This window comes from Metopolophium dirhodum, chromosome 1, assembly GCF_019925205.1.
Source record: "Metopolophium dirhodum isolate CAU chromosome 1, ASM1992520v1, whole genome shotgun sequence".
Taxonomy (NCBI): Eukaryota; Metazoa; Arthropoda; class Insecta; order Hemiptera; family Aphididae; genus Metopolophium; species Metopolophium dirhodum.
This window is the reverse complement of record NC_083560.1, coordinates 142,066,768-142,138,856: the sequence shown is the minus strand read 5'-3', so window position 1 is coordinate 142,138,856 and position 72,089 is coordinate 142,066,768.

The following is a 72,089-nucleotide window of genomic DNA, read 5'->3' as shown; positions in this document are numbered from 1 at the left end:
GTATTGGGTTTTCCGGGTGACTCCCGGGGTAGACCGACAATGCACAATGTGGTCACCGTCTCCTTGATATTTGTAGTAGGCTAACTAAATTTACGGGTATGGTAGACCGTATTACTTTCTACGATGTGTGTAAGTTTCAAAACGACAGGTCAAAGGGTTGATTTTATAAGATTTTTGGAATTTTTTAAAACACGATTGTACGTAATTTATAGTTATACAGCACGCGTATGCTGATCGCTGTACCGACAATGCACAATGAGATCACCGTCTCCGTGATATTTGTAGTAGGTTCACCAAAATCACAGGCATGGTAGATCAAGGTACTTTCTACGATGTGTGTAAGTTTCAAAACGACAAGTCAAAGGGTAGATTTTATACGATTTTCTAAAGGACGATTAGCTGTGGCCGGGTGAATTGAACCACCAATGCACAATGAGATCGATGTCTCCGAGATATTTGTAGTTGGCTAACCAAACTCACAGGCATGGTAGCTCGAGGTACTTTCTACGATGTGTGTACGTTTCAAAACGATCGGTCAGAGGGTTGATTTTATATATGTTTTTTAAGCAAGTATTGGGTTTGCCGGGTGAGTCCCGGGGTAGACCGATAATGCACAATGTGGTCACCGTCTCCTTGATATTTGTAGTAGGCTAACCAAATTCATGGGTATGGTAGACCGTATTACTTTCTACGATGTGTGTAAGTTTTAAAACGATCAGTCAAAGGGTTGATTTTATACGATTTTTGGAAATTTTTGAAAACACGATTGTACGTAATTTATAGTTATACAGCACGTGTATGCTGATCGCTGTACCGACAATGCACAATGAGATCACCATCTCCGTGATATTTGTAGTAGGTTCACCAAAATCACAGGCATTGTAGCTCGAGGTACTTTCTACGATGTGTGTAAGTTTCAAAACGACAGGTCAAAGGGGTGATTTTATAAGATTTTTGGAATTTTTTAAAACACGATTGTACGTTATTTAAAGTTATACAGCACGCGTATGCTGATCGCTGTACCGACAATGCATAATGAGATCACTGTCTCCGCGATATTTGTAGTAGGTTCACCAACATCACAGGCATGGTAGCTCGAGGTACTTTCTACGATGTATGTAAGTTTCAAAACGACAAGTCAAAGGGTTGATTTTATACGATTTTCTAAAGGGCGATTAGCTGTGGCCGGGTGAATTGAACCACCAATGCACAATGAGATCGCTGTCTCCGAGATATTTGTAGTTGGCTAACCAAACTCACAGCCTTGGTAGCTCGAGGTACTTTCTACGATGTGTGTACGTTTCAAAACGATCGGTCAAAGGGTTGATTTTATATATTTTTTTTAAGCAAGTATTAGGTTTGCCGGGTGAGTCCCGGGGTACACCGACAATGCACAATGTGGTCACCGTCTCCTTGATATTTGTAGTAGGCTAACTAAATTCACGGGTATGGTAGACCGTATTACTTTCTACGATGTGTGTAAGTTTTAAAACGATCAGTCAAAGGGTTGATTTTATACGATTTTTGGAAATTTTTGAAAACATGATTGTACCTAATTTATAGTTATACAGCACGCGTATGCTGATTGCTGTACCGACAATGCACAATGAGATCACCGTCCCCGTGATATTTGTAGTAGGTTCACCAATATCACAGGCATGTCAGCTCGAGGTGTTTTTTACGATGTGTGTAAGTTTCAAAACGACAGGTCAAAGGGGTGATTTTATAAGATTTTTGGGATTTTTTAAAACACGATTTTACGTCATTTAAAGTTATACAGCACGCGTATGCTGATCGCTGTACCGACAATGCACAATGAGATCACTGTCTCCGCGATATTTGTAGTAGGTTCACCAAAATCACAGGCATGGTAGCTCGAGGTACTTTCTACGATGTATGTAAGTTTCAAAACGACAGGTCAAAGGGTTGATTTTATATATTTTTTTTAAGCAAGTATTGGGTTTTCCGGGTGACTCCCGGGGTAGACCGACAATGCACAATGTGGTCACCGTCTCCTTGATATTTGTAGTAGGCTAACTAAATTTACGGGTATGGTAGACCGTATTACTTTCTACGATGTGTGTAAGTTTCAAAACGACAGGTCAAAGGGTTGATTTTATAAGATTTTTGGAATTTTTTAAAACACGATTGTACGTAATTTATAGTTATACAGCACGCGTATGCTGATCGCTGTACCGACAATGCACAATGAGATCACCGTCTCCGTGATATTTGTAGTAGGTTCACCAAAATCACAGGCATGGTAGATCAAGGTACTTTCTACGATGTGTGTAAGTTTCAAAACGACAAGTCAAAGGGTAGATTTTATACGATTTTCTAAAGGACGATTAGCTGTGGCCGGGTGAATTGAACCACCAATGCACAATGAGATCGATGTCTCCGAGATATTTGTAGTTGGCTAACCAAACTCACAGGCATGGTAGCTCGAGGTACTTTCTACGATGTGTGTACGTTTCAAAACGATCGGTCAGAGGGTTGATTTTATATATGTTTTTTAAGCAAGTATTGGGTTTGCCGGGTGAGTCCCGGGGTAGACCGATAATGCACAATGTGGTCACCGTCTCCTTGATATTTGTAGTAGGCTAACCAAATTCATGGGTATGGTAGACCGTATTACTTTCTACGATGTGTGTAAGTTTTAAAACGATCAGTCAAAGGGTTGATTTTATACGATTTTTGGAAATTTTTGAAAACACGATTGTACGTAATTTATAGTTATACAGCACGCGTATGCTGATCGCTGTACCGACAATGCACAATGAGATCACCGTCTCCGTGATATTTGTAGTAGGTTCACCAAAATCACAGGCATTGTAGCTCGAGGTACTTTCTACGATGTGTGTAAGTTTCAAAACGACAGGTCAAAGGGGTGATTTTATAAGATTTTTGGAATTTTTTAAAACACGATTGTACGTTATTTAAAGTTATACAGCACGCGTATGCTGATCGCTGTACCGACAATGCATAATGAGATCACTGTCTCCGCGATATTTGTAGTAGGTTCACCAACATCACAGGCATGGTAGCTCGAGGTACTTTCTACGATGTATGTAAGTTTCAAAACGACAAGTCAAAGGGTTGATTTTATACGATTTTCTAAAGGGCGATTAGCTGTGGCCGGGTGAATTGAACCACCAATGCACAATGAGATCGCTGTCTCCGAGATATTTGTAGTTGGCTAACCAAACTCACAGCCTTGGTAGCTCGAGGTACTTTCTACGATGTGTGTACGTTTCAAAACGATCGGTCAAAGGGTTGATTTTATATATTTTTTTTAAGCAAGTATTAGGTTTGCCGGGTGAGTCCCGGGGTACACCGACAATGCACAATGTGGTCACCGTCTCCTTGATATTTGTAGTAGGCTAACTAAATTCACGGGTATGGTAGACCGTATTACTTTCTACGATGTGTGTAAGTTTTAAAACGATCAGTCAAAGGGTTGATTTTATACGATTTTTGGAAATTTTTGAAAACATGATTGTACCTAATTTATAGTTATACAGCACGCGTATGCTGATTGCTGTACCGACAATGCACAATGAGATCACCGTCCCCGTGATATTTGTAGTAGGTTCACCAATATCACAGGCATGTCAGCTCGAGGTGTTTTTTACGATGTGTGTAAGTTTCAAAACGACAGGTCAAAGGGGTGATTTTATAAGATTTTTGGGATTTTTTAAAACACGATTTTACGTCATTTAAAGTTATACAGCACGCGTATGCTGATCGCTGTACCGACAATGCACAATGAGATCACTGTCTCCGCGATATTTGTAGTAGGTTCACCAAAATCACAGGCATGGTAGCTCGAGGTACTTTCTACGATGTATGTAAGTTTCAAAACGACAGGTCAAAGGGTTGATTTTATATATTTTTTTTAAGCAAGTATTGGGTTTTCCGGGTGACTCCCGGGGTAGACCGACAATGCACAATGTGGTCACCGTCTCCTTGATATTTGTAGTAGGCTAACTAAATTTACGGGTATGGTAGACCGTATTACTTTCTACGATGTGTGTAAGTTTCAAAACGACAGGTCAAAGGGTTGATTTTATAAGATTTTTGGAATTTTTTAAAACACGATTGTACGTAATTTATAGTTATACAGCACGCGTATGCTGATCGCTGTACCGACAATGCACAATGAGATCACCGTCTCCGTGATATTTGTAGTAGGTTCACCAAAATCACAGGCATGGTAGATCAAGGTACTTTCTACGATGTGTGTAAGTTTCAAAACGACAAGTCAAAGGGTAGATTTTATACGATTTTCTAAAGGACGATTAGCTGTGGCCGGGTGAATTGAACCACCAATGCACAATGAGATCGATGTCTCCGAGATATTTGTAGTTGGCTAACCAAACTCACAGGCATGGTAGCTCGAGGTACTTTCTACGATGTGTGTACGTTTCAAAACGATCGGTCAGAGGGTTGATTTTATATATGTTTTTTAAGCAAGTATTGGGTTTGCCGGGTGAGTCCCGGGGTAGACCGATAATGCACAATGTGGTCACCGTCTCCTTGATATTTGTAGTAGGCTAACCAAATTCATGGGTATGGTAGACCGTATTACTTTCTACGATGTGTGTAAGTTTTAAAACGATCAGTCAAAGGGTTGATTTTATACGATTTTTGGAAATTTTTGAAAACACGATTGTACGTAATTTATAGTTATACAGCACGCGTATGCTGATCGCTGTACCGACAATGCACAATGAGATCACCGTCTCCGTGATATTTGTAGTAGGTTCACCAAAATCACAGGCATGGTAGATCAAGGTACTTTCTACGATGTGTGTAAGTTTCAAAACGACAGGTCAAAGGGTTGATTTTATATATTTTTTTTAAGCAAGTATTGGGTTTGCTGGGTGAGTCCCGGGGTCGACCGAGAATGCACAATGTGGTCACCGTCTCCGTAATATATTTTGTAGTAGGTTCACCAAAATCACAGGCATGGTAGCTCGAGGTATTCTCTACAATGTGTGTAAGTTTCAAAACGACAAGTCAAAGGGTTGATTTTATACGATTTTCTAAAGGGCGATTAGCTGTGGCCGGGTGAATTGAACCACCAATGCACAATGAGATCGCTGTCTCCGAGATATTTGTAGTTGGCTAACCAAACTCACAGGCTTGGTAGCTCGAGGTACTTTCTACGATGTGTGTACGTTTCAAAACGATCGGTCAAAGGGTTGATTTTATATATTTTTTTTAAGCAAGTATTAGGTTTGCCGGGTGAGTCCCGGGGTACACCGACAATGCACAATGTGGTCACCGTCTCCTTGATATTTGTAGTAGGCTAACTAAATTCACGGGTATGGTAGACCGTATTACTTTCTACGATGTGTGTAAGTTTTAAAACGATCAGTCAAAGGGTTGATTTTATACGATTTTTGGAAATTTTTGAAAACATGATTGTACCTAATTTATAGTTATACAGCACGCGTATGCTGATTGCTGTACCGACAATGCACAATGAGATCACCGTCCCCGTGATATTTGTAGTAGGTTCACCAATATCGCAGGCATGTCAGCTCGAGGTGTTTTTTACGATGTGTGTAAGTTTCAAAACGACAGGTCAAAGGGGTGATTTTATAAGATTTTTGGGATTTTTTAAAACACGATTTTACGTCATTTAAAGTTATACAGCACGCGTATGCTGATCGCTGTACCGACAATGCACAATGAGATCACTGTCTCCGCGATATTTGTAGTAGGTTCACCAAAATCACAGGCATGGTAGCTCGAGGTACTTTCTACGATGTATGTAAGTTTCAAAACGACAGGTCAAAGGGTTGATTTTATATATTTTTTTTAAGCAAGTATTGGGTTTTCCGGGTGACTCCCGGGGTAGACCGACAATGCACAATGTGGTCACCGTCTCCTTGATATTTGTAGTAGGCTAACTAAATTTACGGGTATGGTAGACCGTATTACTTTCTACGATGTGTGTAAGTTTCAAAACGACAGGTCAAAGGGTTGATTTTATAAGATTTTTGGAATTTTTTAAAACACGATTGTACGTAATTTATAGTTATACAGCACGCGTATGCTGATCGCTGTACCGACAATGCACAATGAGATCACCGTCTCCGTGATATTTGTAGTAGGTTCACCAAAATCACAGGCATGGTAGATCAAGGTACTTTCTACGATGTGTGTAAGTTTCAAAACGACAAGTCAAAGGGTAGATTTTATACGATTTTCTAAAGGACGATTAGCTGTGGCCGGGTGAATTGAACCACCAATGCACAATGAGATCGATGTCTCCGAGATATTTGTAGTTGGCTAACCAAACTCACAGGCATGGTAGCTCGAGGTACTTTCTACGATGTGTGTACGTTTCAAAACGATCGGTCAGAGGGTTTATTTTATATATGTTTTTTAAGCAAGTATTGGGTTTGCCGGGTGAGTCCCGGGGTAGACCGATAATGCACAATGTGGTCACCGTCTCCTTGATATTTGTAGTAGGCTAACCAAATTCATGGGTATGGTAGACCGTATTACTTTCTACGATGTGTGTAAGTTTTAAAACGATCAGCCAAAGGGTTGATTTTATACGATTTTTGGAAATTTTTGAAAACACGATTGTACGTAATTTATAGTTATACAGCACGCGTATGCTGATCGCTGTACCGACAATGCACAATGAGATCACCGTCTCCGTGATATTTGTAGTAGGTTCACCAAAATCACAGGCATTGTAGCTCGAGGTACTTTCTACGATGTGTGTAAGTTTCAAAACGACAGGTCAAAGGGTTGATTTTATATATTTTTTTTAAGCAAGTATTGGGTTTGCTGGGTGAGTCCCGGGGTCGACCGAGAATGCACAATGTGGTCACCGTCTCCGTAATATATTTTGTAGTAGGTTCACCAAAATCACAGGCATGGTAGCTCGAGGTATTCTCTACAATGTGTGTAAGTTTCAAAACGACAAGTCAAAGGGTTGATTTTATACGATTTTCTAAAGGGCGATTAGCTGTGGCCGGGTGAATTGAACCACCAATGCACAATGAGATCGCTGTCTCCGAGATATTTGTAGTTGGCTAACCAAACTCACAGGCTTGGTAGCTCGAGGTACTTTCTACGATGTGTGTACGTTTCAAAACGATCGGTCAAAGGGTTGATTTTATATATTTTTTTTAAGCAAGTATTAGGTTTGCCGGGTGAGTCCCGGGGTACACCGACAATGCACAATGTGGTCACCGTCTCCTTGATATTTGTAGTAGGCTAACTAAATTCACGGGTATGGTAGACCGTATTACTTTCTACGATGTGTGTAAGTTTTAAAACGATCAGTCAAAGGGTTGATTTTATACGATTTTTGGAAATTTTTGAAAACATGATTGTACCTAATTTATAGTTATACAGCACGCGTATGCTGATTGCTGTACCGACAATGCACAATGAGATCACCGTCCCCGTGATATTTGTAGTAGGTTCACCAATATCGCAGGCATGTCAGCTCGAGGTGTTTTTTACGATGTGTGTAAGTTTCAAAACGACAGGTCAAAGGGGTGATTTTATAAGATTTTTGGGATTTTTTAAAACACGATTTTACGTCATTTAAAGTTATACAGCACGCGTATGCTGATCGCTGTACCGACAATGCACAATGAGATCACTGTCTCCGCGATATTTGTAGTAGGTTCACCAAAATCACAGGCATGGTAGCTCGAGGTACTTTCTACGATGTATGTAAGTTTCAAAACGACAGGTCAAAGGGTTGATTTTATATATTTTTTTTAAGCAAGTATTGGGTTTTCCGGGTGACTCCCGGGGTAGACCGACAATGCACAATGTGGTCACCGTCTCCTTGATATTTGTAGTAGGCTAACTAAATTTACGGGTATGGTAGACCGTATTACTTTCTACGATGTGTGTAAGTTTCAAAACGACAGGTCAAAGGGTTGATTTTATAAGATTTTTGGAATTTTTTAAAACACGATTGTACGTAATTTATAGTTATACAGCACGCGTATGCTGATCGCTGTACCGACAATGCACAATGAGATCACCGTCTCCGTGATATTTGTAGTAGGTTCACCAAAATCACAGGCATGGTAGATCAAGGTACTTTCTACGATGTGTGTAAGTTTCAAAACGACAAGTCAAAGGGTAGATTTTATACGATTTTCTAAAGGACGATTAGCTGTGGCCGGGTGAATTGAACCACCAATGCACAATGAGATCGATGTCTCCGAGATATTTGTAGTTGGCTAACCAAACTCACAGGCATGGTAGCTCGAGGTACTTTCTACGATGTGTGTACGTTTCAAAACGATCGGTCAGAGGGTTGATTTTATATATGTTTTTTAAGCAAGTATTGGGTTTGCCGGGTGAGTCCCGGGGTAGACCGATAATGCACAATGAGGTCACCGTCTCCTTGATATTTGTAGTAGGCTAACCAAATTCATGGGTATGGTAGACCGTATTACTTTCTACGATGTGTGTAAGTTTTAAAACGATCAGTCAAAGGGTTGATTTTATACGATTTTTGGAAATTTTTGAAAACACGATTGTACGTAATTTATAGTTATACAGCACGCGTATGCTGATCGCTGTACCGACAATGCACAATGAGATCACCGTCTCCGTGATATTTGTAGTAGGTTCACCAAAATCACAGGCATGGTAGATCAAGGTACTTTCTACGATGTGTGTAAGTTTCAAAACGACAGGTCAAAGGGTTGATTTTATATATTTTTTTTAAGCAAGTATTGGGTTTGCTGGGTGAGTCCCGGGGTCGACCGAGAATGCACAATGTGGTCACCGTCTCCGTAATATATTTTGTAGTAGGTTCACCAAAATCACAGGCATGGTAGCTCGAGGTATTCTCTACAATGTGTGTAAGTTTCAAAACGACAAGTCAAAGGGTTGATTTTATACGATTTTCTAAAGGGCGATTAGCTGTGGCCGGGTGAATTGAACCACCAATGCACAATGAGATCGCTGTCTCCGAGATATTTGTAGTTGGCTAACCAAACTCACAGGCTTGGTAGCTCGAGGTACTTTCTACGATGTGTGTACGTTTCAAAACGATCGGTCAAAGGGTTGATTTTATATATTTTTTTTAAGCAAGTATTGGGTTTGCCGGGTGAGTCCCGGGGTAGACCGACAATGCACAATGTGGTCACCGTCTCCTTGATATTTGTAGTAGGCTAACTAAATTCACGGGTATGGTAGACCGTATTACTTTCTACGATGTGTGTAAGTTTTAAAATGATCAGTCAAAGGGTTGATTTTATACGATTTTTGGAAATTTTTGAAAACACGATTGTACGTAATTTATAGTTATACAGCACGCGTATGCTGATCGCTGTACCGACAATGCACAATGAGATCACCGTCTCCGTGATATTTGTAGTAGGTTCACCAAAATCACAGGCATGTCAGCTCGAGGTGTTTTTTACGATGTGTGTAAGTTTCAAAACGACAGGTCAAAGGGTTGATTTTATAAGATTTTTGGAATTTTTTAAAACACGATTGTACGTAATTTATAGTTATACAGCACGCGTATGCTGATCGCTGTACCGACAATGCACAATGAGATCACCGTCTCCGTGATATTTGTAGTAGGTTCACCAAAATCACAGGCATGGTAGATCAAGGTACTTTCTACGATGTGTGTAAGTTTCAAAACGACAAGTCAAAGGGTAGATTTTATACGATTTTCTAAAGGACGATTAGCTGTGGCCGGGTGAATTGAACCACCAATGCACAATGAGATCGATGTCTCCGAGATATTTGTAGTTGGCTAACCAAACTCACAGGCATGGTAGCTCGAGGTACTTTCTACGATGTGTGTACGTTTCAAAACGATCGGTCAGAGGGTTGATTTTATATATGTTTTTTAAGCAAGTATTGGGTTTGCCGGGTGAGTCCCGGGGTAGACCGACAATGCACAATGTGGTCACCGTCTCCTTGATATTTGTAGTAGGCTAACCAAATTCATGGGTATGGTAGACCGTATTACTTTCTACGATGTGTGTAAGTTTTAAAACGATCAGTCAAAGGGTTGATTTTATACGATTTTTGGAAATTTTTGAAAACACGATTGTACGTAATTTATAGTTATACAGCACGCGTATGCTGATCGCTGTACCGACAATGCACAATGAGATCACCGTCTCCGTGATATTTGTAGTAGGTTCACCAAAATCACAGGCATTGTAGCTCGAGGTACTTTCTACGATGTGTGTAAGTTTCAAAACGACAGGTCAAAGGGGTGATTTTATAAGATTTTTGGAATTTTTTAAAACACGATTGTACGTAATTTATAGTTATACAGCACGCGTATGCTGATCGCTGTACCGACAATGCACAATGAGATCACCGTCTCCGTGATATTTGTAGTAGGTTCACCAAAATCACAGGCATGGTAGATCAAGGTACTTTCTACGATGTGTGTAAGTTTCAAAACGACAAGTCAAAGGGTAGATTTTATACGATTTTCTAAAGGACGATTAGCTGTGGCCGGGTGAATTGAACCACCAATGCACAATGAGATCGATGTCTCCGAGATATTTGTAGTTGGCTAACCAAACTCACAGGCATGGTAGCTCGAGGTACTTTCTACGATGTGTGTACGTTTCAAAACGATCGGTCAGAGGGTTGATTTTATATATGTTTTTTAAGCAAGTATTGGGTTTGCCGGGTGAGTCCCGGGGTAGACCGATAATGCACAATGTGGTCACCGTCTCCTTGATATTTGTAGTAGGCTAACCAAATTCATGGGTATGGTAGACCGTATTACTTTCTACGATGTGTGTAAGTTTTAAAACGATCAGTCAAAGGGTTGATTTTATACGATTTTTGGAAATTTTTGAAAACACGATTGTACGTAATTTATAGTTATACAGCACGCGTATGCTGATCGCTGTACCGACAATGCACAATGAGATCACCGTCTCCGTGATATTTGTAGTAGGTTCACCAAAATCACAGGCATGGTAGATCAAGGTACTTTCTACGATGTGTGTAAGTTTCAAAACGACAGGTCAAAGGGTTGATTTTATATATTTTTTTTAAGCAAGTATTGGGTTTGCTGGGTGAGTCCCGGGGTCGACCGAGAATGCACAATGTGGTCACCGTCTCCGTAATATATTTTGTAGTAGGTTCACCAAAATCACAGGCATGGTAGCTCGAGGTATTCTCTACAATGTGTGTAAGTTTCAAAACGACAAGTCAAAGGGTTGATTTTATACGATTTTCTAAAGGGCGATTAGCTGTGGCCGGGTGAATTGAACCACCAATGCACAATGAGATCGCTGTCTCCGAGATATTTGTAGTTGGCTAACCAAACTCACAGGCTTGGTAGCTCGAGGTACTTTCTACGATGTGTGTACGTTTCAAAACGATTGGTCAAAGGGTTGATTTTATATATTTTTTTTAAGCAAGTATTGGGTTTGCCGGGTGAGTCCCGGGGTAGACCGACAATGCACAATGTGGTCACCGTCTCCTTGATATTTGTAGTAGGCTAACTAAATTCACGGGTATGGTAGACCGTATTACTTTCTACGATGTGTGTAAGTTTTAAAATGATCAGTCAAAGGGTTGATTTTATACGATTTTTGGAAATTTTTGAAAACACGATTGTACGTAATTTATAGTTATACAGCACGCGTATGCTGATCGCTGTACCGACAATGCACAATGAGATCACCGTCTCCGTGATATTTGTAGTAGGTTCACCAAAATCACAGGCATGTCAGCTCGAGGTGTTTTTTACGATGTGTGTAAGTTTCAAAACGACAGGTCAAAGGGTTGATTTTATAAGATTTTTGGAATTTTTTAAAACACGATTGTACGTAATTTATAGTTATACAGCACGCGTATGCTGATCGCTGTACCGACAATGCACAATGAGATCACCGTCTCCGTGATATTTGTAGTAGGTTCACCAAAATCACAGGCATGGTAGATCAAGGTACTTTCTACGATGTGTGTAAGTTTCAAAACGACAAGTCAAAGGGTAGATTTTATACGATTTTCTAAAGGACGATTAGCTGTGGCCGGGTGAATTGAACCACCAATGCACAATGAGATCGATGTCTCCGAGATATTTGTAGTTGGCTAACCAAACTCACAGGCATGGTAGCTCGAGGTACTTTCTACGATGTGTGTACGTTTCAAAACGATCGGTCAGAGGGTTGATTTTATATATGTTTTTTAAGCAAGTATTGGGTTTGCCGGGTGAGTCCCGGGGTAGACCGATAATGCACAATGTGGTCACCGTCTCCTTGATATTTGTAGTAGGCTAACCAAATTCATGGGTATGGTAGACCGTATTACTTTCTACGATGTGTGTAAGTTTTAAAACGATCAGTCAAAGGGTTGATTTTATACGATTTTTGGAAATTTTTGAAAACACGATTGTACGTAATTTATAGTTATACAGCACGCGTATGCTGATCGCTGTACCGACAATGCACAATGAGATCACCGTCTCCGTGATATTTGTAGTAGGTTCACCAAAATCACAGGCATTGTAGCTCGAGGTACTTTCTACGATGTGTGTAAGTTTCAAAACGACAGGTCAAAGGGGTGATTTTATAAGATTTTTGGAATTTTTGAAAACACGATTGTACGTAATTTATAGTTATACAGCACGCGTATGCTGATCGCTGTACCGACAATGCACAATGAGATCACCGTCTCCGTGATATTTGTAGTAGGTTCACCAAAATCACAGGCATGGTAGATCAAGGTACTTTCTACGATGTGTGTAAGTTTCAAAACGACAAGTCAAAGGGTAGATTTTATACGATTTTCTAAAGGACGATTAGCTGTGGCCGGGTGAATTGAACCACCAATGCACAATGAGATCGATGTCTCCGAGATATTTGTAGTTGGCTAACCAAACTCACAGGCATGGTAGCTCGAGGTACTTTCTACGATGTGTGTACGTTTCAAAACGATCGGTCAGAGGGTTGATTTTATATATGTTTTTTAAGCAAGTATTGGGTTTGCCGGGTGAGTCCCGGGGTAGACCGATAATGCACAATGTGGTCACCGTCTCCTTGATATTTGTAGTAGGCTAACCAAATTCATGGGTATGGTAGACCGTATTACTTTCTACGATGTGTGTAAGTTTTAAAACGATCAGTCAAAGGGTTGATTTTATACGATTTTTGGAAATTTTTGAAAACACGATTGTACGTAATTTATAGTTATACAGCACGCGTATGCTGATCGCTGTACCGACAATGCACAATGAGATCACCGTCTCCGTGATATTTGTAGTAGGTTCACCAAAATCACAGGCATTGTAGCTCGAGGTACTTTCTACGATGTGTGTAAGTTTCAAAACGACAGGTCAAAGGGGTGATTTTATAAGATTTTTGGAATTTTTGAAAACACGATTGTACGTAATTTATAGTTATACAGCACGCGTATGCTGATCGCTGTACCGACAATGCACAATGAGATCACCGTCTCCGTGATATTTGTAGTAGGTTCACCAAAATCACAGGCATTGTAGCTCGAGGTACTTTCTACGATGTGTGTAAGTTTCAAAACGACAGGTCAAAGGGGTGATTTTATAAGATTTTTGGAATTTTTTAAAACACGATTGTACGTAATTTATAGTTATACAGCACGCGTATGCTGATCGCTGTACCGACAATGCACAATGAGATCACCGTCTCCGTGATATTTGTAGTAGGTTCACCAAAATCACAGGCATGGTAGATCAAGGTACTTTCTACGATGTGTGTAAGTTTCAAAACGACAAGTCAAAGGGTAGATTTTATACGATTTTCTAAAGGACGATTAGCTGTGGCCGGGTGAATTGAACCACCAATGCACAATGAGATCGATGTCTCCGAGATATTTGTAGTTGGCTAACCAAACTCACAGGCATGGTAGCTCGAGGTACTTTCTACGATGTGTGTACGTTTCAAAACGATCGGTCAGAGAGTTGATTTTATATATGTTTTTTAAGCAAGTATTGGGTTTGCCGGGTGAGTCCCGGGGTAGACCGATAATGCACAATGTGGTCACCGTCTCCTTGATATTTGTAGTAGGCTAACCAAATTCATGGGTATGGTAGACCGTATTACTTTCTACGATGTGTGTAAGTTTGAAAACGATCAGTCAAAGGGTTGATTTTATACGATTTTTGGAAATTTTTGAAAACACGATTGTACGTAATTTATAGTTATACAGCACGCGTATGCTGATCGCTGTACCGACAATGCACAATGAGATCACCGTCTCCGTGATATTTGTAGTAGGTTCACCAAAATCACAGGCATGGTAGATCAAGGTACTTTCTACGATGTGTGTAAGTTTCAAAACGACAGGTCAAAGGGTTGATTTTATATATTTTTTTTAAGCAAGTATTGGGTTTGCTGGGTGAGTCCCGGGGTCGACCGAGAATGCACAATGTGGTCACCGTATCCGTAATATATTTTGTAGTAGGTTCACCAAAATCACAGGCATGGTAGCTCGAGGTATTCTCTACAATGTGTGTAAGTTTCAAAACGACAAGTCAAAGGGTTGATTTTATACGATTTTCTAAAGGGCGATTAGCTGTGGCCGGGTGAATTGAACCACCAATGCACAATGAGATCGCTGTCTCCGAGATATTTGTAGTTGGCTAACCAAACTCACAGGCTTGGTAGCTCGAGGTACTTTCTACGATGTGTGTACGTTTCAAAACGATCGGTCAAAGGGTTGATTTTATATATTTTTTTTAAGCAAGTATTGGGTTTGCCGGGTGAGTCCCGGGGTAGACCGACAATGCACAATGTGGTCACCGTCTCCTTGATATTTGTAGTAGGCTAACTAAATTCACGGGTATGGTAGACCGTATTACTTTCTACGATGTGTGTAAGTTTTAAAATGATCAGTCAAAGGGTTGATTTTATACGATTTTTGGAAATTTTTGAAAACACGATTGTACGTAATTTATAGTTATACAGCACGCGTATGCTGATCGCTGTACCGACAATGCACAATGAGATCACCGTCTCCGTGATATTTGTAGTAGGTTCACCAAAATCACAGGCATGTCAGCTCGAGGTGTTTTTTACGATGTGTGTAAGTTTCAAAACGACAGGTCAAAGGGTTGATTTTATAAGATTTTTGGAATTTTTTAAAACACGATTGTACGTAATTTATAGTTATACAGCACGCGTATGCTGATCGCTGTACCGACAATGCACAATGAGATCACCGTCTCCGTGATATTTGTAGTAGGTTCACCAAAATCACAGGCATGGTAGATCAAGGTACTTTCTACGATGTGTGTAAGTTTCAAAACGACAAGTCAAAGGGTAGATTTTATACGATTTTCTAAAGGACGATTAGCTGTGGCCGGGTGAATTGAACCACCAATGCACAATGAGATCGATGTCTCCGAGATATTTGTAGTTGGCTAACCAAACTCACAGGCATGGTAGCTCGAGGTACTTTCTACGATGTGTGTACGTTTCAAAACGATCGGTCAGAGGGTTGATTTTATATATGTTTTTTAAGCAAGTATTGGGTTTGCCGGGTGAGTCCCGGGGTAGACCGATAATGCACAATGTGGTCACCGTCTCCTTGATATTTGTAGTAGGCTAACCAAATTCATGGGTATGGTAGACCGTATTACTTTCTACGATGTGTGTAAGTTTTAAAACGATCAGTCAAAGGGTTGATTTTATACGATTTTTGGAAATTTTTGAAAACACGATTGTACGTCATTTATAGTTATACAGCACGCGTATGCTGATCGCTGTACCGACAATGCACAATGAGATCACCGTCTCCGTGATATTTGTAGTAGGTTCACCAAAATCACAGGCATTGTAGCTCGAGGTACTTTCTACGATGTGTGTAAGTTTCAAAACGACAGGTCAAAGGGGTGATTTTATAAGATTTTTGGAATTTTTTAAAACACGATTGTACGTAATTTATAGTTATACAGCACGCGTATGCTGATCGCTGTACCGACAATGCACAATGAGATCACCGTCTCCGTGATATTTGTAGTAGGTTCACCAAAATCACAGGCATGGTAGATCAAGGTACTTTCTACGATGTGTGTAAGTTTCAAAACGACAGGTCAAAGGGTTGATTTTATATATTTTTTTTAAGCAAGTATTGGGTTTGCTGGGTGAGTCCCGGGGTCGACTGAGAATGCACAATGAGATCACCGTCTCCGTGATATTTGTAGTAGGTTCACCAAAATCACAGGCATGGTAGATCAAGGTACTTTCTACGATGTGTGTAAGTTTCAAAACGACAAGTCAAAGGGTAGATTTTATACGATTTTCTAAAGGACGATTAGCTGTGGCCGGGTGAATTGAACCACCAATGCACAATGAGATCGCTGTCTCCGAGATATTTGTAGTTGGCTAACCAAACTCACAGGCTTGGTAGCTCGAGGTACTTTCTACGATGTGTGTACGTTTCAAAACGATCGGTCAAAGGGTTGATTTTATATATTTTTTTTAAGCAAGTATTAGGTTTGCCGGGTGAGTCCCGGGGTACACCGACAATGCACAATGTGGTCACCGTCTCCTTGATATTTGTAGTAGGCTAACTAAATTCACGGGTATGGTAGACCGTATTACCTTCTACGATGTGTGTAAGTTTTAAAACGATCAGTCAAAGGGTTGATTTTATACGATTTTTGGAAATTTTTGAAAACACGATTGTACGTAATTTATAGTTATACAGCACGCGTATGCTGATCGCTGTACCGAAAATGCACAATGAGATCACCGTCTCCGTGATATTTGTAGTAGGTTCACCAAAATCACAGGCATGTCAGCTCGAGGTGTTTTTTACGATGTGTGTAAGTTTCAAAACGACAGGTCAAAGGGTTTATTTTATAAGATTTTTGGAATTTTTTAAAACACGATTGTACGTAATTTATAGTTATACAGCACGCGTATGCTGATCGCTGTACCGACAATGCACAATGAGATCACTGTCTCCGCGATATTTGTAGTAGGTTCACCAAAATCACAGGCATGGTAGCTCGAGGTACTTTCTACGATGTATGTAAGTTTCAAAACGACAGGTCAAAGGGTTGATTTTATATATTTTTTTTAAGCAAGTATTGGGTTTGCCGGGTGAGTCCCGGGGTAGACCGACAATGCACAATGTGGTCACCGTCTCCTTGATATTTGTAGTAGGCTAACTAAATTTACGGGTATGGTAGACCGTATTACTTTCTACGATGTGTGTAAGTTTCAAAACGACAGGTCAAAGGGTTGATTTTATAAGATTTTTGGAATTTTTTAAAACACGATTGTACGTAATTTATAGTTATACAGCACGCGTATGCTGATCGCTGTACCGACAATGCACAATGAGATCACCGTCTCCGTGATATTTGTAGTAGGTTCACCAAAATCACAGGCATGGTAGATCAAGGTACTTTCTACGATGTGTGTAAGTTTCAAAACGACAAGTCAAAGGGTAGATTTTATACGATTTTCTAAAGGACGATTAGCTGTGGCCGGGTGAATTGAACCACCAATGCACAATGAGATCGATGTCTCCGAGATATTTGTAGTTGGCTAACCAAACTCACAGGCATGGTAGCTCGAGGTACTTTCTACGATGTGTGTACGTTTCAAAACGATCGGTCAGAGGGTTTATTTTATATATGTTTTTTAAGCAAGTATTGGGTTTGCCGGGTGAGTCCCGGGGTAGACCGATAATGCACAATGTGGTCACCGTCTCCTTGATATTTGTAGTAGGCTAACCAAATTCATGGGTATGGTAGACCGTATTACTTTCTACGATGTGTGTAAGTTTTAAAACGATCAGCCAAAGGGTTGATTTTATACGATTTTTGGAAATTTTTGAAAACACGATTGTACGTAATTTATAGTTATACAGCACGCGTATGCTGATCGCTGTACCGACAATGCACAATGAGATCACCGTCTCCGTGATATTTGTAGTAGGTTCACCAAAATCACAGGCATTGTAGCTCGAGGTACTTTCTACGATGTGTGTAAGTTTCAAAACGACAGGTCAAAGGGGTGATTTTATAAGATTTTTGGAATTTTTTAAAACACGATTGTACGTTATTTAAAGTTATACAGCACGCGTATGCTGATCGCTGTACCGACAATGCACAATGAGATCACTGTCTCCGCGATATTTGTAGTAGGTTCACAAAAATCACAGGCATGGTAGCTCGAGGTACTTTCTACGATGTATGTAAGTTTTAAAACGACAGGTCAAAGGGTTGATTTTATATATTTTTTTTAAGCAAGTGTTGGGTTTGCCGGGTGAGTCCCGGGGTAGACCGACAATGCACAATGTGGTCACCGTCTCCTTGATATTTGTAGTAGGCTAACCAAATTCATGGGTATGGTAGACCGTATTACTTTCTACGATGTGTGTAAGTTTTAAAACGATCAGTCAAAGGGTTGATTTTATACGATTTTTGGAAATTTTTGAAAACACGATTGTACGTAATTTATAGTTATACAGCACGCGTTTGCTGATCGCTGTACCGACAATGCACAATGAGATCACCGTCTCCGTGATATATGTAGTAGGTTCACCAAAATCACAGGCATGGTAGATCAAGGTACTTTCTACGATGTGTGTAAGTTTCAAAACGACAGGTCAAAGGGTTGATTTTATATATTTTTTTTTAGCAAGTATTGGGTTTGCTGGGTGAGTCCCGGGGTAGACCGAGAATGCACAATGTGGTCACCGTCTCCGTAATATATTTTGTAGCAGGTTCACCAAAATCACAGGCATGGTAGCTCGAGGTATTCTCTACAATGTGTGTAAGTTTCAAAACGACAAGTCAAAGGGTTGATTTTATACGATTTTTGGAAATTTTTGAAAACACGATTGTACGTAATTTATAGTTATACAGCACGCGTATGCTGATCGCTGTACCGACAATGCACAATGAGATCACCGTCTCCGTGATATTTGTAGTAGGTTCACCAAAATCACAGGCATGTCAGCTCGAGGTGTTTTTTACGATGTGTGTAAGTTTCAAAACGACAGGTCAAAGGGTTGATTTTATAAGATTTTTGGAATTTTTTAAAACACGATTGTACGTTATTTAAAGTTACACAGCACGCGTATGCTGATCGCTGTACCGACAATGCACAATGAGATCACTGTCTCCGCGATATTTGTAGTAGGTTCACAAAAATCACAGGCATGGTAGCTCGAGGTACTTTCTACGATGTATGTAAGTTTTAAAACGACAGGTCAAAGGGTTGATTTTATATATTTTTTTTAAGCAAGTATTGGGTTTGCCGGGTGAGTCCCGGGGTAGACCGACAATGCACAATGTGGTCACCGTCTCCTTGATATTTGTAGTAGGCTAACCAAATTCATGGGTATGGTAGACCGTATTCCTTTCTACGATGTGTGTAAGTTTTAAAACGATCAGTCAAAGGGTTGATTTTATACGATTTTTGGAAATTTTTGAAAACACGATTGTACGTAATTTATAGTTATACAGCACGCGTATGCTGATCGCTGTACCGACAATGCACAATGAGATCACCGTCTCCGTGATATTTGTAGTAGGTTCACCAAAATCACAGGCATGGTAGATCAAGGTACTTTCTACGATGTGTGTAAGTTTCAAAACGACAGGTCAAAGGGTTGATTTTATATATTTTTTTTTAGCAAGTATTGGGTTTGCTGGGTGAGTCCCGGGGTAGACCGAGAATGCACAATGTGGTCACCGTCTCCGTAATATATTTTGTAGCAGGTTCACCAAAATCACAGGCATGGTAGCTCGAGGTATTCTCTACAATGTGTGTAAGTTTCAACACGACAAGTCAAAGGGTTGATTTTATACGATTTTTGGAAATTTTTGAAAACACGATTGTACGTAATTTATAGTTATACAGCACGCGTATGCTGATCGCTGTACCGACAATGCACAATGAGATCACCGTCTCCGTGATATTTGTAGTAGGTTCACCAAAATCACAGGCATGTCAGCTCGAGGTGTTTTTTACGATGTGTGTAAGTTTCAAAACGACAGGTCAAAGGGTTGATTTTATAAGATTTTTGGAATTTTTTAAAACACGATTGTACGTAATTTATAGTTATACAGCACGCGTATGCTGATCGCTGTACCGACAATGCACAATGAGATCACCGTCTCCGTGATATTTGTAGTAGGTTCACCAAAATCACAGGCACGGTAGATCAAGGTACTTTCTACGATGTGTGTAAGTTTCAAAACGACAAGTCAAAGGGTTGATTTTATACGATTTTCTAAAGGACGATTAGCTGTGGCCGGGTGAATTGAACCACCAATGCACAATGAGATCGATGTCTCCGAGATATTTGTAGTTGGCTAACCAAACTCACAGGCATGGTAGCTCGAGGTACTTTCTACGATGTGTGTACGTTTCAAAACGATCGGTCAGAGGGTTGATTTTATATATGTTTTATAAGCAAGTATTGGGTTTGCCGGGTGAGTCCCGGGGTAGACCGACAATGCACAATGTGGTCACCGTCTCCTTGATATTTGTAGTAGGCTAACTAAATTTACGGGTATGGTAGACCGTATTACTTTCTACGATGTGTGTATGTTTCAAAACGACAGGTCAAAGGGTTGATTTTATAAGATTTTTGGAATTTTTTAAAACACGATTGTACGTAATTTATAGTTATACAGCACGCGTATGCTGATCGCTGTACCGACAATGCACAATGAGATCACCGTCTCCGTGATATTTGTAGTAGGTTCACCAAAATCACAGGCATGGTAGATCAAGGTACTTTCTACGATGTGTGTAAGTTTCAAAACGACAAGTCAAAGGGTAGATTTTATACGATTTTCTAAAGGACGATTAGCTGTGGCCGGGTGAATTGAACCACCAATGCACAATGAGATCGATGTCTCCGAGATATTTGTAGTTGGCTAACCAAACTCACAGGCATGGTAGCTCGAGGTACTTTCTACGATGTGTGTACGTTTCAAAACGATCGGTCAGAGGGTTGATTTTATATATGTTTTTTAAGCAAGTATTGGGTTTGCCGGGTGAGTCCCGGGGGTAGACCGATAATGCACAATGTGGTCACCGTCTCCTTGATATTTGTAGTAGGCTAACCAAATTCATGGGTATGGTAGACCGTATTACTTTCTACGATGTGTGTAAGTTTTAAAACGATCAGTCAAAGGGTTGATTTTATACGATTTTTGGAAATTTTTGAAAACACGATTGTACGTAATTTATAGTTATACAGCACGCGTATGCTGATCGCTGTACCGACAATGCACAATGAGATCACCGTCTCCGTGATATTTGTAGTAGGTTCACCAACATCACAGGCATGGTAGATCAAGGTACTTTCTACGATGTGTGTAAGTTTCAAAACGACAGGTCAAAGGGGTGATTTTATAAGATTTTTGGAATTTTTTAAAACACGATTGTACGTTATTTAAAGTTATACAGCACGCGTATGCTGATCGCTGTACCGACAATGCACAATGAGATCGATGTCTCTGAGATATTTGTAGTTGGCTAACCAAACTCACAGGCATGGTAGCTCGAGGTACTTTCTACGATGTGTGTACGTTTCAAAACGATCGGTCAGAGGGTTGATTTTATATATGTTTTTTAAGCAAGTATTGGGTTTGCCGGGTGAGTCCCGGGGTAGACCGATAATGCACAATGTGGTCACCGTCTCCTTGATATTTGTAGTAGGCTAACCAAATTCATGGGTATGGTAGACCGTATTACTTTCTACGATGTGTGTAAGTTTTAAAACGATCAGTCAAAGGGTTGATTTTATACGATTTTTGGAAATTTTTGAAAACACGATTGTACGTAATTTATAGTTATACAGCACGCGTATGCTGATCGCTGTACCGACAATGCACAATGAGATCACCGTCTCCGTGATATTTGTAGTAGGTTCACCAAAATCACAGGCATGTCAGCTCGAGGTGTTTTTTACGATGTGTGTAAGTTTCAAAACGACAGGTCAAAGGGGTGATTTTATAAGATTTTTGGAATTTTTTAAAACACGATTGTACGTTATTTAAAGTTATACAGCACGCGTATGCTGATCGCTGTACCGACAATGCACAATGAGATCGATGTCTCTGAGATATTTGTAGTTGGCTAACCAAACTCACAGGCATGGTAGCTCGAGGTACTTTCTACGATGTGTGTACGTTTCAAAACGATCGGTCAGAGGGTTGATTTTATATATGTTTTTTAAGCAAGTATTGGGTTTGCCGGGTGAGTCCCGGGGTAGACCGATAATGCACAATGTGGTCACCGTCTCCTTGATATTTGTAGTAGGCTAACCAAATTCATGGGTATGGTAGACCGTATTACTTTCTACGATGTGTGTAAGTTTTAAAACGACAAGTCAAAGGGTTGATTTTATACGATTTTTGGAAATTTTTGAAAACACGATTGTACGTAATTTATAGTTATACAGCACGCGTATGCTGATCGCTGTACCGACAATGCACAATGAGATCACCGTCTCCGTGATATTTGTAGTAGGTTCACCAAAATCACAGGCATGTCAGCTCGAGGTGTTTTTTACGATGTGTGTAAGTTTCAAAACGACAGGTCAAAGGGTTGATGTTATAAGATTTTTGGAATTTTTTAAAACACGATTGTACGTAATTTATAGTTATACAGCACGCGTATGCTGATCGCTGTACCGACAATGCACAATGAGATCACCGTCTCCGTGATATTTGTAGTAGGTTCACCAAAATCACAGGCATGGTAGATCAAGGTACTTTCTACGATGTGTGTAAGTTTCAAAACGACAAGTCAAAGGGTTGATTTTATACGATTTTCTAAAGGACGATTAGCTGTGGCCGGGTGAATTGAACCACCAATGCACAATGAGATCGATGTCTCCGAGATATTTGTAGTTGGCTAACCAAACTCACAGGCATGGTAGCTCGAGGTACTTTCTACGATGTGTGTACGTTTCAAAACGATCGGTCAGAGGGTTGATTTTATATATGTTTTATAAGCAAGTATTGGGTTTGCCGGGTGAGTCCCGGGGTAGACCGACAATGCACAATGTGGTCACCGTCTCCTTGATATTTGTAGTAGGCTAACTAAATTTACGGGTATGGTAGACCGTATTACTTTCTACGATGTGTGTATGTTTCAAAACGACAGGTCAAAGGGTTGATTTTATAAGATTTTTGGAATTTTTTAAAACACGATTGTACGTAATTTATAGTTATACAGCACGCGTATGCTGATCGCTGTACCGACAATGCACAATGAGATCACCGTCTCCGTGATATTTGTAGTAGGTTCACCAAAATCACAGGCATGGTAGATCAAGGTACTTTCTACGATGTGTGTAAGTTTCAAAACGACAAGTCAAAGGGTAGATTTTATACGATTTTCTAAAGGACGATTAGCTGTGGCCGGGTGAATTGAACCACCAATGCACAATGAGATCGATGTCTCCGAGATATTTGTAGTTGGCTAACCAAACTCACAGGCATGGTAGCTCGAGGTACTTTCTACGATGTGTGTACGTTTCAAAACGATCGGTCAGAGGGTTGATTTTATATATGTTTTTTAAGCAAGTATTGGGTTTGCCGGGTGAGTCCCGGGGTAGACCGATAATGCACAATGTGGTCACCGTCTCCTTGATATTTGTAGTAGGCTAACCAAATTCATGGGTATGGTAGACCGTATTACTTTCTACGATGTGTGTAAGTTTTAAAACGATCAGTCAAAGGGTTGATTTTATACGATTTTTGGAAATTTTTGAAAACACGATTGTACGTAATTTATAGTTATACAGCACGCGTATGCTGATCGCTGTACCGACAATGCACAATGAGATCACCGTCTCCGTGATATTTGTAGTAGGTTCACCAAAATCACAGGCATGGTAGATCAAGGTACTTTCTACGATGTGTGTAAGTTTCAAAACGACAAGTCAAAGGGTAGATTTTATACGATTTTCTAAAGGACGATTAGCTGTGGCCGGGTGAATTCAACCACCAATGCACAATGAGATCGATGTCTCCGAGATATTTGTAGTTGGCTAACCAAACTCACAGGCATGGTAGCTCGAGGTACTTTCTACGATGTGTGTACGTTTCAAAACGATCGGTCAGAGGGTTGATTTTATATATGTTTTTTAAGCAAGTATTGGGTTTGCCGGGTGAGTCCCGGGGTAGACCGATAATGCACAATGTGGTCACCGTCTCCTTGATATTTGTAGTAGGCTAACCAAATTCATGGGTATGGTAGACCGTATTACTTTCTACGATGTGTGTAAGTTTTAAAACGATCAGTCAAAGGGTTGATTTTATACGATTTTTGGAAATTTTTGAAAACACGATTGTACGTAATTTATAGTTATACAGCACGCGTATGCTGATCGCTGTACCGACAATGCACAATGAGATCACCGTCTCCGTGATATTTGTAGTAGGTTCACCAAAATCACAGGCATGGTAGATCAAGGTACTTTCTACGATGTGTGTAAGTTTCAAAACGACAGGTCAAAGGGGTGATTTTATAAGATTTTTGGAATTTTTTATAACACGATTGTACGTTATTTAAAGTTATACAGCACGCGTATGCTGATCGCTGTACCGACAATGCACAATGAGATCGATGTCTCTGAGATATTTGTAGTTGGCTAACCAAACTCACAGGCATGGTAGCTCGAGGTACTTTCTACGATGTGTGTACGTTTCAAAACGATCGGTCAGAGGGTTGATTTTATATATGTTTTTTAAGCAAGTATTGGGTTTGCCGGGTGAGTCCCGGGGTAGACCGATAATGCACAATGTGGTCACCGTCTCCTTGATATTTGTAGTAGGCTAACCAAATTCATGGGTATGGTAGACCGTATTACTTTCTACGATGTGTGTAAGTGTTAAAATGATCAGTCAAAGGGTTGATTTTATACGATTTTTGGAAATTTTTGAAAACACGATTGTACGTAATTTATAGTTATACAGCACGCGTATGCTGATCGCTGTACCGACAATGCACAATGTGGTCACCGTCTCCTTGATATTTGTAGTAGGCTAACTAAATTTACGGGTATGGTAGACCGTATTACTTTCTACGATGTGTGTATGTTTCAAAACGACAGGTCAAAGGGTTGATTTTATAAGATTTTTGGAATTTTTTAAAACACGATTGTACGTAATTTATAGTTATACAGCACGCGTATGCTGATCGCTGTACCGACAATGCACAATGAGATCACCGTCTCCGTGATATTTGTAGTAGGTTCACCAAAATCACAGGCATGGTAGATCAAGGTACTTTCTACGATGTGTGTAAGTTTCAAAACGACAAGTCAAAGGGTAGATTTTATACGATTTTCTAAAGGACGATTAGCTGTGGCCGGGTGAATTGAACCACCAATGCACAATGAGATCGATGTCTCCGAGATATTTGTAGTTGGCTAACCAAACTCACAGGCATGGTAGCTCGAGGTACTTTCTACGATGTGTGTACGTTTCAAAACGATCGGTCAGAGGGTTGATTTTATATATGTTTTTTAAGCAAGTATTGGGTTTGCCGGGTGAGTCCCGGGGTAGACCGATAATGCACAATGTGGTCACCGTCTCCTTGATATTTGTAGTAGGCTAACCAAATTCATGGGTATGGTAGACCGTATTACTTTCTACGATGTGTGTAAGTTTTAAAATGATCAGTCAAAGGGTTGATTTTATACGATTTTTGGAAATTTTTGAAAACACGATTGTACGTAATTTATAGTTATACAGCACGCGTATGCTGATCGCTGTACCGACAATGCACAATGAGATCACCGTCTCCGTGATATTTGTAGTAGGTTCACCAAAATCACAGGCATGTCAGCTCGAGGTGTTTTTTACGATGTGTGTAAGTTTCAAAACGACAGGTCAAAGGGTTGATTTTATAAGATTTTTGGAATTTTTTAAAACACGATTGTACGTAATTTATAGTTATACAGCACGCGTATGCTGATCGCTGTACCGACAATGCACAATGAGATCACCGTCTCCGTGATATTTGTAGTAGGTTCACCAAAATCACAGGCATGGTAGATCAAGGTACTTTCTACGATGTGTGTAAGTTTCAAAACGACAAGTCAAAGGGTTGATTTTATACGATTTTCTAAAGGACGATTAGCTGTGGCCGGGTGAATTGAACCACCAATGCACAATGAGATCGATGTCTCCGAGATATTTGTAGTTGGCTAACCAAACTCACAGGCATGGTAGCTCGAGGTACTTTCTACGATGTGTGTACGTTTCAAAACGATCGGTCAGAGGGTTGATTTTATATATGTTTTATAAGCAAGTATTGGGTTTGCCGGGTGAGTCCCGGGGTAGACCGACAATGCACAATGTGGTCACCGTCTCCTTGATATTTGTAGTAGGCTAACTAAATTTACGGGTATGGTAGACCGTTTTACTTTCTACGATGTGTGTAAGTTTCAAAACGACAGGTCAAAGGGTTGATTTTATAAGATTTTTGGAATTTTTTAAAACACGATTGTACGTAATTTATAGTTATACAGCACGCGTATGCTGATCGCTGTACCGACAATGCACAATGAGATCACCGTCTCCGTGATATTTGTAGTAGGTTCACCAAAATCACAGGCATGGTAGATCAAAGTACTTTCTACGATGTGTGTAAGTTTCAAAACGACAGGTCAAAGGGTTGATTTTATATATTTTTTTTAAGCAAGTATTGGGTTTGCTGGGTGAGTCCCGGGGTAGACCGAGAATGCACAATGTGGTCACCGTCTCCGTAATATATTTTGTAGCAGGTTCACCAAAATCACAGGCATGGTAGCTCGAGGTATTCTCTACAATGTGTGTAAGTTTCAAAACGACAAGTCAAAGGGTTGATTTTATACGATTTTTGGAAATTTTTGAAAACACGATTGTACGTAATTTATAGTTATACAGCACGCGTATGCTGATCGCTGTACCGACAATGCACAATGAGATCACCGTCTCCGTGATATTTGTAGTAGGTTCACCAAAATCACAGGCATGTCAGCTCGAGGTGTTTTTTACGATGTGTGTAAGTTTCAAAACGACAGGTCAAAGGGTTGATGTTATAAGATTTTTGGAATTTTTTAAAACACGATTGTACGTAATTTATAGTTATACAGCACGCGTATGCTGATCGCTGTACCGACAATGCACAATGAGATCACCGTCTCCGTGATATTTGTAGTAGGTTCACCAAAATCACAGGCATGGTAGATCAAGGTACTTTCTACGATGTGTGTAAGTTTCAAAACGACAAGTCAAAGGGTTGATTTTATACGATTTTCTAAAGGACGATTAGCTGTGGCCGGGTGAATTGAACCACCAATGCACAATGAGATCGATGTCTCCGAGATATTTGTAGTTGGCTAACCAAACTCACAGGCATGGTAGCTCGAGGTACTTTCTACGATGTGTGTACGTTTCAAAACGATCGGTCAGAGGGTTGATTTTATATATGTTTTATAAGCAAGTATTGGGTTTGCCGGGTGAGTCCCGGGGTAGACCGACAATGCACAATGTGGTCACCGTCTCCTTGATATTTGTAGTAGGCTAACCAAATTCATGGGTATGGTAGACCGTATTACTTTCTACGATGTGTGTAAGTTTCAAAACGACAGGTCAAAGGGTTGATTTTATAAGATTTTTGGAATTTTTTAAAACATGATTGTACGTAATTTATAGTTATACAGCACGCGTATGCTGATCGCTGTACCGACAATGCACAATGAGATCACCGTCTCCGTGATATTTGTAGTAGGTTCACCAAAATCACAGGCATGGTAGATCAAGGTACTTTCTACGATGTGTGTAAGTTTCAAAACGACAAGTCAAAGGGTAGATTTTATACGATTTTCTAAAGGACGATTAGCTGTGGCCGGGTGAATTGAACCACCAATGCACAATGAGATCGATGTCTCCGAGATATTTGTAGTTGGCTAACCAAACTCACAGGCATGGTAGCTCGAGGTACTTTCTACGATGTGTGTACGTTTCAAAACGATCGGTCAGAGGGTTGATTTTATATATGTTTTTTAAGCAAGTATTGGGTTTGCCGGGTGAGTCCCGGGGTAGACCGATAATGCACAATGTGGTCACCGTCTCCTTGATATTTGTAGTAGGCTAACCAAATTCATGGGTATGGTAGACCGTATTACTTTCTACGATGTGTGTAAGTTTTAAAATGATCAGTCAAAGGGTTGATTTTATACGATTTTTGGAAATTTTTGAAAACACGATTGTACGTAATTTATAGTTATACAGCACGCGTATGCTGATCGCTGTACCGACAATGCACAATGAGATCACCGTCTCCGTGATATTTGTAGTAGGTTCACCAAAATCACAGGCATGTCAGCTCGAGGTGTTTTTTACGATGTGTGTAAGTTTCAAAACGACAGGTCAAAGGGTTGATTTTATAAGATTTTTGGAATTTTTTAAAACACGATTGTACGTAATTTATAGTTATACAGCACGCGTATGCTGATCGCTGTACCGACAATGCACAATGAGATCACCGTCTCCGTGATATTTGTAGTAGGTTCACCAAAATCACAGGCATGGTAGATCAAGGTACTTTCTACGATGTGTGTAAGTTTCAAAACGACAAGTCAAAGGGTTGATTTTATACGATTTTCTAAAGGACGATTAGCTGTGGCCGGGTGAATTGAACCACCAATGCACAATGAGATCGATGTCTCCGAGATATTTGTAGTTGGCTAACCAAACTCACAGGCATGGTAGCTCGAGGTACTTTCTACGATGTGTGTACGTTTCAAAACGATCGGTCAGAGGGTTGATTTTATATATGTTTTATAAGCAAGTATTGGGTTTGCCGGGTGAGTCCCGGGGTAGACCGACAATGCACAATGTGGTCACCGTCTCCTTGATATTTGTAGTAGGCTAACTAAATTTACGGGTATGGTAGACCGTATTACTTTCTACGATGTGTGTATGTTTCAAAACGACAGGTCAAAGGGTTGATTATATAAGATTTTTGGAATTTTTTAAAACACGATTGTACGTAATTTATAGTTATACAGCACGCGTATGCTGATCGCTGTACCGACAATGCACAATGAGATCACCGTCTCCGTGATATTTGTAGTAGGTTCACCAAAATCACAGGCATGGTAGATCAAGGTACTTTCTACGATGTGTGTAAGTTTCAAAACGACAAGTCAAAGGGTAGATTTTATACGATTTTCTAAAGGACGATTAGCTGTGGCCGGGTGAATTGAACCACCAATGCACAATGAGATCGATGTCTCCGAGATATTTGTAGTTGGCTAACCAAACTCACAGGCATGGTAGCTCGAGGTACTTTCTACGATGTGTGTACGTTTCAAAACGATCGGTCAGAGGGTTGATTTTATATATGTTTTTTAAGCAAGTATTGGGTTTGCCGGGTGAGTCCCGGGGTAGACCGATAATGCACAATGTGGTCACCGTCTCCTTGATATTTGTAGTAGGCTAACCAAATTCATGGGTATGGTAGACCGTATTACTTTCTACGATGTGTGTAAGTTTTAAAACGATCAGTCAAAGGGTTGATTTTATACGATTTTTGGAAATTTTTGAAAACACGATTGTACGTAATTTATAGTTATACAGCACGCGTATGCTGATCGCTGTACCGACAATGCACAATGAGATCACCGTCTCCGTGATATTTGTAGTAGGTTCACCAAAATCACAGGCATTGTAGCTCGAGGTACTTTCTACGATGTGTGTAAGTTTCAAAACGACAGGTCAAAGGGTTGATTTTATATATTTTTTTTAAGCAAGTATTGGGTTTGCCGGGTGAGTCCCGGGGTAGACCGACAATGCACAATGTGGTCACCGTCTCCTTGATATTTGTAGTAGGCTAACTAAATTTACGGGTATGGTAGACCGTTTTACTTTCTACGATGTGTGTAAGTTTCAAAACGACAGGTCAAAGGGTTGATTTTATAAGATTTTTGGAATTTTTTAAAACACGATTGTACGTAATTTATAGTTATACAGCACGCGTATGCTGATCGCTGTACCGACAATGCACAATGAGATCACCGTCTCCGTGATATTTGTAGTAGGTTCACCAAAATCACAGGCATGGTAGATCAAAGTACTTTCTACGATGTGTGTAAGTTTCAAAACGACAGGTCAAAGGGTTGATTTTATATATTTTTTTTAAGCAAGTATTGGGTTTGCTGGGTGAGTCCCGGGGTAGACCGAGAATGCACAATGTGGTCACCGTCTCCGTAATATATTTTGTAGCAGGTTCACCAAAATCACAGGCATGGTAGCTCGAGGTATTCTCTACAATGTGTGTAAGTTTCAAAACGACAAGTCAAAGGGTTGATTTTAAACGATTTTTGGAAATTTTTGAAAACACGATTGAACGTAATTTATAGTTATACAGCACGCGTATGCTGATCGCTGTACCGACAATGCACAATGAGATCACCGTCTCCGTGATATTTGTAGTAGGTTCACCAAAATCACAGGCATGTCAGCTCGAGGTGTTTTTTACGATGTGTGTAAGTTTCAAAACGACAGGTCAAAGGGTTGATGTTATAAGATTTTTGGAATTTTTTAAAACACGATTGTACGTAATTTATAGTTATACAGCACGCGTATGCTGATCGCTGTACCGACAATGCACAATGAGATCACCGTCTCCGTGATATTTGTAGTAGGTTCACCAAAATCACAGGCATGGTAGATCAAGGTACTTTCTACGATGTGTGTAAGTTTCAAAACGACAAGTCAAAGGGTTGATTTTATACGATTTTCTAAAGGACGATTAGCTGTGGCCGGGTGAATTGAACCACCAATGCACAATGAGATCGATGTCTCCGAGATATTTGTAGTTGGCTAACCAAACTCACAGGCATGGTAGCTCGAGGTACTTTCTACGATGTGTGTACGTTTCAAAACGATCGGTCAGAGGGTTGATTTTATATATGTTTTATAAGCAAGTATTGGGTTTGCCGGGTGAGTCCCGGGGTAGACCGACAATGCACAATGTGGTCACCGTCTCCTTGATATTTGTAGTAGGCTAACCAAATTCATGGGTATGGTAGACCGTATTACTTTCTACGATGTGTGTAAGTTTCAAAACGACAGGTCAAAGGGTTGATTTTATAAGATTTTTGGAATTTTTTAAAACACGATTGTACGTAATTTATAGTTATACAGCACGCGTATGCTGATCGCTGTACCGACAATGCACAATGAGATCACCGTCTCCGTGATATTTGTAGTAGGTTCACCAAAATCACAGGCATGGTAGCTCGAGGTACTTTCTACGATGTATGTAAGTTTTAAAACGACAGGTCAAAGGGTTGATTTTATATATTTTTTTTAAGCAAGTATTGGGTTTGCCGGGTGAGTCCCGGGGTAGACCGACAATGCACAATGTGGTCACCGTCTCCTTGATATTTGTAGTAGGCTAACTAAATTTACGGGTATGGTAGACCGTTTTACTTTCTACGATGTGTGTAAGTTTCAAAACGACAGGTCAAAGGGTTGATTTTATAAGATTTTTGGAATTTTTTAAAACACGATTGTACGTAATTTATAGTTATACAGCACGCGTATGCTGATCGCTGTACCGACAATGCACAATGAGATCACCGTCTCCGTGATATTTGTAGTAGGTTCACCAAAATCACAGGCATGGTAGATCAAAGCACTTTCTACGATGTGTGTAAGTTTCAAAACGACAGGTCAAAGGGTTGATTTTATATATTTTTTTTAAGCAAGTATTGGGTTTGCTGGGTGAGTCCCGGGGTAGACCGAGAATGCACAATGTGGTCACCGTCTCCGTAATATATTTTGTAGCAGGTTCACCAAAATCACAGGCATGGTAGCTCGAGGTATTCTCTACAATGTGTGTAAGTTTCAAAACGACAAGTCAAAGGGTTGATTTTATACGATTTTTGGAAATTTTTGAAAACACGATTGAACGTAATTTATAGTTATACAGCACGCGTATGCTGATCGCTGTACCGACAATGCACAATGAGATCACCGTCTCCGTGATATTTGTAGTAGGTTCACCAAAATCACAGGCATGTCAGCTCGAGGTGTTTTTTACGATGTGTGTAAGTTTCAAAACGACAGGTCAAAGGGTTGATGTTATAAGATTTTTGGAATTTTTTAAAACACGATTGTACGTAATTTATAGTTATACAGCACGCGTATGCTGATCGCTGTACCGACAATGCACAATGAGATCACCGTCTCCGTGATATTTGTAGTAGGTTCACCAAAATCACAGGCATGGTAGATCAAGGTACTTTCTACGATGTGTGTAAGTTTCAAAACGACAAGTCAAAGGGTTGATTTTATACGATTTTCTAAAGGACGATTAGCTGTGGCCGGGTGAATTGAACCACCAATGCACAATGAGATCGATGTCTCCGAGATATTTGTAGTTGGCTAACCAAACTCACAGGCATGGTAGCTCGAGGTACTTTCTACGATGTGTGTACGTTTCAAAACGATCGGTCAGAGGGTTGATTTTATATATGTTTTATAAGCAAGTATTGGGTTTGCCGGGTGAGTCCCGGGGTAGACCGACAATGCACAATGTGGTCACCGTCTCCTTGATATTTGTAGTAGGCTAACCAAATTCATGGGTATGGTAGACCGTATTACTTTCTACGATGTGTGTAAGTTTCAAAACGACAGGTCAAAGGGTTGATTTTATAAGATTTTTGGAATTTTTTAAAACACGATTGTACGTAATTTATAGTTATACAGCACGCGTATGCTGATCGCTGTACCGACAATGCACAATGAGATCACCGTCTCCGTGATATTTGTAGTAGGTTCACCAAAATCACAGGCATGGTAGATCAAGGTACTTTCTACGATGTGTGTAAGTTTCAAAACGACAAGTCAAAGGGTAGATTTTATACGATTTTCTAAAGGACGATTAGCTGTGGCCGGGTGAATTGAACCACCAATGCACAATGAGATCGATGTCTCCGAGATATTTGTAGTTGGCTAACCAAACTCACAGGCATGGTAGCTCGAGGTACTTTCTACGATGTGTGTACGTTTCAAAACGATCGGTCAGAGGGTTGATTTTATATATGTTTTTTAAGCAAGTATTGGGTTTGCCGGGTGAGTCCCGGGGTAGACCGATAATGCACAATGTGGTCACCGTCTCCTTGATATTTGTAGTAGGCTAACCAAATTCATGGGTATGGTAGACCGTATTACTTTCTACGATGTGTGTAAGTTTTAAAACGATCAGTCAAAGGGTTGATTTTATACGATTTTTGGAAATTTTTGAAAACACGATTGTACGTAATTTATAGTTATACAGCACGCGTATGCTGATCGCTGTACCGACAATGCACAATGAGATCACCGTCTCCGTGATATTTGTAGTAGGTTCACCAAAATCACAGGCATTGTAGCTCGAGGTACTTTCTACGATGTGTGTAAGTTTCAAAACGACAGGTCAAAGGGGTGATTTTATAAGATTTTTGGAATTTTTTAAAACACGATTGTACGTTATTTAAAGTTATACAGCACGCGTATGCTGATCGCTGTACCGACAATGCACAATGAGATCACTGTCTCCGCGATATTTGTAGTAGGTTCACCAAAATCACAGGCATGGTAGCTCGAGGTACTTTCTACGATGTATGTAAGTTTTAAAACGACAGGTCAAAGGGTTGATTTTATATATTTTTTTTAAGCAAGTATTGGGTTTGCCGGGTGAGTCCTGGGGTAGACCGACAATGCACAATGTGGTCACCGTCTCCTTGATATTTGTAGTAGGCTAACTAAATTTACGGGTATGGTAGACCGTTTTACTTTCTACGATGTGTGTAAGTTTCAAAACGACAGGTCAAAGGGTTGATTTTATAAGATTTTTGGAATTTTTTAAAACACGATTGTACGTAATTTATAGTTATACAGCACGCGTATGCTGATCGCTGTACCGACAATGCACAATGAGATCACCGTCTCCGTGATATTTGTAGTAGGTTCACCAAAATCACAGGCATGGTAGATCAAGGTACTTTCTACGATGTGTGTAAGTTTCAAAACGACAGGTCAAAGGGTTGATTTTATATATTTTTTTTAAGCAAGTATTGGGTTTGCTGGGTGAGTCCCGGGGTAGACCGAGAATGCACAATGTGGTCACCGTCTCCGTAATATATTTTGTAGCAGGTTCACCAAAATCACAGGCATGGTAGCTCGAGGTATTCTCTACAATGTGTGTAAGTTTCAAAACGACAAGTCAAAGGGTTGATTTTATACGATTTTTGGAAATTTTTAAAACACGATTGTACGTAATTTATAGTTATACAGCACGCGTATGCTGATCGCTGTACCGACAATGCACAATGAGATCACTGTCTCCGCGATATTTGTAGTAGGTTCACCAAAATCACAGGCATGGTAGCTCGAGGTACTTTCTACGATGTATGTAAGTTTCAAAACGACAGGTCAAAGGGTTGATTTTATACGATTTTCTAAAGGACGATTAGCTGTGGCCGGGTGAATTGAACCACCAATGCACAATGAGATCGATGTCTCCGAGATATTTGTAGTTGGCTAACCAAACTCACAGGCATGGTAGCTCGAGGTACTTTCTACGATGTGTGTACGTTTCAAAACGATCGGTCAGAGGGTTGATTTTATATATGTTTTATAAGCAAGTATTGGGTTTGCCGGGTGAGTCCCGGGGTAGACCGACAATGCACAATGTGGTCACCGTCTCCTTGATATTTGTAGTAGGCTAACTAAATTTACGGGTATGGTAGACCGTATTACTTTCTACGATGTGTGTAAGTTTCAAAACGACAGGTCAAAGGGTTGATTTTATAAGATTTTTGGAATTTTTTAAAACACGATTGTACGTAATTTATAGTTATACAGCACGCGTATGCTGATCGCTGTACCGACAATGCACAATGAGATCACCGTCTCCGTGATATTTGTAGTAGGTTCACCAAAATCACAGGCATTGTAGATCGAGGTACTTTCTACGATGTGTGTAAGTTTCAAAACGACAGGTCAAAGGGGTGATTTTATAAGATTTTTGGAATTTTTTAAAACACGATTGTACGTTATTTAAAGTTATACAGCACGCGTATGCTGATCGCTGTACCGACAATGCACAATGAGATCACCGTCTCCGTGATATTTGTAGTAGGTTCACCAAAATCACAGGCATTGTAGCTCGAGGTACTTTCTACGATGTGTGTAAGTTTCAAAACGACAGGTCAAAGGGGTGATTTTATAAGATTTTTGGAATTTTTTAAAACACGATTGTACGTTATTTAAAGTTATACAGCACGCGTATGCTGATCGCTGTACCGACAATGCACAATGAGATCACTGTCTCCGCGATATTTGTAGTAGGTTCACCAAAATCACAGGCATGGTAGCTCGAGGTACTTTCTACGATGTATGTAAGTTTTAAAACGACAGGTCAAAGGGTTGATTTTATATATTTTTTTTAAGCAAGTATTGGGTTTGCCGGGTGAGTCCTGGGGTAGACCGACAATGCACAATGTGGTCACCGTCTCCTTGATATTTGTAGTAGGCTAACTAAATTTACGGGTATGGTAGACCGTTTTACTTTCTACGATGTGTGTAAGTTTCAAAACGACAGGTCAAAGGGTTGATTTTATAAGATTTTTGGAATTTTTTAAAACACGATTGTACGTAATTTATAGTTATACAGCACGCGTATGCTGATCGCTGTACCGACAATGCACAATGAGATCACCGTCTCCGTGATATTTGTAGTAGGTTCACCAAAATCACAGGCATGGTAGATCAAGGTACTTTCTACGATGTGTGTAAGTTTCAAAACGACAGGTCAAAGGGTTGATTTTATATATTTTTTTTAAGCAAGTATTGGGTTTGCTGGGTGAGTCCCGGGGTAGACCGAGAATGCACAATGTGGTCACCGTCTCCGTAATATATTTTGTAGCAGGTTCACCAAAATCACAGGCATGGTAGCTCGAGGTATTCTCTACAATGTGTGTAAGTTTCAAAACGACAAGTCAAAGGGTTGATTTTATACGATTTTTGGAAATTTTTAAAACACGATTGTACGTAATTTATAGTTATACAGCACGCGTATGCTGATCGCTGTACCGACAATGCACAATGAGATCACTGTCTCCGCGATATTTGTAGTAGGTTCACCAAAATCACAGGCATGGTAGCTCGAGGTACTTTCTACGATGTGTGTACGTTTCAAAACGATCGGTCAGAGGGTTGATTTTATATATGTTTTATAAGCAAGTATTGGGTTTGCCGGGTGAGTCCCGGGGTAGACCGACAATGCACAATGTGGTCACCGTCTCCTTGATATTTGTAGTAGGCTAACTAAATTTACGGGTATGGTAGACCGTATTACTTTCTACGATGTGTGTAAGTTTCAAAACGACAGGTCAAAGGGTTGATTTTATAAGATTTTTGGAATTTTTTAAAACACGATTGTACGTAATTTATAGTTATACAGCACGCGTATGCTGATCGCTGTACCGACAATGCACAATGAGATCACCGTCTCCGTGATATTTGTAGTAGGTTCACCAAAATCACAGGCATTGTAGCTCGAGGTACTTTCTACGATGTGTGTAAGTTTCAAAACGACAGGTCAAAGGGGTGATTTTATAAGATTTTTGGAATTTTTTAAAACACGATTGTACGTTATTTAAAGTTATACAGCACGCGTATGCTGATCGCTGTACCGACAATGCACAATGAGATCACTGTCTCCGCGATATTTGTAGTAGGTTCACCAAAATCACAGGCATGGTAGCTCGAGGTACTTTCTACGATGTATGTAAGTTTTAAAACGACAGGTCAAAGGGTTGATTTTATATATTTTTTTTAAGCAAGTATTGGGTTTGCCGGGTGAGTCCTGGGGTAGACCGACAATGCACAATGTGGTCACCGTCTCCTTGATATTTGTAGTAGGCTAACTAAATTTACGGGTATGGTAGACCGTTTTACTTTCTACGATGTGTGTAAGTTTCAAAACGACAGGTCAAAGGGTTGATTTTATAAGATTTTTGGAATTTTTTAAAACACGATTGTACGTAATTTATAGTTATACAGCACGCGTATGCTGATCGCTGTACCGACAATGCACAATGAGATCACCGTCTCCGTGATATTTGTAGTAGGTTCACCAAAATCACAGGCATGGTAGATCAAGGTACTTTCTACGATGTGTGTAAGTTTCAAAACGACAGGTCAAAGGGTTGATTTTATATATTTTTTTTAAGCAAGTATTGGGTTTGCTGGGTGAGTCCCGGGGTAGACCGAGAATGCACAATGTGGTCACCGTCTCCGTAATATATTTTGTAGCAGGTTCACCAAAATCACAGGCATGGTAGCTCGAGGTATTCTCTACAATGTGTGTAAGTTTCAAAACGACAAGTCAAAGGGTTGATTTTATACGATTTTTGGAAATTTTTAAAACACGATTGTACGTAATTTATAGTTATACAGCACGCGTATGCTGATCGCTGTACCGACAATGCACAATGAGATCACTGTCTCCGCGATATTTGTAGTAGGTTCACCAAAATCACAGGCATGGTAGCTCGAGGTACTTTCTACGATGTGTGTACGTTTCAAAACGATCGGTCAGAGGGTTGATTTTATATATGTTTTATAAGCAAGTATTGGGTTTGCCGGGTGAGTCCCGGGGTAGACCGACAATGCACAATGTGGTCACCGTCTCCTTGATATTTGTAGTAGGCTAACTAAATTTACGGGTATGGTAGACCGTATTACTTTCTACGATGTGTGTAAGTTTCAAAACGACAGGTCAAAGGGTTGATTTTATAAGATTTTTGGAATTTTTTAAAACACGATTGTACGTAATTTATAGTTATACAGCACGCGTATGCTGATCGCTGTACCGACAATGCACAATGAGATCACCGTCTCCGTGATATTTGTAGTAGGTTCACCAAAATCACAGGCATTGTAGCTCGAGGTACTTTCTACGATGTGTGTAAGTTTCAAAACGACAGGTCAAAGGGTTGATTTTATATATTTTTTTTAAGCAAGTATTGGGTTTGCTGGGTGAGTCCCGGGGTAGACCGAGAATGCACAATGAGATCACCGTCTCCGTGATATTTGTAGTAGGTTCACCAAAATCACAGGCATTGTAGCTCGAGGTACTTTCTACGATGTGTGTAAGTTTCAAAACGACAGGTCAAAGGGGTGATTTTATAAGATTTTTGGAATTTTTTAAAACACGATTGTACGTTATTTAAAGTTATACAGCACGCGTATGCTGATCGCTGTACCGACAATGCACAATGAGATCACTGTCTCCGCGATATTTGTAGTAGGTTCACCAAAATCACAGGCATGGTAGCTCGAGGTACTTTCTACGATGTATGTAAGTTTTAAAACGACAGGTCACAGGGTTGATTTTATATATTTTTTTTAAGCAAGTATTGGGTTTGCCGGGTGAGTCCTGGGGTAGACCGACAATGCACAATGTGGTCACCGTCTCCTTGATATTTGTAGTAGGCTAACTAAATTTACGGGTATGGTAGACCGTTTTACTTTCTACGATGTGTGTAAGTTTCAAAACGACAGGTCAAAGGGTTGATTTTATAAGATTTTTGGAATTTTTTAAAACACGATTGTACGTAATTTATAGTTATACAGCACGCGTATGCTGATCGCTGTACCGACAATGCACAATGAGATCACCGTCTCCGTGATATTTGTAGTAGGTTCACCAAAATCACAGGCATGGTAGATCAAGGTACTTTCTACGATGTGTGTAAGTTTCAAAACGACAGGTCAAAGGGTTGATTTTATATATTTTTTTTAAGCAAGTATTGGGTTTGCTGGGTGAGTCCCGGGGTAGACCGAGAATGCACAATGTGGTCACCGTCTCCGTAATATATTTTGTAGCAGGTTCACCAAAATCACAGGCATGGTAGCTCGAGGTATTCTCTACAATGTGTGTAAGTTTCAAAACGACAAGTCAAAGGGTTGATTTTATACGATTTTTGGAAATTTTTAAAACACGATTGTACGTAATTTATAGTTATACAGCACGCGTATGCTGATCGCTGTACCGACAATGCACAATGAGATCACTGTCTCCGCGATATTTGTAGTAGGTTCACCAAAATCACAGGCATGGTAGCTCGAGGTACTTTCTACGATGTATGTAAGTTTCAAAACGACAGGTCAAAGGGTTGATTTTATACGATTTTCTAAAGGACGATTAGCTGTGGCCGGGTGAATTGAACCACCAATGCACAATGAGATCGATGTCTCCGAGATATTTGTAGTTGGCTAACCAAACTCACAGGCATGGTAGCTCGAGGTACTTTCTACGATGTGTGTACGTTTCAAAACGATCGGTCAGAGGGTTGATTTTATATATGTTTTATAAGCAAGTATTGGGTTTGCCGGGTGAGTCCCGGGGTAGACCGACAATGCACAATGTGGTCACCGTCTCCTTGATATTTGTAGTAGGCTAACTAAATTTACGGGTATGGTAGACCGTATTACTTTCTACGATGTGTGTAAGTTTCAAAACGACAGGTCAAAGGGTTGATTTTATAAGATTTTTGGAATTTTTTAAAACACGATTGTACGTAATTTATAGTTATACAGCACGCGTATGCTGATCGCTGTACCGACAATGCACAATGAGATCACCGTCTCCGTGATATTTGTAGTAGGTTCACCAAAATCACAGGCATTGTAGATCGAGGTACTTTCTACGATGTGTGTAAGTTTCAAAACGACAGGTCAAAGGGGTGATTTTATAAGATTTTTGGAATTTTTTAAAACACGATTGTACGTTATTTAAAGTTATACAGCACGCGTATGCTGATCGCTGTACCGACAATGCACAATGAGATCACCGTCTCCGTGATATTTGTAGTAGGTTCACCAAAATCACAGGCATTGTAGCTCGAGGTACTTTCTACGATGTGTGTAAGTTTCAAAACGACAGGTCAAAGGGGTGATTTTATAAGATTTTTGGAATTTTTTAAAACACGATTGTACGTTATTTAAAGTTATACAGCACGCGTATGCTGATCGCTGTACCGACAATGCACAATGAGATCACTGTCTCCGCGATATTTGTAGTAGGTTCACCAAAATCACAGGCATGGTAGCTCGAGGTACTTTCTACGATGTATGTAAGTTTTAAAACGACAGGTCAAAGGGTTGATTTTATATATTTTTTTTAAGCAAGTATTGGGTTTGCCGGGTGAGTCCTGGGGTAGACCGACAATGCACAATGTGGTCACCGTCTCCTTGATATTTGTAGTAGGCTAACTAAATTTACGGGTATGGTAGACCGTTTTACTTTCTACGATGTGTGTAAGTTTCAAAACGACAGGTCAAAGGGTTGATTTTATAAGATTTTTGGAATTTTTTAAAACACGATTGTACGTAATTTATAGTTATACAGCACGCGTATGCTGATCGCTGTACCGACAATGCACAATGAGATCACCGTCTCCGTGATATTTGTAGTAGGTTCACCAAAATCACAGGCATGGTAGATCAAGGTACTTTCTACGATGTGTGTAAGTTTCAAAACGACAGGTCAAAGGGTTGATTTTATATATTTTTTTTAAGCAAGTATTGGGTTTGCTGGGTGAGTCCCGGGGTAGACCGAGAATGCACAATGTGGTCACCGTCTCCGTAATATATTTTGTAGCAGGTTCACCAAAATCACAGGCATGGTAGCTCGAGGTATTCTCTACAATGTGTGTAAGTTTCAAAACGACAAGTCAAAGGGTTGATTTTATACGATTTTTGGAAATTTTTAAAACACGATTGTACGTAATTTATAGTTATACAGCACGCGTATGCTGATCGCTGTACCGACAATGCACAATGAGATCACTGTCTCCGCGATATTTGTAGTAGGTTCACCAAAATCACAGGCATGGTAGCTCGAGGTACTTTCTACGATGTGTGTACGTTTCAAAACGATCGGTCAGAGGGTTGATTTTATATATGTTTTATAAGCAAGTATTGGGTTTGCCGGGTGAGTCCCGGGGTAGACCGACAATGCACAATGTGGTCACCGTCTCCTTGATATTTGTAGTAGGCTAACTAAATTTACGGGTATGGTAGACCGTATTACTTTCTACGATGTGTGTAAGTTTCAAAACGACAGGTCAAAGGGTTGATTTTATAAGATTTTTGGAATTTTTTAAAACACGATTGTACGTAATTTATAGTTATACAGCACGCGTATGCTGATCGCTGTACCGACAATGCACAATGAGATCACCGTCTCCGTGATATTTGTAGTAGGTTCACCAAAATCACAGGCATTGTAGCTCGAGGTACTTTCTACGATGTGTGTAAGTTTCAAAACGACAGGTCAAAGGGGTGATTTTATAAGATTTTTGGAATTTTTTAAAACACGATTGTACGTTATTTAAAGTTATACAGCACGCGTATGCTGATCGCTGTACCGACAATGCACAATGAGATCACTGTCTCCGCGATATTTGTAGTAGGTTCACCAAAATCACAGGCATGGTAGCTCGAGGTACTTTCTACGATGTATGTAAGTTTTAAAACGACAGGTCAAAGGGTTGATTTTATATATTTTTTTTAAGCAAGTATTGGGTTTGCCGGGTGAGTCCTGGGGTAGACCGACAATGCACAATGTGGTCACCGTCTCCTTGATATTTGTAGTAGGCTAACTAAATTTACGGGTATGGTAGACCGTTTTACTTTCTACGATGTGTGTAAGTTTCAAAACGACAGGTCAAAGGGTTGATTTTATAAGATTTTTGGAATTTTTTAAAACACGATTGTACGTAATTTATAGTTATACAGCACGCGTATGCTGATCGCTGTACCGACAATGCACAATGAGATCACCGTCTCCGTGATATTTGTAGTAGGTTCACCAAAATCACAGGCATGGTAGATCAAGGTACTTTCTACGATGTGTGTAAGTTTCAAAACGACAGGTCAAAGGGTTGATTTTATATATTTTTTTTAAGCAAGTATTGGGTTTGCTGGGTGAGTCCCGGGGTAGACCGAGAATGCACAATGTGGTCACCGTCTCCGTAATATATTTTGTAGCAGGTTCACCAAAATCACAGGCATGGTAGCTCGAGGTATTCTCTACAATGTGTGTAAGTTTCAAAACGACAAGTCAAAGGGTTGATTTTATACGATTTTTGGAAATTTTTAAAACACGATTGTACGTAATTTATAGTTATACAGCACGCGTATGCTGATCGCTGTACCGACAATGCACAATGAGATCACTGTCTCCGCGATATTTGTAGTAGGTTCACCAAAATCACAGGCATGGTAGCTCGAGGTACTTTCTACGATGTGTGTACGTTTCAAAACGATCGGTCAGAGGGTTGATTTTATATATGTTTTATAAGCAAGTATTGGGTTTGCCGGGTGAGTCCCGGGGTAGACCGACAATGCACAATGTGGTCACCGTCTCCTTGATATTTGTAGTAGGCTAACTAAATTTACGGGTATGGTAGACCGTATTACTTTCTACGATGTGTGTAAGTTTCAAAACGACAGGTCAAAGGGTTGATTTTATAAGATTTTTGGAATTTTTTAAAACACGATTGTACGTAATTTATAGTTATACAGCACGCGTATGCTGATCGCTGTACCGACAATGCACAATGAGATCACCGTCTCCGTGATATTTGTAGTAGGTTCACCAAAATCACAGGCATTGTAGCTCGAGGTACTTTCTACGATGTGTGTAAGTTTCAAAACGACAGGTCAAAGGGTTGATTTTATATATTTTTTTTAAGCAAGTATTGGGTTTGCTGGGTGAGTCCCGGGGTAGACCGAGAATGCACAATGAGATCACCGTCTCCGTGATATTTGTAGTAGGTTCACCAAAATCACAGGCATTGTAGCTCGAGGTACTTTCTACGATGTGTGTAAGTTTCAAAACGACAGGTCAAAGGGGTGATTTTATAAGATTTTTGGAATTTTTTAAAACACGATTGTACGTTATTTAAAGTTATACAGCACGCGTATGCTGATCGCTGTACCGACAATGCACAATGAGATCACTGTCTCCGCGATATTTGTAGTAGGTTCACCAAAATCACAGGCATGGTAGCTCGAGGTACTTTCTACGATGTATGTAAGTTTTAAAACGACAGGTCACAGGGTTGATTTTATATATTTTTTTTAAGCAAGTATTGGGTTTGCCGGGTGAGTCCTGGGGTAGACCGACAATGCACAATGTGGTCACCGTCTCCTTGATATTTGTAGTAGGCTAACTAAATTTACGGGTATGGTAGACCGTTTTACTTTCTACGATGTGTGTAAGTTTCAAAACGACAGGTCAAAGGGTTGATTTTATAAGATTTTTGGAATTTTTTAAAACACGATTGTACGTAATTTATAGTTATACAGCACGCGTATGCTGATCGCTGTACCGACAATGCACAATGAGATCACCGTCTCCGTGATATTTGTAGTAGGTTCACCAAAATCACAGGCATGGTAGATCAAGGTACTTTCTACGATGTGTGTAAGTTTCAAAACGACAGGTCAAAGGGTTGATTTTATATATTTTTTTTAAGCAAGTATTGGGTTTGCTGGGTGAGTCCCGGGGTAGACCGAGAATGCACAATGTGGTCACCGTCTCCGTAATATATTTTGTAGCAGGTTCACCAAAATCACAGGCATGGTAGCTCGAGGTATTCTCTACAATGTGTGTAAGTTTCAAAACGACAAGTCAAAGGGTTGATTTTATACGATTTTTGGAAATTTTTAAAACACGATTGTACGTAATTTATAGTTATACAGCACGCGTATGCTGATCGCTGTACCGACAATGCACAATGAGATCACTGTCTCCGCGATATTTGTAGTAGGTTCACCAAAATCACAGGCATGGTAGCTCGAGGTACTTTCTACGATGTGTGTACGTTTCAAAACGATCGGTCAGAGGGTTGATTTTATATATGTTTTATAAGCAAGTATTGGGTTTGCCGGGTGAGTCCCGGGGTAGACCGACAATGCACAATGTGGTCACCGTCTCCTTGATATTTGTAGTAGGCTAACTAAATTTACGGGTATGGTAGACCGTATTACTTTCTACGATGTGTGTAAGTTTCAAAACGACAGGTCAAAGGGTTGATTTTATAAGATTTTTGGAATTTTTTAAAACACGATTGTACGTAATTTATAGTTATACAGCACGCGTATGCTGATCGCTGTACCGACAATGCACAATGAGATCACCGTCTCCGTGATATTTGTAGTAGGTTCACCAAAATCACAGGCATTGTAGCTCGAGGTACTTTCTACGATGTGTGTAAGTTTCAAAACGACAGGTCAAAGGGGTGATTTTATAAGATTTTTGGAATTTTTTAAAACACGATTGTACGTTATTTAAAGTTATACAGCACGCGTATGCTGATCGCTGTACCGACAATGCACAATGAGATCGATGTCTCCGAGATATTTGTAGTTGGCTAACTAAACTCACAGGCATGGTAGCTCGAGGTACTTTCTACGATGTGTGTACGTTTCAAAACGATCGGTCAGAGGGTTGATTTTATATATGTTTTTTAAGCAAGTATTGGGTTTGCCGGGTGAGTCCCGGGGTAGACCGATAATGCACAATGTGGTCACCGTCTCCTTGATATTTGTAGTAGGCTAACCAAATTCATGGGTATGGTAGACCGTATTACTTTCTACGATGTGTGTAAGTTTTAAAACGATCAGTCAAAGGGTTGATTTTATACGATTTTTGGAAATTTTTGAAAACACGATTGTACGTAATTTATAGTTATACAGCACGCGTATGCTGATCGCTGTACCGACAATGCACAATGAGATCACCGTCTCCGTGATATTTGTAGTAGGTTCACCAAAATCACAGGCATTGTAGCTCGAGGTACTTTCTACGATGTGTGTAAGTTTCAAAACGACAGGTCAAAGGGGTGATTTTATAAGATTTTTGGAATTTTTTAAAATACGATTGTACGTTATTTAAAGTTATACAGCACGCGTATGCTGATCGCTGTACCGACAATGCACAATGAGATCACTGTCTCCGCGATATTTGTAGTAGGTTCACCAAAATCACAGGCATGGTAGCTCGAGGTACTTTCTACGATGTATGTAAGTTTTAAAACGACAGGTCAAAGGGTTGATTTTATATATTTTTTTTAAGCAAGTATTGGGTTTGCCGGGTGAGTCCTGGGGTAGACCGACAATGCACAATGTGGTCACCGTCTCCTTGATATTTGTAGTAGGCTAACTAAATTTACGGGTATGGTAGACCGTTTTACTTTCTACGATGTGTGTAAGTTTCAAAACGACAGGTCAAAGGGTTGATTTTATAAGATTTTTGGAATTTTTTAAAACACGATTGTACGTAATTTATAGTTATACAGCACGCGTATGCTGATCGCTGTACCGACAATGCACAATGAGATCACCGTCTCCGTGATATTTGTAGTAGGTTCACCAAAATCACAGGCATGGTAGCTCGAGGTATTCTCTACAATGTGTGTAAGTTTCAAAACGACAAGTCAAAGGGTTGATTTTATACGATTTTTGGAAATTTTTAAAACACGATTGTACGTAATTTATAGTTATACAGCACGCGTATGCTGATCGCTGTACCGACAATGCACAATGAGATCACTGTCTCCGCGATATTTGTAGTAGGTTCACCAAAATCACAGGCATGGTAGCTCGAGGTACTTTCTACGATGTATGTAAGTTTCAAAACGACAGGTCAAAGGGTTGATTTTATACGATTTTCTAAAGGACGATTAGCTGTGGCCGGGTGAATTGAACCACCAATGCACAATGAGATCGATGTCTCCGAGATATTTGTAGTTGGCTAACCAAACTCACAGGCATGGTAGCTCGAGGTACTTTCTACGATGTGTGTACGTTTCAAAACGATCGGTCAGAGGGTTGATTTTATATATGTTTTATAAGCAAGTATTGGGTTTGCCGGGTGAGTCCCGGGGTAGACCGACAATGCACAATGTGGTCACCGTCTCCTTGATATTTGTAATAGGCTAACTAAATTTACGGGTATGGTAGACCGTATTACTTTCTACGATGTGTGTAAGTTTCAAAACGACAGGTCAAAGGGTTGATTTTATAAGATTTTTGGAATTTTTTAAAACACGATTGTACGTAATTTATAGTTATACAGCACGCGTATGCTGATCGCTGTACCGACAATGCACAATGAGATCACCGTCTCCGTGATATTTGTAGTAGGTTCACCAAAATCACAGGCATTGTAGCTCGAGGTACTTTCTACGATGTGTGTAAGTTTCAAAACGACAGGTCAAAGGGGTGATTTTATAAGATTTTTGGAATTTTTTAAAACACGATTGTACGTTATTTAAAGTTATACAGCACGCGTATGCTGATCGCTGTACCGACAATGCACAATGAGATCGATGTCTCCGAGATATTTGTAGTTGGCTAACCAAACTCACAGGCATGGTAGCTCGAGGTACTTTCTACGATGTGTGTACGTTTCAAAACGATCGGTCAGAGGGTTGATTTTATATATGTTTTTTAAGCAAGTATTGGGTTTGCCGGGTGAGTCCCGGGGTAGACCGATAATGCACAATGTGGTCACCGTCTCCTTGATATTTGTAGTAGGCTAACCAAATTCATGGGTATGGTAGACCGTATTACTTTCTACGATGTGTGTAAGTTTTAAAACGATCAGTCAAAGGGTTGATTTTATACGATTTTTGGAAATTTTTGAAAACACGATTGTACGTAATTTATAGTTATACAGCACGCGTATGCTGATCGCTGTACCGACAATGCACAATGAGATCACCGTCTCCGTGATATTTGTAGTAGGTTCACCAAAATCACAGGCATTGTAGCTCGAGGTACTTTCTACGATGTGTGTAAGTTTCAAAACGACAGGTCAAAGGGGTGATTTTATAAGATTTTTGGAATTTTTTAAAACACGATTGTACGTTATTTAAAGTTATACAGCACGCGTATGCTGATCGCTGTACCGACAATGCACAATGAGATCACTGTCTCCGCGATATTTGTAGTAGGTTCACCAAAATCACAGGCATGGTAGCTCGAGGTACTTTCTACGATGTATGTAAGTTTTAAAACGACAGGTCAAAGGGTTGATTTTATATATTTTTTTTAAGCAAGTATTGGGTTTGCCGGGTGAGTCCTGGGGTAGACCGACAATGCACAATGTGGTCACCGTCTCCTTGATATTTGTAGTAGGCTAACTAAATTTACGGGTATGGTAGACCGTTTTACTTTCTACGATGTGTGTAAGTTTCAAAACGACAGGTCAAAGGGTTGATTTTATAAGATTTTTGGAATTTTTTAAAACACGATTGTACGTAATTTATAGTTATACAGCACGCGTATGCTGATCGCTGTACCGACAATGCACAATGAGATCACCGTCTCCGTGATATTTGTAGTAGGTTCACCAAAATCACAGGCATGGTAGATCAAGGTACTTTCTACGATGTGTGTAAGTTTCAAAACGACAGGTCAAAGGGTTGATTTTATATATTTTTTTTAAGCAAGTATTGGGTTTGCTGGGTGAGTCCCGGGGTAGACCGAGAATGCACAATGTGGTCACCGTCTCCGTAATATATTTTGTAGCAGGTTCACCAAAATCACAGGCATGGTAGCTCGAGGTATTCTCTACAATGTGTGTAAGTTTCAAAACGACAAGTCAAAGGGTTGATTTTATACGATTTTTGGAAATTTTTAAAACACGATTGTACGTAATTTATAGTTATACAGCACGCGTATGCTGATCGCTGTACCGACAATGCACAATGAGATCACTGTCTCCGCGATATTTGTAGTAGGTTCACCAAAATCACAGGCATGGTAGCTCGAGGTACTTTCTACGATGTGTGTACGTTTCAAAACGATCGGTCAGAGGGTTGATTTTATATATGTTTTATAAGCAAGTATTGGGTTTGCCGGGTGAGTCCCGGGGTAGACCGACAATGCACAATGTGGTCACCGTCTCCTTGATATTTGTAGTAGGCTAACCAAATTCATGGGTATGGTAGACCGTATTACTTTCTACGATGTGTGTAAGTTTTAAAACGATCAGTCAAAGGGTTGATTTTATACGATTTTTGGAATTTTTTAAAACACGATTGTACGTAATTTATAGTTATACAGCACGCGTATGCTGATCGCTGTACCGACAATGCACAATGAGATCACTGTCTCCGCGATATTTGTAGTAGGTTCACCAAAATCACAGGCATGGTAGCTCGAGGTACTTTCTACGATGTATGTAAGTTTCAAAACGACAGGTCAAAGGGTTGATTTTATATATTTTTTTTAAGCAAGTTTTGGGTTTGCCGGGTGAGTCCCGGGGTAGACCGACAATGCACAATGTGGTCACCGTCTCCTTGATATTTGTAGTAGGTTCACCAAAATCACAGGCATGGTAGCTCGAGGTACTCTCTACAATGTGTGTAAGTTTCAAAACGACAAGTCAAAGGGTTGATTTTATACGATTTTCTAAAGGGCGATTAGCTGTGGCCGGGTGAATTGAACCACCAATGCACAATGAGATCGCTGTCTCCGAGATATTTGTAGTTGGCTAACCAAACTCACAGGCTTGGTAGCTCGAGGTACTTTCTAAGATGTGTGTACGTTTCAAAACGATCGGTCAAAGGGTTGATTTTATATATTTTTTTTAAGCAAGTATTAGGTTTGCCGGGTGAGTCCCGGGGTACACCGACAATGCACAATGTGGTCACCGTCTCCTTGATATTTGTAGTAGGCTAACTAAATTCACGGGTATGGTAGACCGTATTACTTTCTACGATGTGTGTAAGTTTTAAAACGATCAGTCAAAGGGTTGATTTTATACGATTTTTGGAATTTTTTAAAACACGATTGTACGTAATTTATAGTTATACAGCACGCGTATGCTGATCGCTGTACCGACAATGCACAATGAGATCACCGTTTCCGTGATATTTGTAGTAGGTTCACCAAAATCACAGGCATTGTAGCTCGAGGTACTTTCTACGATGTGTGTAAGTTTCAAAACGACAGGTCAAAGGGGTGATTTTATAAGATTTTTGGAATTTTTTAAAACACGATTGTACGTTATTTAAAGTTATACAGCACGCGTATGCTGATCGCTGTACCGACAATGCACAATGAGATCACTGTCTCCGCGATATTTGTAGTAGGTTCACCAAAATCACAGGCATGGTAGCTCGAGGTACTTTCTACGATGTATGTAAGTTTCAAAACGACAGGTCAAAGGGTTGATTTTATATATTTTTTTTAAGCAAGTATTGGGTTTGCCGGGTGAGTCCCGGGGTAGACCGACAATGCACAATGTGGTCACCGTCTCCGTGATATTTGTAGTAGGTTCACCAAAATCACAGGCATGGTAGATCAAGGTACTTTCTACGATGTGTGTAAGTTTCAAAACGACAGGTCAAAGGGTTGATTTTATATATTTTTTTTAAGCAAGTATTGGGTTTGCTGGGTGAGTCCCGGGGTAGACCGAGAATGCACAATGTGGTCACCGTCTCCGTAATATATTTTGTAGCAGGTTCACCAAAATCACAGGCATGGTAGCTCGAGGTATTCTCTACAATGTGTGTAAGTTTCAAAACGACAAGTCAAAGGGTTGATTTTATACGATTTTTGGAAATTTTTAAAACACGATTGTACGTAATTTATAGTTATACAGCACGCGTATGCTGATCGCTGTACCGACAATGCACAATGAGATCACTGTCTCCGCGATATTTGTAGTAGGTTCACCAAAATCACAGGCATGGTAGCTCGAGGTACTTTCTACGATGTATGTAAGTTTCAAAACGACAGGTCAAAGGGTTGATTTTATACGATTTTCTAAAGGACGATTAGCTGTGGCCGGGTGAATTGAACCACCAATGCACAATGAGATCGATGTCTCCGAGATATTTGTAGTTGGCTAACCAAACTCACAGGCATGGTAGCTCGAGGTACTTTCTACGATGTGTGTACGTTTCAAAACGATCGGTCAGAGGGTTGATTTTATATATGTTTTATAAGCAAGTATTGGGTTTGCCGGGTGAGTCCCGGGGTAGACCGACAATGCACAATGTGGTCACCGTCTCCTTGATATTTGTAGTAGGCTAACTAAATTTACGGGTATGGTAGACCGTATTACTTTCTACGATGTGTGTAAGTTTCAAAACGACAGGTCAAAGGGTTGATTTTATAAGATTTTTGGAATTTTTTAAAACACGATTGTACGTAATTTATAGTTATACAGCACGCGTATGCTGATCGCTGTACCGACAATGCACAATGAGATCACCGTCTCCGTGATATTTGTAGTAGGTTCACCAAAATCACAGGCATTGTAGCTCGAGGTACTTTCTACGATGTGTGTAAGTTTCAAAACGACAGGTCAAAGGGGTGATTTTATAAGATTTTTGGAATTTTTTAAAACACGATTGTACGTTATTTAAAGTTATACAGCACGCGTATGCTGATCGCTGTACCGACAATGCACAATGAGATCGATGTCTCCGAGATATTTGTAGTTGGCTAACCAAACTCACAGGCATGGTAGCTCGAGGTACTTTCTACGATGTGTGTACGTTTCAAAACGATCGGTCAGAGGGTTGATTTTATATATGTTTTTTAAGCAAGTATTGGGTTTGCCGGGTGAGTCCCGGGGTAGACCGATAATGCACAATGTGGTCACCGTCTCCTTGATATTTGTAGTAGGCTAACCAAATTCATGGGTATGGTAGACCGTATTACTTTCTACGATGTGTGTAAGTTTTAAAACGATCAGTCAAAGGGTTGATTTTATACGATTTTTGGAAATTTTTGAAAACACGATTGTACGTAATTTATAGTTATACAGCACGCGTATGCTGATCGCTGTACCGACAATGCACAATGAGATCACCGTCTCCGTGATATTTGTAGTAGGTTCACCAAAATCACAGGCATTGTAGCTCGAGGTACTTTCTACGATGTGTGTAAGTTTCAAAACGACAGGTCAAAGGGGTGATTTTATAAGATTTTTGGAATTTTTTAAAACACGATTGTACGTTATTTAAAGTTATACAGCACGCGTATGCTGATCGCTGTACCGACAATGCACAATGAGATCACTGTCTCCGCGATATTTGTAGTAGGTTCACCAAAATCACAGGCATGGTAGCTCGAGGTACTTTCTACGATGTATGTAAGTTTTAAAACGACAGGTCAAAGGGTTGATTTTATATATTTTTTTTAAGCAAGTATTGGGTTTGCCGGGTGAGTCCTGGGGTAGACCGACAATGCACAATGTGGTCACCGTCTCCTTGATATTTGTAGTAGGCTAACTAAATTTACGGGTATGGTAGACCGTTTTACTTTCTACGATGTGTGTAAGTTTCAAAACGACAGGTCAAAGGGTTGATTTTATAAGATTTTTGGAATTTTTTAAAACACGATTGTACGTAATTTATAGTTATACAGCACGCGTATGCTGATCGCTGTACCGACAATGCACAATGAGATCACCGTCTCCGTGATATTTGTAGTAGGTTCACCAAAATCACAGGCATGGTAGATCAAGGTACTTTCTACGATGTGTGTAAGTTTCAAAACGACAGGTCAAAGGGTTGATTTTATATATTTTTTTTAAGCAAGTATTGGGTTTGCTGGGTGAGTCCCGGGGTAGACCGAGAATGCACAATGTGGTCACCGTCTCCGTAATATATTTTGTAGCAGGTTCACCAAAATCACAGGCATGGTAGCTCGAGGTATTCTCTACAATGTGTGTAAGTTTCAAAACGACAAGTCAAAGGGTTGATTTTATACGATTTTTGGAAATTTTTAAAACACGATTGTACGTAATTTATAGTTATACAGCACGCGTATGCTGATCGCTGTACCGACAATGCACAATGAGATCACTGTCTCCACGATATTTGTAGTAGGTTCACCAAAATCACAGGCATGGTAGCTCGAGGTACTCTCTACAATGTGTGTAAGTTTCAAAACGACAAGTCAAAGGGTTGATTTTATACGATTTTCTAAAGGGCGATTAGCTGTGGCCGGGTGAATTGAACCACCAATGCACAATGAGATCGCTGTCTCCGAGATATTTGTAGTTGGCTAACCAAACTCACAGGCTTGGTAGCTCGAGGTACTTTCTAAGATGTGTGTACGTTTCAAAACGATCGGTCAAAGGGTTGATTTTATATATTTTTTTTAAGCAAGTATTAGGTTTGCCGGGTGAGTCCCGGGGTACACCGACAATGCACAATGTGGTCACCGTCTCCTTGATATTTGTAGTAGGCTAACTAAATTCACGGGTATGGTAGACCGTATTACTTTCTACGATGTGTGTAAGTTTTAAAACGATCAGTCAAAGGGTTGATTTTATACGATTTTTGGAATTTTTTAAAACACGATTGTACGTAATTTATAGTTATACAGCACGCGTATGCTGATCGCTGTACCGACAATGCACAATGAGATCACCGTCTCCGTGATATTTGTAGTAGGTTCACCAAAATCACAGGCATTGTAGCTCGAGGTACTTTCTACGATGTGTGTAAGTTTCAAAACGACAGGTCAAAGGGGTGATTTTATAAGATTTTTGGAATTTTTTAAAACACGATTGTACGTTATTTAAAGTTATACAGCACGCGTATGCTGATCGCTGTACCGACAATGCACAATGAGATCACTGTCTCCGCGATATTTGTAGTAGGTTCACCAAAATCACAGGCATGGTAGCTCGAGGTACTTTCTACGATGTATGTAAGTTTCAAAACGACAGGTCAAAGGGTTGATTTTATATATTTTTTTTAAGCAAGTATTGGGTTTGCCGGGTGAGTCCCGGGGTAGACCGACAATGCACAATGTGGTCACCGTCTCCTTGATATTTGTAGTAGGTTCACCAAAATCACAGGCATGGTAGCTCGAGGTACTCTCTACAATGTGTGTAAGTTTCAAAACGACAAGTCAAAGGGTTGATTTTATACGATTTTCTAAAGGGCGATTAGCTGTGGCCGGGTGAATTGAACCACCAATGCACAATGAGATCGCTGTCTCCGAGATATTTGTAGTTGGCTAACCAAACTCACAGGCTTGGTAGCTCGAGGTACTTTCTAAGATGTGTGTACGTTTCAAAACGATCGGTCAAAGGGTTGATTTTATATATTTTTTTTAAGCAAGTATTAGGTTTGCCGGGTGAGTCCCGGGGTACACCGACAATGCACAATGTGGTCACCGTCTCCTTGATATTTGTAGTAGGCTAACTAAATTCACGGGTATGGTAGACCGTATTACTTTCTACGATGTGTGTAAGTTTTAAAACGATCAGTCAAAGGGTTGATTTTATACGATTTTTGGAAATTTTTGAAAACATGATTGTACCTAATTTATAGTTATACAGCACGCGTATGCTGATTGCTGTACCGACAATGCACAATGAGATCACCGTCCCCGTGATATTTGTAGTAGGTTCACCAATATCACAGGCATGTCAGCTCGAGGTGTTTTTTACGATGTGTGTAAGTTTCAAAACGACAGGTCAAAGGGGTGATTTTATAAGATTTTTGGGATTTTTTAAAACACGATTGTACTTTATTTAAAGTTATACAGCACGCGTATGCTGATCGCTGTACCGACAATGCACAATGAGATCACTGTCTCCGCGATATTTGTAGTAGGTTCACCAAAATCACAGGCATGGTAGCTCGAGGTACTTTCTACGATGTATGTAAGTTTTAAAACGACAGGTCAAAGGGTTGATTTTATATATTTTTTTTAAGCAAGTATTGGGTTTGCCGGGTGAGTCCTGGGGTAGACCGACAATGCACAATGTGGTCACCGTCTCCTTGATATTTGTAGTAGGCTAACTAAATTTACGGGTATGGTAGACCGTTTTACTTTCTACGATGTGTGTAAGTTTCAAAACGACAGGTCAAAGGGTTGATTTTATATATTTTTTTTAAGCAAGTATTGGGTTTGCTGGGTGAGTCCCGGGGTAGACCGAGAATGCACAATGTGGTCACCGTCTCCGTAATATATTTTGTAGCAGGTTCACCAAAATCACAGGCATAGTAGCTCGAGGTATTCTCTACAATGTGTGTAAGTTTCAAAACGACAAGTCAAAGGGTTGATTTTATACGATTTTTGGAAATTTTTAAAACACGATTGTACGTAATTTATAGTTATACAGCACGCGTATGCTGATCGCTGTACCGACAATGCACAATGAGATCACTGTCTCTGCGATATTTGTAGTAGGTTCACCAAAATCACAGGCATGGTAGCTCGAGGTACTTTCTACGATGTGTGTACGTTTCAAAACGATCGGTCAGAGGGTTGATTTTATATATGTTTTATAAGCAAGTATTGGGTTTGCCGGGTGAGTCCCGGGGTAGACCGACAATGCACAATGTGGTCACCGTCTCCTTGATATTTGTAGTAGGCTAACCAAATTCATGGGTATGGTAGACCGTATTACTTTCTACGATGTGTGTAAGTTTTAAAACGATCAGTCAAAGGGTTGATTTTATACGATTTTTGGAATTTTTTAAAACACGATTGTACGTAATTTATAGTTATACAGCACGCGTATGCTGATCGCTGTACCGACAATGCACAATGAGATCACTGTCTCCGCGATATTTGTAGTAGGTTCACCAAAATCACAGGCATGGTAGCTCGAGGTACTTTCTACGATGTATGTAAGTTTCAAAACGACAGGTCAAAGGGTTGATTTTATACGATTTTCTAAAGGGCGATTAGCTGTGGCCGGGTGAATTGAACCACCAATGCACAATGAGATCGCTGTCTCCGAGATATTTGTAGTTGGCTAACCAAACTCACAGGCTTGGTAGCTCGAGGTACTTTCTACGATGTGTGTACGTTTCAAAACGATCGGTCAAAGGGTTGATTTTATATATTTTTTTTAAGCAAGTATTAGGTTTGCCGGGTGAGTCCCGGGGTACACCGACAATGCACAATGTGGTCACCGTCTCCTTGATATTTGTAGTAGGCTAACTAAATTCACGGGTATGGTAGACCGTATTACTTTCTACGATGTGTGTAAGTTTTAAAACGATCAGTCAAAGGGTTGATTTTATACGATTTTTGGAATTTTTTAAAACACGATTGTACGTAATTTATAGTTATACAGCACGCGTATGCTGATCGCTGTACCGACAATGCACAATGAGATCACCGTCTCCGTGATATTTGTAGTAGGTTCACCAAAATCACAGGCATTGTAGCTCGAGGTACTTTCTACGATGTGTGTAAGTTTCAAAACGACAGGTCAAAGGGGTGATTTTATAAGATTTTTGGAATTTTTTAAAACACGATTGTACGTTATTTAAAGTTATACAGCACGCGTATGCTGATCGCTGTACCGACAATGCACAATGAGATCACTGTCTCCGCGATATTTGTAGTAGGTTCACCAAAATCACAGGCATGGTAGCTCGAGGTACTTTCTACGATGTATGTAAGTTTCAAAACGACAGGTCAAAGGGTTGATTTTATACGATTTTCTAAAGGGCGATTAGCTGTGGCCGGGTGAATTGAACCACCAATGCACAATGAGATCGCTGTCTCCGAGATATTTGTAGTTGGCTAACCAAACTCACAGGCTTGGTAGCTCGAGGTACTTTCTAAGATGTGTGTACGTTTCAAAACGATCGGTCAAAGGGTTGATTTTATATATTTTTTTTAAGCAAGTATTGGGTTTGCCGGGTGAGTCCTGGGGTAGACCGACAATGCACAATGTGGTCACCGTCTCCTTGATATTTGTAGTAGGCTAACTAAATTTACGGGTATGGTAGACCGTTTTACTTTCTACGATGTGTGTAAGTTTCAAAACGACAGGTCAAAGGGTTGATTTTATAAGATTTTTGGAATTTTTTAAAACACGATTGTACGTAATTTATAGTTATACAGCACGCGTATGCTGATCGCTGTACCGACAATGCACAATGAGATCACCGTCTCCGTGATATTTGTAGTAGGTTCACCAAAATCACAGGCATGGTAGATCAAGGTACTTTCTACGATGTGTGTAAGTTTCAAAACGACAGGTCAAAGGGTTGATTTTATATATTTTTTTTAAGCAAGTATTGGGTTTGCTGGGTGAGTCCCGGGGTAGACCGAGAATGCACAATGTGGTCACCGTCTCCGTAATATATTTTGTAGCAGGTTCACCAAAATCACAGGCATAGTAGCTCGAGGTATTCTCTACAATGTGTGTAAGTTTCAAAACGACAAGTCAAAGGGTTGATTTTATACGATTTTTGGAAATTTTTAAAACACGATTGTACGTAATTTATAGTTATACAGCACGCGTATGCTGATCGCTGTACCGACAATGCACAATGAGATCACTGTCTCCGCGATATTTGTAGTAGGTTCACCAAAATCACAGGCATGGTAGCTCGAGGTACTTTCTACGATGTGTGTACGTTTCAAAACGATCGGTCAGAGGGTTGATTTTATATATGTTTTATAAGCAAGTATTGGGTTTGCCGGGTGAGTCCCGGGGTAGACCGACAATGCACAATGTGGTCACCGTCTCCTTGATATTTGTAGTAGGCTAACCAAATTCATGGGTATGGTAGACCGTATTACTTTCTACGATGTGTGTAAGTTTTAAAACGATCAGTCAAAGGGTTGATTTTATACGATTTTTGGAATTTTTTAAAACACGATTGTACGTAATTTATAGTTATACAGCACGCGTATGCTGATCGCTGTACCGACAATGCACAATGAGATCACTGTCTCCGCGATATTTGTAGTAGGTTCACCAAAATCACAGGCATGGTAGCTCGAGGTACTTTCTACGATGTATGTAAGTTTCAAAACGACAGGTCAAAGGGTTGATTTTATACGATTTTCTAAAGGGCGATTAGCTGTGGCCGGGTGAATTGAACCACCAATGCACAATGAGATCGCTGTCTCCGAGATATTTGTAGTTGGCTAACCAAACTCACAGGCTTGGTAGCTCGAGGTACTTTCTAAGATGTGTGTACGTTTCAAAACGATCGGTCAAAGGGTTGATTTTATATATTTTTTTTAAGCAAGTATTAGGTTTGCCGGGTGAGTCCCGGGGTACACCGACAATGCACAATGTGGTCACCGTCTCCTTGATATTTGTAGTAGGCTAACTAAATTCACGGGTATGGTAGACCGTATTACTTTCTACGATGTGTGTAAGTTTTAAAACGATCAGTCAAAGGGTTGATTTTATACGATTTTTGGAAATTTTTGAAAACATGATTGTACCTAATTTATAGTTATACAGCACGCGTATGCTGATTGCTGTACCGACAATGCACAATGAGATCACCGTCCCCGTGATATTTGTAGTAGGTTCACCAATATCACAGGCATGTCAGCTCGAGGTGTTTTTTACGATGTGTGTAAGTTTCAAAACGACAGGTCAAAGGGGTGATTTTATAAGATTTTTGGGATTTTTTAAAACACGATTTTACGTCATTTAAAGTTATACAGCACGCGTATGCTGATCGCTGTACCGACAATGCACAATGAGATCACTGTCTCCGCGATATTTGTAGTAGGTTCACCAAAATCACAGGCATGGTAGCTCGAGGTACTTTCTACGATGTATGTAAGTTTCAAAACGACAGGTCAAAGGGTTGATTTTATATATTTTTTTTAAGCAAGTATTGGGTTTGCCGGGTGAGTCCCGGGGTAGACCGAGAATGCACAATGTGGTCACCGTCTCCGTAATATATTTTGTAGTAGGTTCACCAAAATCACAGGCATGGTAGCTCGAGGTATTCTCTACAATGTGTGTAAGTTTCAAAACGACAAGTCAAAGGGTTGATTTTATACGATTTTCTAAAGGGCGATTAGCTGTGGCCGAGTGAATTGAACCACCAATGCACAATGAGATCGCTGTTTCCGAGATATTTGTAGTTGGCTAACCAAACTCACAGGCTTGGTAGCTCGAGGTACTTTCTACGATGTGTTTACGTTTCAAAACGATCGGTCAAAGGGTTGATTTTATATATTTTTTTTAAGCAAGTATTAGGTTTGCCGGGTGAGTCCCGGGGTACACCGACAATGCACAATGTGGTCACCGTCTCCTTGATATTTGTAGTAGGCTAACTAAATTCACGGGTATGGTAGACCGTATTACTTTCTACGATGTGTGTAAGTTTTAAAACGATCAGTCAAAGGGTTGATTTTATACGATTTTTGGAAATTTTTGAAAACACGATTGTACGTAATTTATAGTTATACAGCACGCGTATGCTGATCGCTGTACCGACAATGCACAATGAGATCACCGTCCCCGTGATATTTGTAGTAGGTTCACCAATATCACAGGCATGTCAGCTCGAGGTGTTTTTTACGATGTGTGTAAGTTTCAAAACGACAGGTCAAAGGGGTGATTTTATAAGATTTTTGGGATTTTTTAAAACACGATTTTACGTCATTTAAAGTTATACAGCACGCGTATGCTGATCGCTGTACCGACAATGCACAATGAGATCACCGTCTCCGCGATATTTGTAGTAGGTTCACCAAAATCACAGGCATGGTAGCTCGAGGTACTTTCTACGATGTATGTAAGTTTCAAAACGACAGGTCAAAGGGTTGATTTTATATATTTTTTTTAAGCAAGTCTTGGGTTTGCCGGGTGAGTCCCGGGGTAGACCGACAATGCACAATGTGGTCACCGTCTCCTTGATATTTGTAGTAGGCTAACTAAATTCACGGGTATGGTAGACCGTATTACTTTCTACGATGTGTGTAAGTTTTAAAACGATCAGTCAAAGGGTTGATTTTATACGATTTTTGGAAATTTTTGAAAACACGATTGTACGTAATTTATAGTTATACAGCACGCGTATGCTGATCGCTGTACCGACAATGCACAATGAGATCACCGTCCCCGTGATATTTGTAGTAGGTTCACCAATATCACAGGCATGTCAGCTCGAGGTGTTTTTTACGATGTGTGTAAGTTTCAAAACGACAGGTCAAAGGGGTGATTTTATAAGATTTTTGGGATTTTTTAAAACACGATTTTACGTCATTTAAAGTTATACAGCACGCGTATGCTGATCGCTGTACCGACAATGCACAATGAGATCACCGTCTCCGCGATATTTGTAGTAGGTTCACCAAAATCACAGGCATGGTAGCTCGAGGTACTTTCTACGATGTATGTAAGTTTCAAAACGACAGGTCAAAGGGTTGATTTTATATATTTTTTTTAAGCAAGTATTGGGTTTGCCGGGTGAGTCCCGGGGTAGACCGACAATGCACAATGTGGTCACCGTCTCCTTGATATTTGTAGTAGGCTAACTAAATTCACGGGTATGGTAGACCGTATTACTTTCTACGATGTGTGTAAGTTTTAAAACGATCAGTCAAAGGGTTGATTTTATACGATTTTTGGAAATTTTTGAAAACACGATTGTACGTAATTTATAGTTATACAGCACGCGTATGCTGATCGCTGTACCGACAATGCACAATGAGATCACCGTCTCCGTGATATTTGTAGTAGGTTCACCAAAATCACAGGCATTGTAGCTCGAGGTACTTTCTACGATGTGTGTAAGTTTCAAAACGACAGGTCAAAGGGGTGATTTTATAAGATTTTTGGAATTTTTTAAAACACGATTGTACGTAATTTAAAGTTATACAGCACGCGTATGCTGATCGCTGTACCGACAATGCACAATGAGATCAATGTCTCCGAGATATTTGTAGTTGGCTAACCAAACTCACAGGCATGGTAGCTCGAGGTACTTTCTACGATGTGTGTACGTTTCAAAACGATCGGTCAGAGGGTTGATTTTATATATGTTTTTTAAGCAAGTATTGGGTTTGCCGGGTGAGTCCCGGGGTAGACCGATAATGCACAATGTGGTCACCGTCTCCTTGATATTTGTAGTAGGCTAACCAAATTCATGGGTATGGTAGACCGTATTACTTTCTACGATGTGTGTAAGTTTTAAAACGATCAGTCAAAGGGTTGATTTTATACGATTTTCTAAAGGGCGATTAGCTGTGGCCGGGTGAATTGAACCACCAATGCACAATGAGATCGCTGTCTCCGAGATATTTGTAGTTGGCTAACCAAACTCACAGGCTTGGTAGCTCGAGGTACTTTCTAAGATGTGTGTACGTTTCAAAACGATCGGTCAAAGGGTTGATTTTATATATTTTTTTTAAGCAAGTATTAGGTTTGCCGGGTGAGCCCCGGGGTACACCGACAATGCACAATGTGGTCACCGTCTCCTTGATATTTGTAGTAGGCTAACTAAATTCACGGGTATGGTAGACCGTATTACTTTCTACGATGTGTGTAAGTTTTAAAACGATCAGTCAAAGGGTTGATTTTATACGATTTTCGGAAATTTTTGAAAACATGATTGTACCTAATTTATAGTTATACAGCACGCGTATGCTGATTGCTGTACCGACAATGCACAATGAGATCACCGTCCCCGTGATATTTGTAGTAGGTTCACCAATATCACAGGCATGTCAGCTCGAGGTGTTTTTTACGATGTGTGTAAGTTTCAAAACGACAGGTCAAAGGGGTGATTTTATAAGATTTTTGGGATTTTTTAAAACACGATTTTACGTCATTTAAAGTTATACAGCACGCGTATGCTGATCGCTGTACCGACAATGCACAATGAGATCACTGTCTCCGCGATATTTGTAGTAGGTTCACCAAAATCACAGGCATGGTAGCTCGAGGTACTTTCTACGATGTATGTAAGTTTCAAAACGACAGGTCAAAGGGTTGATTTTATATATTTTTTTTAAGCAAGTATTGGGTTTGCCGGGTGAGTCCCGGGGTAGACCGACAATGCACAATGTGGTCACCGTCTCCTTGATATTTGTAGTAGGCTAACTAAATTCACGGGTATGGTAGACCGTATTACTTTCTACGATGTGTGTAAGTTTTAAAACGATCAGTCAAAGGGTTGATTTTATACGATTTTTGGAAATTTTTGAAAACACGATTGTACGTAATTTATAGTTATACAGCACGCGTATGCTGATCGCTGTACCGACAATGCACAATGAGATCACCGTCTCCGTGATATTTGTAGTAGGTTCACCAAAATCACAGGCATTGTAGCTCGAGGTACTTTCTACGATGTGTGTAAGTTTCAAAACGACAGGTCAAAGGGGTGATTTTATAAGATTTTTGGAATTTTTTAAAACACGATTGTACGTTATTTAAAGTTATACAGCACGCGTATGCTGATCGCTGTACCGACAATGCACAATGAGATCAATGTCTCCGAGATATTTGTAGTTGGCTAACCAAACTCACAGCCATGGTAGCTCGAGGTACTTTCTACGATGTGTGTACGTTTCAAAACGATCGGTCAGAGGGTTGATTTTATATATGTTTTTTAAGCAAGTATTGGGTTTGCCGGGTGAGTCCCGGGGTAGACCGATAATGCACAATGTGGTCACCGTCTCCTTGATATTTGTAGTAGGCTAACCAAATTCATGGGTATGGTAGACCGTATTACTTTCTACGATGTGTGTAAGTTTTAAAACGATCAGTCAAAGGGTTGATTTTATACGATTTTCTAAAGGGCGATTAGCTGTGGCCGGGTGAATTGAACCACCAATGCACAATGAGATCGCTGTCTCCGAGATATTTGTAGTTGGCTAACCAAACTCACAGGCTTGGTAGCTCGAGGTACTTTCTAAGATGTGTGTACGTTTCAAAACGATCGGTCAAAGGGTTGATTTTATATATTTTTTTTAAGCAAGTATTAGGTTTGCCGGGTGAGCCCCGGGGTACACCGACAATGCACAATGTGGTCACCGTCTCCTTGATATTTGTAGTAGGCTAACTAAATTCACGGGTATGGTAGACCGTATTACTTTCTACGATGTGTGTAAGTTTTAAAACGATCAGTCAAAGGGTTGATTTTATACGATTTTCGGAAATTTTTGAAAACATGATTGTACCTAATTTATAGTTATACAGCACGCGTATGCTGATTGCTGTACCGACAATGCACAATGAGATCACCGTCCCCGTGATATTTGTAGTAGGTTCACCAATATCACAGGCATGTCAGCTCGAGGTGTTTTTTACGATGTGTGTAAGTTTCAAAACGACAGGTCAAAGGGGTGATTTTATAAGATTTTTGGGATTTTTTAAAACACGATTTTACGTCATTTAAAGTTATACAGCACGCGTATGCTGATCGCTGTACCGACAATGCACAATGAGATCACTGTCTCCGCGATATTTGTAGTAGGTTCACCAAAATCACAGGCATGGTAGCTCGAGGTACTTTCTACGATGTATGTAAGTTTCAAAACGACAGGTCAAAGGGTTGATTTTATATATTTTTTTTAAGCAAGTATTGGGTTTGCCGGGTGAGTCCCGGGGTAGACCGAGAATGCACAATGTGGTCACCGTCTCCGTAATATATTTTGTAGTAGGTTCACCAAAATCACAGGCATGGTAGCTCGAGGTATTCTCTACAATGTGTGTAAGTTTCAAAACGACAAGTCAAAGGGTTGATTTTATACGATTTTCTAAAGGGCGATTAGCTGTGGCCGGGTGAATTGAACCACCAATGCACAATGAGATCGCTGTTTCCGAGATATTTGTAGTTGGCTAACCAAACTCACAGGCTTGGTAGCTCGAGGTACTTTCTACGATGTGTTTACGTTTCAAAACGATCGGTCAAAGGGTTGATTTTATATATTTTTTTTAAGCAAGTATTAGGTTTGCCGGGTGAGTCCCGGGGTACACCGACAATGCACAATGTGGTCACCGTCTCCTTGATATTTGTAGTAGGCTAACTAAATTCACGGGTATGGTAGACCGTATTACTTTCTACGATGTGTGTAAGTTTTAAAACGATCAGTCAAAGGGTTGATTTTATACGATTTTTGGAAATTTTTGAAAACACGATTGTACGTAATTTATAGTTATACAGCACGCGTATGCTGATCGCTGTACCGACAATGCACAATGAGATCACCGTCTCCGTGATATTTGTAGTAGGTTCACCAATATCACAGGCATGTCAGCTCGAGGTGTTTTTTACGATGTGTGTAAGTTTCAAAACGACAGGTCAAAGGGGTGATTTTATAAGATTTTTGGGATTTTTTAAAACACGATTTTACGTCATTTAAAGTTATACAGCACGCGTATGCTGATCGCTGTACCGACAATGCACAATGAGATCACCGTCTCCGCGATATTTGTAGTAGGTTCACCAAAATCACAGGCATGGTAGCTCGAGGTACTTTCTACGATGTATGTAAGTTTCAAAACGACAGGTCAAAGGGTTGATTTTATATATTTTTTTTAAGCAAGTATTGGGTTTGCCGGGTGAGTCCCGGGGTAGACCGACAATGCACAATGTGGTCACCGTCTCCTTGATATTTGTAGTAGGCTAACTAAATTCACGGGTATGGTAGACCGTATTACTTTCTACGATGTGTGTAAGTTTTAAAACGATCAGTCAAAGGGTTGATTTTATACGATTTTTGGAAATTTTTGAAAACACGATTGTACGTAATTTATAGTTATACAGCACGCGTATGCTGATCGCTGTACCGACAATGCACAATGAGATCACCGTCCCCGTGATATTTGTAGTAGGTTCACCAATATCACAGGCATGTCAGCTCGAGGTGTTTTTTACGATGTGTGTAAGTTTCAAAACGACAGGTCAAAGGGGTGATTTTATAAGATTTTTGGGATTTTTTAAAACACGATTTTACGTCATTTAAAGTTATACAGCACGCGTATGCTGATCGCTGTACCGACAATGCACAATGAGATCACCGTCTCCGCGATATTTGTAGTAGGTTCACCAAAATCACAGGCATGGTAGCTCGAGGTACTTTCTACGATGTATGTAAGTTTCAAAACGACAGGTCAAAGGGTTGATTTTATATATTTTTTTTAAGCAAGTATTGGGTTTGCCGGGTGAGTCCCGGGGTAGACCGACAATGCACAATGTGGTCACCGTCTCCTTGATATTTGTAGTAGGCTAACTAAATTCACGGGTATGGTAGACCGTATTACTTTCTACGATGTGTGTAAGTTTTAAAACGATCAGTCAAAGGGTTGATTTTATACGATTTTTGGAAATTTTTGAAAACACGATTGTACGTAATTTATAGTTATACAGCACGCGTATGCTGATCGCTGTACCGACAATGCACAATGAGATCACCGTCTCCGTGATATTTGTAGTAGGTTCACCAATATCACAGGCATGTCAGCTCGAGGTGTTTTTTACGATGTGTGTAAGTTTCAAAACGACAGGTCAAAGGGGTGATTTTATAAGATTTTTGGGATTTTTTAAAACACGATTTTACGTCATTTAAAGTTATACAGCACGCGTATGCTGATCGCTGTACCGACAATGCACAATGAGATCACCGTCTCCGCGATATTTGTAGTAGGTTCACCAAAATCACAGGCATGGTAGCTCGAGGTACTTTCTACGATGTATGTAAGTTTCAAAACGACAGGTCAAAGGGTTGATTTTATATATTTTTTTTAAGCAAGTATTGGGTTTGCCGGGTGAGTCCCGGGGTAGACCGACAATGCACAATGTGGTCACCGTCTCCTTGATATTTGTAGTAGGCTAACTAAATTCACGGGTATGGTAGACCGTATTACTTTCTACGATGTGTGTAAGTTTTAAAACGATCAGTCAAAGGGTTGATTTTATACGATTTTTGGAAATTTTTGAAAACACGATTGTACGTAATTTATAGTTATACAGCACGCGTATGCTGATCGCTGTACCGACAATGCACAATGAGATCACCGTCCCCGTGATATTTGTAGTAGGTTCACCAATATCACAGGCATGTCAGCTCGAGGTGTTTTTTACGATGTGTGTAAGTTTCAAAACGACAGGTCAAAGGGGTGATTTTATAAGATTTTTGGGATTTTTTAAAACACGATTTTACGTCATTTAAAGTTATACAGCACGCGTATGCTGATCGCTGTACCGACAATGCACAATGAGATCACCGTCTCCGCGATATTTGTAGTAGGTTCACCAAAATCACAGGCATGGTAGCTCGAGGTACTTTCTACGATGTATGTAAGTTTCAAAACGACAGGTCAAAGGGTTGATTTTATATATTTTTTTTAAGCAAGTATTGGGTTTGCCGGGTGAGTCCCGGGGTAGACCGACAATGCACAATGTGGTCACCGTCTCCTTGATATTTGTAGTAGGCTAACTAAATTCACGGGTATGGTAGACCGTATTACTTTCTACGATGTGTGTAAGTTTTAAAACGATCAGTCAAAGGGTTGATTTTATACGATTTTTGGAAATTTTTGAAAACACGATTGTACGTAATTTATAGTTATACAGCACGCGTATGCTGATCGCTGTACCGACAATGCACAATGAGATCACCGTCTCCGTGATATTTGTAGTAGGTTCACCAAAATCACAGGCATTGTAGCTCGAGGTACTTCCTACGATGTGTGTAAGTTTCAAAACGACAGGTCAAAGGGGTGATTTTATAAGATTTTTGGAATTTTTTAAAACACGATTGTACGTTATTTAAAGTTATACAGCACGCGTATGCTGATCGCTGTACCGACAATGCACAATGAGATCGATGTCTCCGAGATATTTGTAGTTGGCTAACCAAACTCACAGGCATGGTAGCTCGAGGTACTTTCTACGATGTGTGTACGTTTCAAAACGATCGGTCAGAGGGTTGATTTTATATATGTTTTTTAAGCAAGTATTAGGTTTGCCGGGTGAGTCCCGGGGTAGACCGATAATGCACAATGTGGTCACCGTCTCCTTGATATTTGTAGTAGGCTAACCAAATTCATGGGTATGGTAGACCGTATTACTTTCTACGATGTGTGTAAGTTTTAAAACGATCAGTCAAAGGGTTGATTTTATAAGATTTTTGGAATTTTTTAAAACACGATTGTACGTAATTTATAGTTATACAGCACGCGTATGCTGATCGCTGTACCGACAATGCACAATGAGATCACCGTCTCCGTGATATTTGTAGTAGGTTCACCAAAATCACAGGCATGGTAGATCAAAGTACTTTCTACGATGTGTGTAAGTTTCAAAACGACAGGTCAAAGGGTTGATTTTATATATTTTTTTTAAGCAAGTATTGGGTTTGCTGGGTGAGTCCCGGGGTAGACCGAGAATGCACAATGTGGTCACCGTCTCCGTAATATATTTTGTAGCAGGTTCACCAAAATCACAGGCATGGTAGCTCGAGGTATTCTCTACAATGTGTGTAAGTTTCAAAACGACAAGTCAAAGGGTTGATTTTATACGATTTTTGGAAATTTTTGAAAACACGATTGTACGTAATTTATAGTTATACAGCACGCGTATGCTGATCGCTGTACCGACAATGCACAATGAGATCACCATCTCCGTGATATTTGTAGTAGGTTCACCAAAATCACAGGCATGTCAGCTCGAGGTGTTTTTTACGATGTGTGTAAGTTTCAAAACGACAGGTCAAAGGGTTGATTTTATAAGATTTTTGGAATTTTTTAAAACACGATTGTACATAATTTATAGTTATACAGCACGCGTATGCTGATCGCTGTACCGACAATGCACAATGAGATCACCGTCTCCGTGATATTTGTAGTAGGTTCACCAAAATCACAGGCATGGTAGATCAAGGTACTTTCTACGATGTGTGTAAGTTTCAAAACGACAAGTCAAAGGGTTGATTTTATACGATTTTCTAAAGGACGATTAGCTGTGGCCGGGTGAATTGAACCACCAATGCACAATGAGATCGATGTCTCCGAGATATTTGTAGTTGGCTAACCAAACTCACAGGCATGGTAGCTCGAGGTACTTTCTACGATGTGTGTACGTTTCAAAACGATCGGTCAGAGGGTTGATTTTATATATGTTTTATAAGCAAGTATTGGGTTTGCCGGGTGAGTCCCGGGGTAGACCGACAATGCACAATGTGGTCACCGTCTCCTTGATATTTGTAGTAGGCTAACCAAATTCATGAGTATGGTAGACCGTATTACTTTCTACGATGTGTGTAAGTTTCAAAACGACAGGTCAAAGGGTTGATTTTATAAGATTTTTGGAATTTTTTAAAACACGATTGTACGTAATTTATAGTTATACAGCACGCGTATGCTGATCGCTGTACCGACAATGCACAATGAGATCACCGTCTCCGTGATATTTGTAGTAGGTTCACCAAAATCACAGGCATGGTAGATCAAGGTACTTTCTACGATGTGTGTAAGTTTCAAAACGACAAGTCAAAGGGTAGATTTTATACGATTTTCTAAAGGACGATTAGCTGTGGCCGGGTGAATTGAACCACCAATGCACAATGAGATCGATGTCTCCGAGATATTTGTAGTTGGCTAACCAAACTCACAGGCATGGTAGCTCGAGGTACTTTCTACGATGTGTGTACGTTTCAAAACGATCGGTCAGAGGGTTGATTTTATATATGTTTTTTAAGCAAGTATTGGGTTTGCCGGGTGAGTCCCGGGGTAGACCGATAATGCACAATGTGGTCACCGTCTCCTTGATATTTGTAGTAGGCTAACCAAATTCATGGGTATGGTAGACCGTATTACTTTCTACGATGTGTGTAAGTTTTAAAACGATCAGTCAAAGGGTTGATTTTATACGATTTTTGGAAATTTTTGAAAACACGATTGTACGTAATTTATAGTTATACAGCACGCGTATGCTGATCGCTGTACCGACAATGCACAATGAGATCACCGTCTCCGTGATATTTGTAGTAGGTTCACCAAAATCACAGGCATTGTAGCTCGAGGTACTTTCTACGATGTGTGTAAGTTTCAAAACGACAGGTCAAAGGGGTGATTTTATAAGATTTTTGGAATTTTTTAAAACACGATTGTACGTTATTTAAAGTTATACAGCACGCGTATGCTGATCGCTGTACCGACAATGCACAATGAGATCACTGTCTCCGCGATATTTGTAGTAGGTTCACCAAAATCACAGGCATGGTAGCTCGAGGTACTTTCTACGATGTATGTAAGTTTTAAAACGACAGGTCAAAGGGTTGATTTTATATATTTTTTTTAAGCAAGTATTGGGTTTGCCGGGTGAGTCCCGGGGTAGACCGACAATGCACAATGTGGTCACCGTCTCCTTGATATTTGTAGTAGGCTAACTAAATTTACGGGTATGGTAGACCGTTTTACTTTCTACGATGTGTGTAAGTTTCAAAACGACAGGTCAAAGGGTTGATGTTATAAGATTTTTGGAATTTTTTAAAACACGATTGTACGTAATTTATAGTTATACAGCACGCGTATGCTGATCGCTGTACCGACAATGCACAATGAGATCACCGTCTCCGTGATATTTGTAGTAGGTTCACCAAAATCACAGGCATGGTAGATCAAGGTACTTTCTACGATGTGTGTAAGTTTCAAAACGACAGGTCAAAGGGTTGATTTTATATATTTTTTTTAAGCAAGTATTGGGTTTGCTGGGTGAGTCCCGGGGTAGACCGAGAATGCACAATGTGGTCACCGTCTCCGTAATATATTTTGTAGCAGGTTCACCAAAATCACAGGCATGGTAGCTCGAGGTATTCTCTACAATGTGTGTAAGTTTCAAAACGACAAGTCAAAGGGTTGATTTTATACGATTTTTGGAAATTTTTGAAAACACGATTGTACGTAATTTATAGTTATACAGCACGCGTATGCTGATCGCTGTACCGACAATGCACAATGAGATCACCGTCTCCGTGATATTTGTAGTAGGTTCACCAAAATCACAGGCATGTCAGCTCGAGGTGTTTTTTACGATGTGTGTAAGTTTCAAAACGACAGGTCAAAGGGTTGATTTTATAAGATTTTTGGAATTTTTTAAAACACGATTGTACGTAATTTATAGTTATACAGCACGCGTATGCTGATCGCTGTACCGACAATGCACAATGAGATCACCGTCTCCGTGATATTTGTAGTAGGTTCACCAAAATCACAGGCATGGTAGATCAAGGTACTTTCTACGATGTGTGTAAGTTTCAAAACGACAAGTCAAAGGGTTGATTTTATACGATTTTCTAAAGGACGATTAGCTGTGGCCGGGTGAATTGAACCACCAATGCACAATGAGATCGATGTCTCCGAGATATTTGTAGTTGGCTAACCAAACTCACAGGCATGGTAGCTCGAGGTACTTTCTACGATGTGTGTACGTTTCAAAACGATCGGTCAGAGGGTTGATTTTATATATGTTTTATAAGCAAGTATTGGGTTTGCCGGGTGAGTCCCGGGGTAGACCGACAATGCACAATGTGGTCACCGTCTCCTTGATATTTGTAGTAGGCTAACCAAATTCATGGGTATGGTAGACCGTATTACTTTCTACGATGTGTGTAAGTTTTAAAACGATCAGTCAAAGGGTTGATTTTATACGATTTTTGGAATTTTTTAAAACACGATTGTACGTAATTTATAGTTATACAGCACGCGTATGCTGATCGCTGTACCGACAATGCACAATGAGATCACTGTCTCCGCGATATTTGTAGTAGGTTCACCAAAATCACAGGCATGGTAGCTCGAGGTACTTTCTACGATGTATGTAAGTTTCAAAACGACAGGTCAAAGGGTTGATTTTATACGATTTTCTAAAGGGCGATTAGCTGTGGCCGGGTGAATTGAACCACCAATGCACAATGAGATCGCTGTCTCCGCGATATTTGTAGTAGGTTCACCAAAATCACAGGCATGGTAGCTCGAGGTACTTTCTACGATGTATGTAAGTTTTAAAACGACAGGTCAAAGGGTTGATTTTATATATTTTTTTTAAGCAAGTATTAGGTTTGCCGGGTGAGTCCCGGGGTACACCGACAATGCACAATGCGGTCACCGTCTCCTTGATATTTGTAGTAGGCTAACTAAATTCACGGGTATGGTAGACCGTATTACTTTCTACGATGTGTGTAAGTTTTAAAACGATCAGTCAAAGGGTTGATTTTATACGATTTTTGGAATTTTTTAAAACACGATTGTACGTAATTTATAGTTATACAGCACGCGTATGCTGATCGCTGTACCGACAATGCACAATGAGATCACCGTCTCCGTGATATTTGTAGTAGGTTCACCAAAATCACAGGCATTGTAGCTCGAGGTACTTTCTACGATGTGTGTAAGTTTCAAAACGACAGGTCAAAGGGGTGATTTTATAAGATTTTTGGAATTTTTTAAAACACGATTGTACGTTATTTAAAGTTATACAGCACGCGTATGCTGATCGCTGTACCGACAATGCACAATGAGATCACTGTCTCCGCGATATTTGTAGTAGGTTCACCAAAATCACAGGCATGGTAGCTCGAGGTACTTTCTACGATGTATGTAAGTTTCAAAACGACAGGTCAAAGGGTTGATTTTATATATTTTTTTTAAGCAAGTATTGGGTTTGCCGGGTGAGTCCCGGGGTAGACCGACAATGCACAATGTGGTCACCGTCTCCTTGATATTTGTAGTAGGTTCACCAAAATCACAGGCATGGTAGCTCGAGGTACTCTCTACAATGTGTGTAAGTTTCAAAACGACAAGTCAAAGGGTTGATTTTATACGATTTTCTAAAGGGCGATTAGCTGTGGCCGGGTGAATTGAACCACCAATGCACAATGAGATCGCTGTCTCCGAGATATTTGTAGTTGGCTAACCAAACTCACAGGCTTGGTAGCTCGAGGTACTTTCTAAGATGTGTGTACGTTTCAAAACGATCGGTCAAAGGGTTGATTTTATATATTTTTTTTAAGCAAGTATTAGGTTTGCCGGGTGAGTCCCGGGGTACACCGACAATGCACAATGTGGTCACCGTCTCCTTGATATTTGTAGTAGGCTAACTAAATTCACGGGTATGGTAGACCGTATTACTTTCTACGATGTGTGTAAGTTTTAAAACGATCAGTCAAAGGGTTGATTTTATACGATTTTTGGAAATTTTTGAAAACATGATTGTACCTAATTTATAGTTATACAGCACGCGTATGCTGATTGCTGTACCGACAATGCACAATGAGATCACCGTCCCCGTGATATTTGTAGTAGGTTCACCAATATCACAGGCATGTCAGCTCGAGGTGTTTTTTACGATGTGTGTAAGTTTCAAAACGACAGGTCAAAGGGGTGATTTTATAAGATTTTTGGGATTTTTTAAAACACGATTTTACGTCATTTAAAGTTATACAGCACGCGTATGCTGATCGCTGTACCGACAATGCACAATGAGATCACTGTCTCCGTGATATTTGTAGTAGGTTCACCAAAATCACAGGCATGGTAGCTCGAGGTACTTTCTACGATGTATGTAAGTTTCAAAACGACAGGTCAAAGGGTTGATTTTATATATTTTTTTTAAGCAAGTATTGGGTTTGCCGGGTGAGTCCCGGGGTAGACCGACAATGCACAATGTGGTCACCGTCTCCTTGATATTTGTAGTAGGCTAACTAAATTCACGGGTATGGTAGACCGTATTACTTTCTACGATGTGTGTAAGTTTTAAAACGATCAGTCAAAGGGTTGATTTTATACGATTTTTGGAAATTTTTGAAAACACGATTGTACGTAATTTATAGTTATACAGCACGCGTATGCTGATCGCTGTACCGACAATGCACAATGAGATCACCGTCTCCGTGATATTTGTAGTAGGTTCACCAAAATCACAGGCATGTCAGCTCGAGGTGTTTTTTACGATGTGTGTAAGTTTCAAAACGACAGGTCAAATGGTTGATTTTATAAGATTTTTGGAATTTTTTAAAACACGATTGTACGTAATTTATAGTTATACAGCACGCGTATGCTGATCGCTGTACCGACAATGCACAATGAGATCACCGTCTCCGTGATATTTGTAGTAGGTTCACCAAAATCACAGGCATGGTAGATCAAGGTACTTTCTACGATGTGTGTAAGTTTCAAAACGACAAGTCAAAGGGTTGATTTTATACGATTTTCTAAAGGACGATTAGCTGTGGCCGGGTGAATTGAACCACCAATGCACAATGAGATCGATGTCTCCGAGAT